This window comes from Aedes albopictus, chromosome 1 (genome assembly GCF_035046485.1).
Source record: "Aedes albopictus strain Foshan chromosome 1, AalbF5, whole genome shotgun sequence".
NCBI classification, from domain to species: Eukaryota; Metazoa; Arthropoda; class Insecta; order Diptera; family Culicidae; genus Aedes; species Aedes albopictus.
Genome location: NC_085136.1, coordinates 224,841,821 through 224,913,909, shown reverse-complemented (window position 1 = coordinate 224,913,909; position 72,089 = coordinate 224,841,821). Strand labels below are relative to the sequence as shown.

The following is a 72,089-nucleotide window of genomic DNA, read 5'->3' as shown; positions in this document are numbered from 1 at the left end:
ATGCATGCGACACGTCAAATAGCGGCTTTTTCGATAACAAGTTGAATGGTAAGCAGGAAAATAGTTTCAGACCATGTTTGAACCGGTAGTGTTCCGGAACCGGTTCCGGATGTCCTGTCGGAAGTGGCCAATTAAAAAAAAATCCAAACCCAGGCATGCGATACATCAAAGAGCGGCTTTTTCGATAACCAGATGAACGGTAAGCAGGAAAATAGTTTCAGACCATGTTTGATCCGGTTGTGTTCCGGAACCGGTTCCGGATGTCCTGCCGGAAGTGGCCAATTAAAAAAGTATACCAAACCCAGGCATGCGACACATCAAAGAGTGGCTTTTTCGATAACCAGATGAACGGTAAGCAGGAAAATAGTTTCAAACCGGTTGTGTTCCGGAACCGGTTGCAAATGTCCTGCCGGAATTGGCCAGTTAAAAAAGTGTTCCAAACCCAGGTATGCGACACATCAAAGAGCGGCTTTTCCAATAACCAGATAACGGTAAGCAAGAAAACAGTTTCAGACCATATCTGAACTAATTGTATTCTGGAACCGTTTCCGGATGTCCTGCCGGAAGTGGCCAATTAAAAAGGTGGACCAAACTCAGGCATGTGACACATCAAAGAGCGGCTTTTTCGATAACCAGATGAACGGTAAGCAGGAAAATAGTTTCATACCGTATTTAAACCGGTTGTGTTCCGGGACCGGTTCCAGGTGTCCCGTCGTCACTGACCAATTAGAAAACTAAACCAAACCCATACATGTGAAACATCAAATCATCAAAAATGTTCGTTAACCAGATAAACGAGCAGAAGAAAATAGTCTCTGACCACACTTAAGATTACCGGCAGTGTTGCAGAATCAGGATTGGATCCATTGCTGAAATTACGCAGGTGAACAATATCGATGCAAGCGATTAATATGTGTATAAGAACAAAATCTTGATAAAAATTTAAGCGATCTTGTCAAATTACATCATATTAGATTCCTGAGGCGTCATTATGCAGTAGGATGGCTCAACGTTGTATGGAAAAAATTAAATTTTATAGCACCAATCCCCTTTTGCGTCTAAAATAACTGCGAACAATTTTGATGTAACTGGTTGAGCCCTCGCACTCTGTAACACGGTTGAAATTTGAATGGGCTTTAATAGGGAAAATTTCGCTTGCTTGCACTTTTTTTGTCAAATTTTACATGAACCTTATAACTAATGATAATAAAATATAGGCCAAATGATAATAAAATATAGGCCAATTTGCTGTGAATATCATGTAACCAGATTTTAGTGCAAACTCTTACAAGACACTTCTCTGAAGACATCAAACCTCTAGGATGGATATCCAGAGCACTAGAGGTTTTGTCTGCCCAAAACAACGTTCTGCCCCAGTGTGTGTGGCAAGCATGCGGTCACGCGTTGTGCGAAAACGCGGGCACATGAACAAAACGTGTTCCGCCGTTTCCTCTAAATCAGCACAAAGAGGACATTCGAGAGAAAGCGCATGACCGTGTAGTAATGCAACTTTACTCTTTGGAGTGCCAAACAACAATAATGTTTATTCTCATCATCAGGCCTGTCAATCTCAGGCACAGCCTACTCTAACTTCAATTAGTACACTGTACTACATCTCTCCTTTTTTCCAATATTTAAGCGAATATTTAACTGTTGGAAATTCTTAAAATCTACTCTTAGTGACTTGAGTTTTCTTCTTCTTTGAATATAAAATATAAACTTTGAATGGTCTGATGTTTACATCTTCAATGGAAATTGTTTGATCCAATTGGCCATCCATGAGTAGTGTAATCCAGCATTCCGTCCTCGAGTAACGTCATCCAATATTCTCCAATAGTCTCCATGTTTATCTATATATGTTTGGAAATATATTTCAAATTATTATAATCAAATATAGAGCTATTTATTTATACTTAGATATTTGTAATAGTGTCTCTCTTCCTTTTCGCGAAAGATTTTTTTTTTTACCTTAATTCATTGAATGAAGTCCGTTATTTGACAAATGTATTTTTTTTTTATTGGCTGCTGCGATCAAAAGTTGTAAGGGTGGTTGTTGTACCTAAATTGGATTTGTATAAATGTTAAGTATTTGAAAATGTATTAACTCTTCCATTTCCTTTCACCATTAAACCAAATTGAATTCAAGTTGCCTTTATCTCGTAGTAGACTGGATTGCCAAATGGACTAGGACGAATCCTCTACACTTGGCTTTTTTTCTATGCCGACTGCAGAAACATTATATTTCCTTTTGCGTATCCCTTTACCATAGATGGACTGAAGTTCTACTTCCTACATCTCATGGTAGACTGGACTGCCAAATGGACTGAGATTGATCTCCTACATCTGGTCTTTTGTTGTGCAGACTGAAACATTTAGTTTCCTTTGCTTATCCCTTTACCATAGATGGACTGAATTCAATTTCCTGCATCTCATGGTAGACTGGATATGAGCCAAATGGACTGAGATTATTCTTCTACATTTGGTCTTGAATATTTATCTCCAAATAGGCTGGAATAGTATTCCCATATTTGGATACAGAAACGGACTAGAACTTTCGTAAGGTTTCCTACGTTTCTTCCAAGAAATTAGACTGAAGCTTCATAAACTTCCTTTAATTTCTTCATGTAGACTGGAATTTTTCAATATACTGCACGCTTATCATGAATGGAGCAGAATTTATAACCCCCTTCATTCAATGTTTACATCCAATCAGGTTCGGATGACAAATTTATCCACCATATACAAGCATGACATCTCTTGAAACTCCAATCGTTAACTAGAATGTATATTCCAGTATCTTAACAAACTTTACCGCCATTCAAGGCTTCTTCTGCGTGACAAATCATTTTTCATCAAAATAATTAACATTGTAGAATATTTAAAAACATACATTTTTACAGTAACACTAAAGGCTTGTAAAATGCCTAAATTTGTTATTTTAATGAATCAAGAATCGATATGAATTCGGCTTATACTTTTTTTTCTTGATGTTGAATTAAAATGAATAGAAAGCAAGTGGCCTGTGTTTTGTTACCCTTTCCTTTCCATGGTAGCACTGGCAAACGTCCGAACTGCGACGAATAGTAGCGGAATGAGTCGATCTCATACTTAACAAAATTTCTTCAAATACGAGTTTTAAATGACCTTTTATAACAAGTTGCATTATGGTAACCACGGTGGTAACATTATGTTTTTTTTTTAATCAATACATAATTCACAAAAAAATGTTCCGGTTTATTTGTCAAAACTTTTTTTTTCATGTATTTTTCTAGAATCACGGTTTAATTATTTGAAATAAACATCAAATTGGTTGTAAAAATTAAGGTTTAAACCCAAAGCGACCGACAACCGTATGTTCTCCGCAACATTTTAAAATCAAATGTCAGATGTAAGATTGACATCAATGTTTTTGAGTTGCAGAGCAAATAAATACACAATAAATTTCGAATGTGTAAATATGCGTTTACATCACTGGTGATATGAAGTACCGATCAGATATCGATGCAAATAGTATATTGTTAACATTTTTGTTATGTACAATAGGCTTTGCTTTTTATTCGTTATGATATCATTTAAACATTTAGTTATACAACGCGAGAGAATCACTATATATTCGATCAAATTCATATTAACGTTTGATAATTTGGAAATAATTTACCACATTTATATTCCGACAAAAACTAGAGCTGTTAAAAAAATGAAGTTATTAAAAAATGCAAAGTAGAAATGGACCAACCATACATGTTATTCGCATCTGGTCTCTTGACTTTTATTTCAATGCGGACTAGAATTCGGCATTCTCTTCGCTTGTGTACCAGATGTACGGACTGGAATTCTTGGTTCCCTTCGTTATTCTGGGTTTTATTTGCGGACTGGAATTCTACATTCCCTTCGCCTGAGTACCAGGTATACGGACTAGAATTTTCCATTCCCTTCGTTATCCTGGGTTTCAACTGCGGACTGGAATTCTACATTCCCTACGCAAGAATACCAGGTGTACGGGCTGGAATTTTTGGCTCCCTTCGTTATCCTGGTTTTTTGGTTTGCGGACTGGAAATCAACTTTCCCTGCGCTCTTCAGGTGCACGGACTAGAATCAGCTTCTGCCCGCCTTCCTGGATGTAACGACAATGTACTCGTTTGAACATTTTCAGTGTTGAATAATCAGTTGTACATTTTGACGTAGGACTACGTCTCTGTTTTCTATACCCGGTGTCATTTCAAAATTTATGAACCCAAGAGCGTTACGTTTGAGTGAAAGATTTTAAACGCTCACTGTATCTTTGCCACTGAACGAAATGATAAACAAATCCCGTTATCCGAGAGATGAAACTCCCGCGTTCAATTTGTAATATTCGGTGAACCTAAAAATCATTGATAAATAGTTGAAAAGTTGTTTTAAAGTCAGACATTGAAATCGCTGAAATCTATAAATATGGGTAGCGGACAAATTTTCTCGTTCAGTCTACCAACGCTCTCTGATTGGTGCACATCGTGCGGTGGAGCTACGACGCAGGAAGGAATGCGATCATGCGAGAGCCGATTGTCAGTTCCATTTCGACCACCGTCGAGGAGAGAGCAGTTCGCAGTTCGTTGATTTCGTTGGAACAACCAACAAAGGTAAATGTCACCTCCAGCTGAGCAGCGACACATCAACCCAGCGACGACGCTCGACTATCGATAGCACCAGGAATCGCATCCAGGGCAACAAGCGGCGGGCCAGTTTTCGACGGCATCCAGCATTCAGCGCGGAGAATACCGTGCGTGGCATGGTGAATTCATTTCATTTCCTTCCTAAAATCGTCCATTATTCAAACGGTTCTTTTCAGGACCATCGAAAATGATTCCTAGAGAGTTAATTAGATAAATTTCCTCCAGTGAAAGTGAAAGCAAATAGTGATAAATTGAATGCTTGGTGGTTGTTCAGCTACGGTGAAGCCGGTCATAAATCTCAGCTACGGCAGCAAGCGGCGGGCCTATTCGCGACGGCGTCTAGCATTCAGCGCAGATAAATCCCACAAGCATTGCGTGGCGGAGTGAAATAATGCAAATTATTTGCCCATCATACGTCCCGGTCCTTTTCAGGATTTTCGAAACTATTTCCATAAGAGTTATGATTCGGATAATTTTCCTCCATCGATCGAGAAAAGTGTGGTGCAACCAAAAAGTGAAAGATTGAATGCTTCATGGCTCAGCAACAGTTACGAAGCCGGTCACTAATGATTCCACCTGGAATTTAGCAACGCATTTTCCTATTAAGACCATTTTGAGTGAAACATTGTTTAATTCTAACATTTTTCGAATTAATATTTCGGTAACTTTATCCGTTCAAAGAAAATTTACTCATTTCTGGGTTGATTAATCGTTTGGTGCGTCTGAGTGCGTGCAGGCGGGGCATGCAAACGAAATAAACTGGAGAGCCAGCCAAATGGGAGGAGCTTCATCTGCTAATCTAGGGGTATAAAAGCTTTGCCCTCTGTTTTCTTTCGTCAGTTTCGTTGGATCAATCAAGGAGGATGGAGGTGGATGTCACTTCCACAGCTGGCAGCTGCACATCAACTGCGTCAAATCTCGGCTGTTAGTACCAGGAATCTCATCCACTGAGCACAGCAGCAAGCGGCAGACTAGTTTTCGGAGGCACCTAGCATTGAGCGCGAAGAAAACCAACACGCATTGCGTGGCATGGTGAATTCATCAAAGTTGTCCATTATTCCAACGGTCCTTTTCAGGACCACAGAAAGTCTTTCCAAAAGAGTTAAGAATAATTATACCTCCATCGATCGAGAACAGTGTTGTAACCGAAAAGTGGAAGACAGCTCCGTTTGTCAGCAAGAGTGAAATCGACTACTAATTTTATCCACGGCAGTAAGCAGCAGGTCAGTTTTCGGTGGCCCAGCATTAAGCGCGGAGAAAACCAACACGCATTGCTTGGCATGGTGAATTCATAACCAAACGATCCTTATCAGGACCACCGAAAATGATAACTCATGAGCGGATAATTTTCATCAATCGATCGAGAAACCAAATAGTAAAGATGTAGTGGAACCAAATAGTACAGATTGAATACTCGTGCCTAAGCAACAGTGAAGCCGGTTACTAAATCTTATCCACGGTAGCAAGCGATGGGGCAATTTTCGACGGTATCCAGCATTCAGAGCGGAGAAATCCAACACACATTGCGTGAAATGGTGAATTAATGTAGTTTTCTTTGTTAAATCGTCCAGATTCCTTAAACAGGTTTCATTCCATCGGTCAGGAAAACCGTGATGCAACCAAAAAGTGAAAGAATGAATGCTTGGTGCTCTTTTCGATGAAAATTTACTCGTTTCTGGGTTGATTAATCGTTTGAAGCGTCTGGGTGCATGTAGGCGGGGCATGCAAACGGAATAAACTGCAAAGCCAGCCAAATGGGAGGAGCTTCATCTGCTAATCTAGGGGTATAAAAGCAGTGTTCTCTGTTTTCTTTCGTCATTTTCGTTGGATCAGTCAAGGAGGTTGGAGGTGGATGTCACCTCCAGCAAGGCAGCAGCACAACAATCCAGCGACTACTCTCGGCTATCGTGCTGATGAAGGCGCCTGGAATCGCATCCGTGGCAGTGGAGCAGTGGGCAAATTTTCGACGGCGTCCAGCATTCTCCGCACGCCGCAGAGAAAACACGCATTGCATGGCATGGTGAATGCATCAAAATCGTCCATTATTCAAACCGGTCCTTTTCAGGACCATCGAAAATGATTCCTCAAGAGTTAATTGGATAATTTCCTACATCGATCGAGATGTAGTACAACCAAAAAGCAAAAGACAGAGCATCGTTGCCAGCAATAGTGAAACTGGTCATTATTCTAATCCACGGCAGCAAGCGGCGGTCCAGTTTTCGGTGGCGTTTATCATTCAGCACGGAGAAAACCAACACGCATTGCGTGACATGGTGAATTCATGCCATTTCGTTTCTAAAATCGTCAATTAATCAAACGGGCTTGTTCAGGACCACTGTAATTTATTTCTTAAGAGTTTGTGAATCAGCTAATTTAATTCCATTGAACGAGAAAAGTGTGGTGCAACTAAAAAGTGAAAGATTGAATACTTGGTGGCCCAGCAATAATGATGTAGCCGGTCACTAATGGCCTAATGGTTCCACCCAGAATTTAACAACGCATTATTCTATCCGGACTAAAATTAGGTTTAAACATTTTTGGAATTAAACTGATCGAAATTATCCAATATTTTGGTTACTCTATCCGTTCAATGGCCATTTTATCATTTCTCGGTTGATTAGTTGATGGATGCATCTGGAGCATTCGGGGAGGGTCATGCAAATGAAATAACCTGGAAAGCCAGCCAAATGGGAGGAGCCTAATCTGCTAATCTTGGGGAATAAAAGCAGTGACCACTGTTTTCTTCCGTCATTTTCATTGGTTCAGTCAAACAAATGGAGTGGATGTCACCTCCACAGCTGCGCACCTATCCTGCGACGACTCTACGCTATTTAGCTGATAGAACCAGGAATCTCATTCACGGCAGTAAGCGGTGACCGTTTTCAATGGCTTCCAGCATTCAGTGTGGATAATTTTCAATTATCTTGCCGAAATCTTCTGTTATTTAAAAGTTTCTTTCAGGATCAGTGAAAATTATTCAAATTATTGCCAAATCTAGAATATTTCACGAAATTCCAATCAAAATTATCTAAAATTTCGTTAACAGCAATTGAGTTGTGTCAAATAGACATGGCTACGGTGGCGCTATCTGTTCATTTCATAGCGGCAATTTTAGTTATTTTAATGATTGTTGCGATCGCAATATGATGTTTGGGAAGCTATGGCTTAACGCCTTTCTATATTATAATCATTTTATCCTTTCGACGAAAATTCTTTCAAACAACGGTTGAACATTTATCTTCAAAATGAAATAATGCTCAACCCTCAAGTGATGGCCGCGCGAGTCACGGAAGGTTAAACTAATTAACATCTTATGAATGCGTTCAGTGAAATGGATCACATAACAACTTTAATCAACACATCACTCCGCCAATTTGAATTTTGCCAGCATACATTGTATAGGCCTTTTATGTGATAGGTCCGTTATGCATTTATTTACGAAGGTCGGACAACAATGAACCGAAAAAATCAGCTGATTTAAGACTTCAAATCGTCCCCTTAATGCTAGAACTAGGTAACTGGTTTTGCGAAATCGCAAGAAATTTGTTTATATCTGAACGTATACCACAATAAACACAAGTTTGTCAATTGAAAATCCGAAAACACATATTAATTCAACATTTTAGACCAATAAAGAGTTTGTTTTATACCAGGATGAGTTTTACCAGCCATTTTTATCCGCACTTTCCAAAACGAGTTACCTAGCTCTAGCATTAAGGGCGCGAAATGAAAGGGCACATTTAAATATATAAAAGTCGGAGCCTCATTCCCGCCTTTGTCCTACGTCAACATTGCGGTTATGTCTCAGACATTACCCACCCCTAGTTTTTAAAAACACCCGATAATAGTTAACCATTTTTTTTAAATAGTCATGATAATTTAGTTTCATTACGATTGTTTCAGATCAATCATATACTTTAAAGTAAATTTGCAATTTTTCACCTGTTTTCAACACCGCTTACCTTGTGCGGATCGAATCAACCTTTTTTTTTTTTGAATGGGTTGTTTAATAGTTGCATGTTATTAGGTAACTTTCCCTTCATATTGTTATAATGAAAATCACTGAATACAGCCTTATATTGCTGAAATGCATTGTGAGCAATATCGGGTTCCGCCTTTTCTATGTTCTGTAGGCTACTTAATTTTTAGTAAATATTAAAATACCGTAGTTTTAAGTACACTGTCACATTTAATCCTCTGGTAGTCTTTCAAAATCAGTTTTATCGAAACTAAGGGAAATCCTATTTATACCCTATGTTTTCATGTATTTGTCCACATTTTTAAACAGTATTTAAGATTATGAAACAAACAAAGAACGAGACTCAAATTATAGTCCAATTTATCGCAAATCTACAATATCATCAACATGGAAAATCACAAAGACTTTAACCTTCCGTAACTCGCACGGTTGGCCATCACCGCCAACACCACGCTAGTTCTGAGTACAAAGAGCGAGATTTTTCCGACGTGTTGTACAAAATACAACAGCGCGATTACTCGAATGTTAATATGCACTGATACATTAATTCCATCTTACCTGGAAACAGCGAAGTTGTGCATCATACCTCTTAATATCCAATCCAATTAAAACCTCCGAAAACGGTCGATTTATCCACGCCACCTTAATATCTGCTCTCCTCAACTTCACAATGACTACTCTCTTGTCGATGATTCAACGACCTTTCCTCGTCTGGGTTTCTGGGAGTGGTGTCCGGTTAACGGTGCTCGTTCATTACTAACCAATTTCTTCTTCTCCTATGCCCGCGATCCAGATAATCCTCGTCGCCAATGTAGTAATGCAACTTTACTCTTTGGAGTGCCAAACAACAATAATGTTTATTCTCATCATCAGGCCTGTCAATCTCAGGCACAGCCTACTCTAACTTCAATTAGTACACTATACTACAGACCGAAAGGGTGCAGATACTGTCGGAAGCAACCATGGCCTGAAAGGACCTACACGCAGAAAAAATAATTGTAAACACAATTAAATTCTAGTTCAAATCAACCGATTTTTCAGTTTGCTATAGCGACAAACTAATTTCTAGTTTAAACTGAACTTTATCCATTGTTTGATAATACAAATATTTTCATTTGACGAAATTTTTGACAGTTTGTTAGAACAAACTGAGATTTGGTAGTTTCAACATAAAATGACAGATTGTTTTAAACGACTGCACTTTTTCTACTAACAAAACCGGAATGTTATTGTGTTGGTGATGGCTGCTCCTGCGGCAGCTCGGAAATCTATTTTTAGACACTCGGCAAGCGGATGGAAGCGAGAACGAATAAAAATGACAAAAAAGCGAAACCGACCAACTTTTTGAGGATGCTGTCTTGAGTACCTGCGCGTTATCCATCACGGCCAAAACTGCACTTGGAAGTTGGAATGATGGATTTGCAACACTTTCTTCGTTGTGGCGATGTTGCGGTAAGAATTTTAAAGATGTGTGAGTGCATCCGGGCCATGTTTATGGTCCCCATTTTGTTGAAACAAATGAAGTTTTCATCGTTATATGAAATGATGGGAATTGATTGTTTTGATCGATAAACTCTAAGCAAGGACGAAGAAATATAACTTTGGAATAAGCAATTGCTCAGTTTGAAAATCAACCATGCATTTTATTGTTATAAACAAGCCTCTTTTTTCTGCGTGTACAGGTTGTCAGGTGTCAGGTGTTAGGTGGAATGTTACTTCCTATGGCGCCTATTAATCAACTGGCTACTCACACCATACTTTAGTATGGAGTTTGGACGTAGCGACACTGGCAAGAAGCTTGCGCTTACTGGCATACACCGCAAAGCAATTGGATAACATCCGGGACTATCCGAGACAGTGCCACTATAGCAGATCGTAAGCAACGTGGCTCCCGAAGGTAAGCTTATCGTCGATCATCACGCACAAGTTTTAAACGGAGCGCTTCGACGTGATAGTGCAATCGCCTACACTGATCACCGCTTGCTGCTCCGACTTCCGGTTGTTCACAACCATCACCTCAGTTTTGTGATGAGCCAGCTCCAGTTGCCCGGACGTCATCCACGCCTCCACAACTTTGATCGAGTGGGTAGTAATCAACTCCACTTTTCCGATCGACTCACTGTAGACTTCGAGCGTAATGTCGTCAGTAAAGCTGACGATCTCCACCCCCACCGGGAACTTCAACCTCCACACCTCGTCCTACATGACATTCCATAAAACCGGTCCCAGGATGGATCCTTGCGGGACTCCTGAGGTTATATGAAAGCACTTCCGACCAACCTCTGTGTAGTAAACTAGTACACAGGGGATTTTTCGGCTTTCAGTCTGTTAAGCGATTGAAACGAAAATATCTTTCTTACGCCCGACGTTTCAATGGGCTATGCCATCTTTTTCAAGGGTTCTGTAAAGGTCAATTGGCTTAGTTACATGAAGATACAAGAACATACAAAAAACTACAGTCTTACAAGAATATTTTTCGTTTTTCGTCTGGAGGTTCAATCTTTGCGTGAAAACTTGTGAACATAATCTGGTTCATCAATTTCCTAAAATATCACAATCAAAATCATGATTTAACAATTTGAACTACATAAAACAGACAAAAACAGTTACTAACTATTGGATTTACTACACGAAACAGGAAGAAAACTGGACACTGGACTACACTATCTTTCTTCGTCGTAAAACTATGTACATTTAAACGGTCATTTTGTAGTCATTCTATGAAAGTTATGGAGGACATTAATTGTTGTATGCAAGTTATGTCAAATAAGCTATTGTGTGTCATTGTCATTCAGGTTTGTCTGGTTATCTATTGTCTGTGTATCTGTGCGGTTTGTTTTGGTTTTGAGTGTGTGTAAAATTCCTGCATAAATATTACTAAGACCGTCGCAATCGCTTCGTTTGTTTACCGTCTCGTCCGTGTTTACGATGTGGCAAACCTCCAAGATAGGGAGAGCAGAGTACCGTCGGTGACTGTCGAGTATCTCTGTTCTATCTAGGGCAAAGCGATGGTTGTTGTCGGCCGAATGCAGCAAGAGAGCCGTTCTCTCTTTTAGGCGGACGAGTTCATAGCTGTTGTAATTCTCGTTGTCGTTGTTGTTGTTTTCGTCAATTTCATTCACTAGCTTGTCCAGTTTGTTGATGTCGCTCTTGTGGTGGGCTACTCTCTTCTTCAGGCTGGTTGTGGTGAGGCCGACGTAGCTGGCAGCGCAGTTTCCACAGGGAATTTTGTAGATAACGTTGCTGCGCTGCTCTGCTGGGATGCGATCCTTCGTTTGTGTGAACAAACCCTTGATCGTATATCCCTCTAATACCCAATCCCGCCTTTAGACGGGGTATAGTTTTAGCATTTTTGTAATTTTTGTTTCGTGGAAAATCAAATATATTATATTTTTGGCTGATATTTAGGATTGTTCTGTATATCTCAAAATGTTTTTTGGTATATTTTAAAGCGTATTTACATTTTTTAAAAATCATTGAAAAATTGATGTTTTAGTCACCTTTTAGAAGTCATTGTTTATTTTGTATTGAATCGCTACAATTAACTTATTTAAAAATTTTCCCAAATCATTCTCTCCTTGTTTAATAGTTTAAGGGAATCGAATACTCTCTAAAATTATTTTCCTTAAAATTACACGGAAAATAAAATTTTCTGTGAAAAAAATTTAAAATAATAATATTTCAACAATAATCATAAAGTCTCAAAATGTTTTCATCTCAAAAAATCCGTTCCCCAAATTGGCTTCCAGGAAAAATATAAAAGTGTAGGGATGTTCAAAAATAAAAATTAGAAAAATCAAAAACTGAAATTCACGAAATCGAGAATTAAAAAGAATCATCTTCCAAAACATGTTTAAATTGATTTTAGATGACGAAAAATGATATTTAGATCAAAATCAAAAATTTGGGTATTAGAGGGATATTCATTCCTCGTTGCTAATACGCACAGTGTACAAATTTGAGGGAAAAAACGGACGCAATTCAGTTCCAGTCACTAAGCAATCGACAGATACCCATTCTTAAGCAAAAAACTCCGGGGAATCGAATGGTGCCAACCCCTTTCCTGAAAAACGTCGCCAAGTGTCTCATTTTGACCATTTTCCCCTAAATTTGTCAAAAATACTTGAACATATCAAACTTAAATCCAAAAAAAGGTGGGCGAAAACCTTCTTATTTCAGAAAAACTTCATATTGTCTATCATAACTTGGTTTAGCAAATGTTTTTCAATTTTGATCACAATAAGTGTCTCATTTTGTCCAATAACCCCTATAAAATGAGAATATTTGAGAAGTTCGGATGATTCTGAACAAAAAACCATGCAAAATCGTTCAAAAGTCAGGCTGCTGCATGGAGGAACGCCAAACGGGTCGTGTCTCGACAATCACATTCAGAGATGGTGTTCCATTTTGTCCAATATCCCCTATGAAGAAAGAATATTTGAGAATTTCGGATGAATTTCAATAAAAACCATGCAAAATCGGTCAAAAGTCATGCTACTTAATGGTAAAACCCCAAACGAATCGTGTCTTGTCAACCACATTCAGAGATGATACCCCATTTTGTCCAATATCCCCTATAAATAAAGAATATTCGAGAATTTCAGATAAATTACAATAAAAAATACCATGCAAAGTCGTTCAAAAGTCGTGGTACTGAATGGAGAAACCCCAAACAGATCGTCTCTTGTCCATCACATTCAATGATGTTGTCTCATTTTATCTAATATCCCCTATAAATTAAGAATATTTGAGAATTTCAGATGAATTTCATAAAAAAAAGTGCAAAGTCGTTCAAAAGTCGTGCTACTTAATGGTAAAACCCCAAACAGATCATCTCTTGTTTATTATATTCAGAAACGATGTCTCATTCTGTCATTTTTCCCCTACAATTTAAAAATACATAAAAATAATCAAAGACAAAATATGGTTTTTTATTAACATTCATCTGAAATTATTAAATATTCTTATTTCATAGGGGATTTTGGACAAAATGAGACAACATCATTGAATGCGATAGACAAGAGATGATTTGTTTAGGGTTTCTCCATTCAGTATCACGACTTTTGAATGGCTTTGCATGGGTTTTTGTTGAAATTTATTCGAAATTCTCAAATATTCCTTATTTATAGGGGATATTGGACAAAATGGGATATCATCTCTGAATGTGATGGACAAGACACAACCCGTTTGACGTTTCTCCATGCAGTAGCATGATTTTTAACGACTTTGGATGGTTTTATGTTCAAATTCATCCGCACTTCTCAAATATTCTCATTTTATAGGGGATATTGGACAAAATGGGACACTTATTGTGATCAAAATTGAAAAACATTTGCTAAACCAAGTTGTCTGCCATTGGTACATGAAGTTTTTTGAAATATGAAGGTTTTCGCCCACCTTTTTTAGGATTTAAGTTTGATATGTTCAAGTATTTTTGACAAATTTAGGGGAAAATGGCCAAAATGAGACACTTGGCGACGTTTCTCAGAAAAGGGGTTGGCATCATTCGATTCCCCGAAGTTTTTTGCTTAGGAATGGGTATCTGTCGATTGCTTAGCGACTGGAACTGAATTGCATCCGTTTTTTCGCTCGAATTTGTACACTGTGCGATGTCTGGGAAGTCTGTTTTGAGGAGTTTCACCAGTCGAGGTGTGAGGTTGTTTACGTACACCATCGGCTTGTAGGTGACATCAACGTTGTTCCTTCTCTTCTGTCTACATTGATCGCTTGATTGATGAGACTGTTCCGGAGTGATTTCGGATAGTGGTTTGTTTTAAGGTGCTGATCAATTATGCTGTTGATTCTTGATGGAGGAAGATTGGAGCTCAGTCTCCGAACACGATTCATGAAATTGAACACCATATTCATTTTCATGTGTAACGGGTGACTCGAGAAAAAGTCCAAGAAACGGCCGGAGGCCATGGGCTTACAGTACCACTCCGTCTTAATAGATTGATCCGGAAGTCGAACCATCACCATGTCTAAATATGGAAGTATGTTGTTGTGTTCTGTTTCATGTGTGAATTGTATGCTAGGATTGTAGCTATTGAATATGTTCAGAACTTCCAAAACTTTTTCTAATGGCAAGGCCATCACCAGATCATCATCATACTTTTTTATGACTGGTACCGGAAAATCAATTTTGGCCATGACATTATCCATTAGTGCTTCCATGACCAAGTCAGCGACTGTGGGAGACAAAGGGTTGCCCATTGCTGTGCCTGATATTTTCTTGTAGTATTTTCCTCGATACGAAAAGTAGCTACAATCAACACAGAACATAACAATCTCTAGAAATAGATCGAGATTTATGTCTGTGTGTTGTTTGATTTCTCCCCAACATTGTATTATTGTATGGGAGACTAGTTCTCTCGGAATACAAGTAAACAGAGAGACAACGTCAAACGAAACAAGCACGTATCCCTCTGGTAGGCAAACGGAGTTTGCCAGTGTCCAGTTTTCTTCCTGTTTCGTGTAGTAAATCCAATAGTTAGTAACTGTTTTTGTCTGTTTTATGTAGTTCAAATTGTTAAATCGTGATTTTGATTGTGATATTTTAGGAAATTGATGAACCAGATTATGTTGACAAGTTTTCACGCAAAGATTGAACCTCCAGACGAAAAACGAAAAATATTCTTGTAAGACTGTAGTTTTTTTTATGTTCTTGTATCTTCATGTAACTAAGCCAATTGACCTTTACAGAACCCTTGAAAAAGAGGGCATAGCCTATTGAAACGTCGGGCGTAAGAAAGATATTTTCGTTTCAATCGCTTAACAGACTGAAAGCCGAAAAAATCCCCTGTGAATTCGAAGCAGTCGATAGCATCTACGTAAACTAGTACTCGATTCTGGAAGTAACTTCCGAGAATCTTGTACAGGTACCCGGGTATCCCCAGACGCAGGAGCACACCGGCAATAGCTGGCCAATTGGCGCTATTAAACGAGTTCCCAATATCCACAGTTACTACTGCACAGTAGCGAATCCCCTTTCTCTTACGCTGGAGTGCTTTCTCGCTGGTTTTTGTATCCGACAGGTCTACACACAAAAACCACTCAGCACCAAAATGTGTAAGACCTACTCATAAATGCATAATTTCCATATCACTGATAAAATGTGTAACAGTTACACATTCACAAAATCTTCGCCTGTGTCCACTAAATCGTAGAACTTACAATTATTTTTGTATGGCAATATAACTAGGTTTATTAGTGACCTTGGCGAACCAAAAAATATAAGCATTTCGTATCTAGAACAGTGTACGAGCAGATTTTGTGAATGTGTAACTGTTACACATTTTATGAGTGGTATGGAAATTATGATTTATGCGTAGGTCTTACACACTTTATTGCTGAGCGGTTTTAGCGTGTACGGTCGACCTCCCCTTCCGGAAGCCATACTGGCTACTCGAGAGACCATTTACACCCTCGGTGTGCTTCAACATTCTATTGAGGATGATCTTTTTGAGCACCTTCCCCGCCGTGTCAAAGCATATTGGCCTATATGGCGACGGGTCTCCGGGTGGTTTTCCCGTCTTTAGCAATTGAACCAGGCTCTGCCTCTTCTATACTTCTGGAAAAAGTCCCTTGTTCAGGCATTTCTGCACAGTAGACCCGAATATCTCGGGAGCCTCTGGAATAGCTACTTTCAAGACCAAGTTCAGAACTCTGTCCGGACCTGGGGCCTTACCTACGATATGGGACTTTGCTATCCCCCCTTGTTCCACATCGGTGACCCTCTCCTCATCGTCAGCCCCAGTCTCCGGCTGTCTTACGAAAGGAGGCCAAGGACTAGTATCATGATGCGGAAAAAGCTCCTCGATGATCCCCCCCAACATATGTGGAGGTTGCTCTGTAGGAATCGTTACATCTCTCGTCTTGGCCGCGATTCGCATTGGCAATCTGACAGAGACTCTCAAAGCAGGTTCTTTAGCTTACCCTTATCTCGGTCTTCAGTGCGGCTTTTGCAGCGGCGAACACCACCCACCATTCGTTTCGCACTTCCTGAGATCGGGCACGCTGAATCCGCCGCCTAGTCCGTCGGCTGACGCACGCTATGTCCAAAGGGAAGTATTATGAAAAGTAAATGTACCTCACAAAGTTTATTCTCTAGAACCGTATTTTCGGACCTCTAGATTCAGAATATGTGCGATTTAAAATAATCCATCTTGGGTTTTTTTTTTCCATACATTTTTATATGGGATGAAATTAACCTTAAAATGACCTTTTTCGCCATTTGTATGGGAAAATAGGAAAAAAATCAAACAAATCGAAAAAAATCGAAAAATCCAAGATGAAATATTTTAAACCGCACAGATTCTAAACTAGAGGTCCAAACCTACGATCATATGAAATAACATTTGAGGTACATTCGATTTTCATAATACTTCCCTTTGGACATAGCGTGTGACGCGGGACAGGTCCGCAATCGTGTCGGTCCACCAGTAAGCCGGTGGCCTCCCATTTCTAGGGTGGACTCGCCTAGGCATGGTCGCATAGCACGCACGCGAGAGCACCGTTACCAGCTCGTCACCGTCTAAACCAAGTTGATTTCACTCACGGCGGAGCGCCTCCCTAAATACCCCTTCGTTGAAGTATGTTATCTTCCACCTGCGAGGGCTTGGTCTTGGCCTAGCCGCCTCTTTTGTTCTGTGTGTAAAAATAAATATATACATTGTTCTTCCTCTACCCGCTGCCTGCTGTTGTTGTAGTCGATACTGTAGCGAACCGCTAGGTGATCGCTGTGAGTGTAACTATCGTCTACTCTCCCGTTTGAAATACTTGTTAGACCAGTACTACAAAAAGGTCACGTCAATTATCAACGCCACGCCGTTCCGACTAAAGGTACAATTGGTACCGACATTAGCCAGGTCGACATCTAGTATGGCCTGTGTCTCTAGCAGGATCCAACTCCACTGGTTCGTGAAATGACTTCGACATGACACAGCCTAGGTATTAAAGTCGCTCTGTTAGCTACTTACTTACTTACTTTCAGTCCTGGGCACCCACGGTGTTGCAGAGGGCCGAATTGAAAGATTTCCATCCTGGGCGATTGCCAGCCATCGCCTTGACCTGTGGCCAGGTCAAATTTCTGTCGACTTGCTTGATTTCGTTATTGAGGCTGCGCCGCCATGAGCCTCTGGGTCTGCCTCTGCTGCGATGTCCTGCTGGGTTCAAGTCTAACGCTTGTTTGCAGATTTCGTTTCCGCCCCTGCGTCGAGTGTGGCCGACCCACCTCCACTTTCGCTCCCGAATTTCTGTCGGTATCGGCTTTTGATGACATCGACGATGGAGCTCCACGTAAGCTTGTTGTTTTTTCCGTACATTTCTTACACTCGCAAAAGCAGCCCTCGCCTTCTTGATCCGTGCACCTATGTCGATTTTGGTGTCGCCATCGGCCGCCATTTGGCTACCAAGATATTGGACGCTTTCAACATTCTCCACTGATTGCCCAGCTACCGTAAAGCTGGAAGGGTTGACCGTGTGACTCTGTTAGCACGGTCGTCTTACTACTCAGCATCTGCGTGAACTACTCGATCAGTCACCGCAGAGGGGCATAACAGCTACAGAAGAAGCTCTCATTTACTTTGGCGACCAAGAAGCCCTCATAGGTAGTAGACATCAACTCCTGGGCGGGGAATTTACCCGTCGTCCATATCGCCGCCATTTATATGGACCCATCCGTGACCCAATTGCCGTCGCCGGCGAGGATGGGTCCGCTATGATGGAGATATCCGTTCTCCACTCAGAAAACGCCTGACAAAGCAGTTGCTGAGCTGCGTCACAGTGGTTAGGGTTCAGCTGCGTTACCTGCACTGTGTTTTGTTCGCTTCGGCTTTCTTGAAGGCCAGGCACCTTGGACCACCCATTGAATGCCTGTTGTTCACGGATTTCCCGGTACAGATTAGACAAATGGGTGGACTCGTGTAGCCTTGTGCCTTATGGCCTTCGGCGCCGCATCTCTTATACAGTTTGCTCCTGTCAGGGCCTTTGCAGTCCCATGACTTGTGTCCTGGTTCCAGACACCTGAAACAATCCTCCGGTGGCTCGTAAAACATCAAATGACATACGCACCAGCCCATCTTCCACTTCTGATACTGCGCACGTCGGCTCTCAGATCCACGAGCTTGGCTTCGCATTGCCTTCAAGACGTCCGAGTTCTTCGACTGTTCAGTCTTGATGACGAGCATCTCGCCTTTCTCGCGCTTGGAACCTACTCTTTTACGCCTTCTCGGTTTGGCGCCCCTAGCTACCTCGACCTGCGGCTTCGTCTTCTTCATCTTCCGCTCGACCTTCGTCCAAGGGGGTCATCCCCTTGGTTCACCCTACTCTGTGATTACTGAGGGCCTAACAACCGTCGCAACACCTTGTTCCCATCCTCCCAGGACGGACCAACCTTTCCAGGCCCACCCTCCCAAGCTTTACGAGACACCTGGCTGGGTTCCGTCTTGCCGGCATTACTGCTGACCTTTGGGTTTATTATCCTCGTAGTCTTGCGGGCACCGCCAGACAGCACCTTACCTGACGGCTGCCTCACCCGCTTCTGCGAGTGCTTATCACGAACAGTCGCATCCACCACACCTTTCGACCTACCTGCAAAAATGAAGGACTCCGTCTGGATAGACTTCGTAACCTTCACTTTCACCGGTCCCGTCGCTGCTGCAGTCTTCACGAGAATCACTTGATCCTGCTTGGCATCGTCCATCGACTTAGGGGTTGTTCATAAACCACGTAGACCAAAATTTGGCTATCTCAGACCCCCTCCCTCCTCGTAGACTTTTGTTCACACGAAAATATCGAAATTTGTTTGGAGCGTAGACTTTGGTAAAACCCCTCCCTCCCCCCAAAAAGTCTACGTGGTTTATGAACGGCCCCTTATCAAGTCGCAACAGGACTGTTTTCAGATCCTTATTAATGCAAGACTTCGTGGACGCAAAGTCGATGATCTTGCCAAACTGCTGCTCAGCTGCTGGCTTGCCGGGTGTGGATCGGAGCTCTTCTACTTCTCGCTTCTCCTTAACGAAGACCTCGCTAACCCACTTCTTCATCTACTTCCTACTTGACTTTGATTTTTATTAGAGTTCTTCTTATTAAATCCCACGAGTAGCACGGGAAAAGAGGTGCACCACGCTAGAGCCCTGCATTAACGCGGTAAGCAAAGCAAAGCAAAGATAACCGTACACATCGAAGTTGCTACTCCGTGATTGACCAGAACAATCGAAGTTGCACAGAGATCCAATGAATGGTGCTTGGGACTAGCTAAACAATCTCAATGTGCACAATTCAAGAGTTCTATATTTTAAAGTCAATAACAGCGCCGGCCACGTCCTTACGGTCATCTGGAAAGGGAAAGGAATGTTAGTGCGACAACCGTTGTTACTAGAGACCGTGGAATCCACAGTATCCCCACAGTTGTCTCGGGAAGGAGTATTTGTTAGTAGGGCAGGGTAAGGTGTGGATCTTGAAGCCACCTTTGGTAGGTAATATGATCCACTTGTTATATGTAAAAACAAGCCGCGGATTCATTCCGATTATGATTTATTTGGTCGCGATAGTAAGGGTAATGCACATACGTCAACGATCGTTCTACATTAAACGCGTCACCGCATTGGTCGTTTACACAACCACGAAAACCGACTTTCCCACGAAAGTTATCGCGCGCTTCTGATTTCGCATTTAATATTTGCATCCCCATCTCCCTACCAAGAAAACCGACCGACTAACGGAAATAGTCGAGCGTTTCCCATAGTATTGGACTTAGAGTATACGGAGAATAAACTTTTATGCTTAGATAGCTATTTTCAAATCATGTATTTTACTAAGAGGCGTCCCATGTGTTACCTGTGATCGACAGCCGTTGAGGTAATTAAGCCAATTATTTTAAATTGGCTCAATCATAGTTGTGAACTGCAAACTTTCTGTAAACTTTCTTCTAATATTTTATCGCTTCAATATTAGGCCTGCGCCAGTGCTACAAGATTAATTTGCAGAAATTACTCCCTCAAGGAATCCTCAAGAAAACGCATTGGCGAAATTACCCCAACTTCTTCTAGTATGCAAAGAAAAAAAAAACTCGAAATGAACTCACCCAGTCCATATCGTCGGATGACTGCAACCACTCCTTAACTCCTTCAGTTTTCTGCAATACTGTTTGCTACCAAGTGTGCATCCATTTTTATCACTTCACGAGAAAGGACAATGTGTTGTGTACCTGCCCCAAACACGTGTTAATTTTCACTTTTTCCTTCGAACAAAGCAACGCGACCGAGATTTTCATCGCAACAGCCACTAACACGCGCCACTTTTCGTTTTTTCCGCCGAACAATGCAACCCGATCGAGATCCTTATCGCAACTGCCCCAAACACGGATCATTTTTCACCTTTTCCTTTGAACAATGCCACCCGATTGCGATCCCCATCGTAACTGCCCCAAACACGTGCCATTTTTTACTTTTTTCTTCGAACAATCAGCCATGCATTAACGCGGTGAGGGACGAAATAATGTGGGGGTGCTCAAGTGCCTCACAGGCTCCGTTCATGTTCGTGCATCTTTTCACCCCCTCGATCACTCATTCCTCGGCACGAGTCGCTTGATACCTTGAATTGGGGTTAGTAGTCCTATTCTTAACTGGCGACTACGCCGCTGACTCGCAAGTGGAGGGGCTCGTCAGGCCCCGGGTTCTATAATTCCTGGATACTGTAATGCGACGAGTTGTTTTCAACAGCCGGAGCACGAATTTAAAAAAAATCCGGCCAATTTGGGTGCTTTGCGGACATTATCTCCAGAACATTTGGAACGATGGCAGAGCTGTACACCAGCCTGAAACGCGAAGCAGTTAAAGTCGGACTGATGGTGAACGCGTCTAAAACAACGTATATGCTTGTAGGTGTAACCGAACACGAACGGATCGGTATAGGTAGTAATGTTACGATAGAGGTTGTGGATGAATTTGTCTATCTCGACGTCTGACAACAGTGTCAGTCGCAAATTTTGAAGGCGCATCATCAGTGGAAGTCGGACCCACTACGGGCTCCAGAAGAAGCTGTGGTCTGCAAATGCACCATCTACAAAACGCTGATAAGACCGGTGGTCCTTTATGCACACGAGACATGCTCAAGCACTCGGAGATTCCTAGCGGGTGTTCTTTGACGGTGAGCAGTAAAACGGTGTATGACAGAGAAGAATGAACCACGAACTCTTTGCACTCTACGGCCAAAACAGGAAGGATGCGGTGGGCATGTGGCAAGAATGCATGACAACCACCCTGCAAAGTTGGTGTTAGTAGGTACAGTGTCGGACAAAACAATAAGACCACCGCACCGGTCCTATTTAATACAAAATGGCCAATATGGTATGTACTCGGTTTCTAGTAAACCGATTTGGCTAAAATTTTGACAGCCAACATGGAATTACGAGATCTTTGATTTGTATTAAATTGATTGAATTATGTGCTCTACTTGCATATATACGGTGCGGTTAAACTCTAGCACCAGATTTTTATGATGGCTATTTATGGTCAATTCAATTAAAATGCTCCAAAGTTTAATTGGCATCCTTAATATTAGTACTTGTTTATCAATCATCAAGTATAAGATGCTCTCATATATCCTTTGGTAATGGCAATCTGAAAGTGGTCTTATTATTTTGTCGTTTCGTATATCCCTAACTTTTGATGTAGTGAACAGAACTCAATCAATTAAATACAAATTTAAATTCAAGTAACTCCATGGCTACTGCCCAAATTTTAGCCAGAGAGCAGCCAGAGTCAGCAGTAAATTGAAATGAGCGAGATGATACGTAAATACTGTTCAGTTTCGATTCCCGCCGGGTAGTCCAAGACCCTCTTGGACTGAAATAGGAAATTTTGTCAAACTATTGGATACGGATTTGCTTCTAATGGAAGCAGCTCATAAGACCGCACATGATCGTTCGCTCTTCATTAAGTTTGTTTCCCCGGACGAAATGAAGCAATCGTTGGAAAAAAATACGGAGCCACGAGCATTCGTGTATACTAGTGGCAAGTCGGTTGAAGATCGGATGCTACCCGCGGGTGTCGATATGCGGTACGTCCGCGTATTTGACCTGCCGCCAGAAATAACCCATGATAGTTTAGCCACGGTAGGTACTACAAGAATTCGGCAACGTGAACGTGTGGTCAGAGAAAAGTTTCCTGCGGAATTAGGTCTTAGCCATCTTTCCACTGGTGTGTGAGGTATCCACATGGATATTAAGAAGAACATCCCGCCGTCAAATGATGTTCTCGGTTGGAAAGGAAACGTGTTCTACGATGGCCTTAGAGACACTTGTTTCTTATGCCACGCACTAGGACATCGGAAAGATTCGTGTCCCCAGAAGAAATCGCGGAATGCAGAGGACAAGAAAAAAAGAAACACACCTTCGTATGCTGGAATTGTGGCTGGTATCGAGATAGAACCGGTGGTGCAACAGGAATCGGTAGAAAGTTCTGGAGACGAAATCATAGAAGTTCTGGAGGAAAGTTTCGACCTAAAAGCGTGCCGACACTGGAAGATGTTGGTCAAGCGATTCTGGAAGCTTTAGGAGGACCCCAGGCAAAGCAGCGACGAGCTCAATATGCGGCTTTAGGATCGGGCTCAAGCTCCGGCTCCGGCTCCGGCTTTGGTAGGGCCCCGAGGAAAAAATGTGCACAACAAATGTTTTATTAAAAATTTGTATTATTTTTTCCTAAACATATTTTGTCCAGACCCTCGGCTCTGTAGAGTTTTTTAATAAACAGTTGAGCCAAATAAATGAACAAAAGAGAAAAAAATTCAGCCAAATAGGTTCATTAGACACCGAGCATCACATCGTCAAACTTGGCAATTTTGTATGAAAAATGGCTGGTGGTCTTATTGTTTTGTCCGACACTGTACATGTACTCGCTTTGATATATTGTAACGTTTTGCGTTTTTTAGTTAAAATCGAAAAGAAAAATAAATAAATAGACTAAAAGTTATTTAAATTTTTGTTTTGTATTTACGTTAACGATAAAGAAATATTTTATTTGTTCGTAAAATTGGTCCATGCCTGTTACTTATGCTCATGTATGTCGAAGCGTTTGTAAAAGCTTACGTGATTTGAACTTTTATAGCATAATGCTAATGGCGCGTATCTACTTTCTGGCGAATTACAGTCATACTGCATTTTTGTCGCCATGCATGAAAATCGCCATGCCGAAATAGTTGGCGCGATTTGGAATAATAGTTAGCGATTTCAATAGTGGGACTTTTGAAAAGCGGCACAGTTTCGAGGCGCAAACGACATTCTCACTCGGTCATTTCGCTACGAGTACGGCTGGCAAGCAGAAGTGCGCGAGTTAAGTCTAAATCGTTCTAAAGTTTCTTGAGTTGAGTTGATTTCAAGTTTGAGTTCAAGCTAATTGAGTTAATTACGTTGTGAATTAATTTCGAATTGTCGAATAGGTAAAAGTAGTGAGTGAGTTTCTAGATTTTAAAGTGATGTTAAACGTGTTTGTGATTTCTTTCCCTTTAGTGGACCGAGGTCCGATACATCGCGATTTCTGCTGATTTTTATTGTATTACGGAACTAACTACGAAAAAAGGTAATTAAATCTAATTAAATTGAAAGTGCTTAAATCTAATAGTAGTTCCTGTTGGACGTGTAGCGCCCAGCGCTTTTTTCGTACGGCTGGTTTTTGTGAGTTTCATTCGGCAATCGTCATCGCCGAATCGGGGAACTTCTGGTGGAGTGTACCGCCATTTCCGTTCGGATCAACGCGACCCGTGTGCCCAGCGAAGGCCCGCCTCCAGTAGGCAGTTAAACGGAGGCGTGAGTGAAGTCGCTCGTCCATTATCGTAGCGAGGTTCTCCCGTCGGTCGCCAAAAGCCGAAGGTAAGGTCCCGTCCGTCAATCCCCGTGGACCGGAGTACGAGAGGCGATTCGCTGAAGCGTGTCGTCAATAGCACGCCACGAATCCGATCCAATTCCGGAAAGTAGGAAACGTACTATTCCCCGCTCGGTCATAGCTGGAATCTAAGTACGCGAAGCCGGGTCGCTGGGCTCTTTAGTGCCTTCCTATTGACCGGAGGAGGATCCTCCCGGGTACAAGCGGCTTCCGCCGTGTCCCTCTCGAGTAGACAATCGGAAGCTTCCAACCAGCCGCCACTCCCTCCGCACCGGTAATTCGGCCATACCGCACACGGGTCCTTCGTCGTCGCTGCGCGCCAAATCGCAGCACGGTCACGCCGGCAAACACTATTATTGACCGCCATCACCGAACGTCGAAGTCGTCGCCATCTTCGAGCTACGTCCCCCGTCACCGAACATCGGATCACCGAAAAACCTGCGCAGGTACGTGAGAGCTTTTGTACATGGCCATGTTTTGCTCTTTCCATTCCGTATGAAAACCTTCCGTCCAACACGAATGAATTCCTAGAATAAATAGTAGAAAGTTTGAAATTTCGTTTAGTTCCGTTACGTTTCACATCGCTTAATTGAATAAACATACTCACTACTTTCCGTTACGTTTTAGTTCCGTTACTTTGCTCGGATGAGTAAGAATTCCTTCTAGTTTTCCCTAAGTATCTTTTAGCCTGTGAAAGAGTTGGATTTAAATTTGCGTTCGAAGGAATTCTGCCGTTTACCAAGAACCGTTCAAAACCGTCCCTGAGTGAAATAGTCTCTTGCAAAGTCGGGCAAATTTCAACACGACCGGTGGTCTCTCTTTGAGAGTGGCGCTTAAGCCACCGTGCTTTAACCAATTCCTCGTGAACAGTTTACGAACGGTTACATTGGCGCCCAACTGAAAAAGAATTTAAACGTTGCGTTCTTTCAAAATCAATTTTAATTTAAAAGTAAGTTTTAATTTCATTTTACGTGAATTTTTATTTAGAATACTTTGAATTTGAATTTCTTTACATTCCATTTTTTCTTGAATTTCTAGCTTTAAGTTTGAATTGAATTTTTGATTTTAGTTTGTAAGCTCCTGAATTGAATTTTTCATATGATTTTGAACTGAATTTGAATATATTTTTTACTTGTCTCTTTAATTTGAATTTTTTGATTTAGTTTTAAGAATTTACATTATTTCCTAGTTTTTTCAATTGAATTCGAGCCTAGTTTTTAGTTTGATTTGAATTCCTATACCTTTCTGAACTGAACTGAACCTTTGTAGTTTATAAGTGCCTTTTTTTTTGTTTTTCTAGTGGATTTTCTCATAAAATTTATTGATTTTCCTTGAATTTACTTTGAACTGAACTGAATTTATTGATTTTCCTGGTTTTTTTGTATTTGATTTGTATTTCCTACTGAATAAAGCATTCGTTCATCGGTATCTGAGTTCTTCCATCGTATTAGAGCAAAAATCGAATCAGTCTAGTTGTTTTTTTTTTTCTCTAAAGTTTTGGTTTTTCTGGCGAGTTTTCGCAGTTTGAGAATGGCTGGACCGTATATTCGACCAACGGTCGATCATTTGTTAGAGGAGGAGGTAGAATTTGAGCTTCGTCTACGAAAACAGACAGTGGATAGAAGGGAAAATTTGGAAGACAAGAAAAGGTTGTTGAGAAGGCTGTTTTTAGAAGATAGGAAGTACAAGATTAATTACAGGAGTGAAACAAAGTACTCCGATGAAATAAAGGTAATTACTAGAGTTGTAGAGCAGTTAGTCGAGAATTTACATAAAAAGTTTGATAGAGCCTTAGTCTCTAGATTGAGGCACTATCTTATTCGGGTATCTATTGCAACAGTTGAGAATGAAGAGGAGGCAAATGCTCGGAAGGAAGCTTGCGAGCAAATTGAGAGAGTTTTGATAGAGTTAGGACAGCATGTTCGAGAAGAGTTGAATGAGAGAGATGAGTCAGGATCAGGCAAGAAAGATCCTAGCACCGATTCTTGGAGAAATCCAGATCCAAATTCAGCAGTTAAGGCTAAAAAAGGAGAAGAGGAGTTGAGGAGTAAAGAGCTAACAGAGGAAGGACGAGATATCAACACAAAATATCGTTTGATTGATCCTGGGGCGCTTTTAAAAACGCCAAGGAAGTCGATTCGAAGCTCTTTCGAGTCACTTAATTTTGATAAATTAGAATTGAAATGTTTAGGAGACGATTGTCAATGCGGTGAGTGTGAAGGGAAGGGTGCTAGGAAGAAAGATTATTTGGATATGGAAGAGGTGAAGGGTCAAAGAAATGAAGTAGAAGATGATGTTGGTAGAAATGAGAATAGGTTCAAATTAGAAAGACCATTTGGGGAAAAAATTTCTATGAAAAGGAGTACGAACAGAGATGATGAGAGAGTAGGGAAGTATGAAGAAAGAAGTTGCGGTGAAAATGAGGTTGAAAAGGACAATTTTAGAAGCCAGAAAATTGAGAGATATCGAAGCGAGAGGTTTGACAGACAGCGCGACAGAACGCTTAGTCCAATTCATAGAAATAGGAATGAGGATTTTAGATGTTCTAGGAATATGAGATCTAGAAGACCTGAATTTGAAGATATTAGGCGCGATAGAGGAATAGATAGGTCTTCTAGACACAGACGGGATTACAGCGATTCGGAAAGTGACTCTGAGTTAGATCATAGGGGAAGAGATAGACAGCGAGAGAGAAACTGTGTCCGGAGACACAGACGGTATTCTTCGGAGTCGAGTTGTTCGTCAGTAGGACGTACCAATCGCTACAGGAAATCTAGAGTAGAAAACTGGAACATTACTTTTTCAGGAGATAGTAGATCGATTCAAGTTGAAGATTTCTTATATAAAATCAAGAAACTTGCTCATCATGAGGGAGTTTCTGAGAAAGAGCTTTTGCGAAACGTTCATCACCGTTTGAAGGGAGAGGCTTATGATTGGTGGTTTACTCGTGAAGAGAAACTCACAAAGTGGAGTAAATTTGAGGATGAGATCCGTTTTAGATACGGAAATCCCAATAGAGATAGGGGAATTAAAGCCCAGATTCGCGAACTAAAGCAACGGAAAGGAGAAACATTCATTGCTTACGTCACAGAGGTAGAAAAACTTAACCAGTGTTTACAACGTCCGTTTTCGTCAAGTACGTTATTTGAATTAGTTTGGGAGAATATGAGACCTCATTACCGATCTAAATTATCAGTAATGGAGATCGATAGTTTGGAGCATTTGATCAGAATGAATCATAAGATCGATGCTAATGACCCCAATTTTTATAAATGCCCTAATAGCGTTCGAAACGAGATTCATCACATAGGCGCCGAGATTACAGATAGCGATTTCTCAGAAGATGAAGATATTCCCGTACAGACTATACAGAAAACTAAACAAAATTTGAGGAAATCAATTTCTACCCGCACCGAACAACAAAATTCTTCCTCGGTCCAAGCGGAAGAACCACGTAGGACAAATGTGTCTTTCGTATGTTGGAATTGCCAGAAATCTGGACATACTTGGAGGGAATGTAAGGAGAGAAGAGTACTATTTTGTTATGCTTGTGGTAAATTAGGTAGAACTACCAGAAATTGTGAGAACAATCATCCAGTTTTGAGATTTTCCAACGAGAATTCTAGGTCAACAAACTAGAAGCGAGATGTTTGCTCGGGAATCCGAACATTTCGCAAGTAGATTTGATTCCCAACCAACCAAATTTGACCAAGTCAGATCAATTTTCTCTGTTAGAGATTCGTGTGGACCCTAGCTCGTGTCCGCATGTAAAAGTTAATATTTTAGGAACTGAAATGATCGCTTTACTTGATTCAGGTGCAGCGATGAGTGTAATGAGTTCTCTAAATCTTTTAGAAGCTCATGGTCTGACGATACTCAAATCAAACATTAAAATTTGTACTGCGGACGATACTAAACATTCCTGTTTGGGATACGTGAATGTGCCGTATACCCTAGGTAATGACACAAAAGTAATTCCGACGTTAATTGTCCCAGAAATTCGGAAGCCGTTAATTTTAGGCATGGATTTCTGGCGTGCCTTCAAAATTCGTCCTATGATAACGACAGAAAATAAAATTCAGGATTTAGAGCTCACATGGACTGCAAACTCATTGGAAAATGAGATAAATTATTTGAGTATTGAGCCAGGAACTTGTGTTGGTGAAGAAAACCCCATAGAATTCTCTGTTCGTTTAGTAAAACCATTAGAACCAGAGGAAGTTTTCACTGCAAAACCTGAAGGGGACGAATCTCTTGACGTGCCAACCTTGGATCTACCTGAAGATCCACTGAAAACCATTGAAACTGTAGAGACAGAACATGATTTGTCTACAGAAGAACGGAAAAAACTTCTAGAAGTTTTAAAACATTTCCCTCTGACAAGTTCTGGAAATTTGGGTAAAACCACTCTTCTAGAACACGAAATAGAGTTAGTTTCGAACGGAAAGATGCGTGATCTTCCGATGTATCGGTATTCTCCAAAAATATGGGAGAAGATCGAAGAGGAATTGGAGAGGTGGAAGAGTTTAAACGTCATTGAGGAATGTTCCTCAGAATTTGCAAGTCCACTCGTCCCTGTTAAGAAAGCTAACGGGAAAATTCGAGTTTGTCTAGACTCAAGACGAATCAATTCAGTCACGAGGAAGGATGCCTACCCCATGAGAAACATGGCAGAAATTTTCCACCGACTGCAGAAGGCAAAATACTTTAGTATTGTGGACCTAAAAGATGCCTACTTCCAAATTCCATTGAAGGAATCGTCTCGGAATTTTACGGCCTTCAGGACCCCAAAAGGACTCTTTCGTTTCAAGGTGGTTCCTTTTGGACTTAAAAACGCACCATTCACAATGAACCGCTTGATGAACCTTGCAATAGGTTTCGATTTAGAGCCTTTTGTTTTCGTTTATTTAGACGATATTATTATCGCCACAGAGTCTTTAGAAGACCATTTTCGTTTGCTAAAGGAAGTAGCACTAAGATTGAAAAGTGCAGGATTGACAATTTCTGTGGAAAAAAGTCGATTCTGCCGCAAACAAGTCAAATATTTAGGATATTTACTAACAGAAAACGGTTTATCTATTGATAGTGCGAAATTGGAGCCAATTTTAAATTATCCGAGACCCAAAACCATTCGAGAAATCAGGAGATTAATGGGTCTCATGGGTTTCTATCAAAAATTCATACCCAGATATAGTCATTTGACAGCTCCAATCACGGATTTACTTAAGAAATCCAAGAAATTTAAATGGACTGACGAAGCTGAATTGGCATTAGAAGAACTTAAGTCCGTTTTGACGTCTGCTCCTGTGTTAGCCAACCCAGACTATACAAAACCGTTTATTATTGAGACAGACGCATCGCAATTAGCAGTAGGAGCAGCTTTGCTGCAACAATTTGACGATGGCAAGCGTATAATCGGATATTTCAGTAAAAAACTATCTAGCACTCAAAGAAAGTATGCTGCCACAGAAAAAGAGTGCTTAGCAGTACTTCTGGCAATTGAGAATTTCCGCCACTATATTGAAGGGACAACTTTCACAGTTGTCACCGATTGCAAAAGTATTACGTGGCTATTTTCCATAACTGCTGCCAATGCCAACTCCAGACTTCTTCGGTGGGCACTTAAATTACAGTCCTATGATTTTACCTTACAATATCGTAAGGGGAAAGACAATGTGCTTGCCGATTGTCTTTCGCGTATTGACTCTATCCAAGTTACAGACGATGACTACACTTCGTTGCTTGAAAATATTAAGAAAAATTCTCATAAATACAAGAATTTTAAGGTAACGGGTGAGAGAATCTTTAAACTTGACGACGATTGTTCCAAGTTTCAAGATAGGCGATTCCAGTGGAAATATTATCCACCAGAATCAGAAAGATTGCCATTAATTGAATCCACCCACAATACTGCCCACTTGGGTTACGAAAAAACCCTAAATGCACTCAGAGAGAAGCATTTCTGGCCCAAAATGGCTTCTGATGTCAAAAAGTTTTGTAAGGAATGTTTGGCTTGTAAAACTTCAAAAGGGATTAATATAAATCCAACCCCTCAAATGGGCTCGCAGAAGAAATATTGCGACTATCCTTGGCAATTTTTAACGCTCGATTATGTAGGCCCATTTCCTCCTTCGGGAAAGGGAAGAAATACATGTCTGTTGGTAGTCACAGATGTGTTTACCAAATTTGTAATGGTACAGCCTTTTAGGCAAGCCACTGCCGCATCACTTGTACAATTCCTCGAGCAAGCCATATTTTTACTTTTCGGAGTTCCAGAAATGGTATTGACCGATAATGGGTCACAATTTACCTCAAAAGAGTTTGCTGCACTTTTGAAGCGTTACGGGGTAAAACACTGGCTAACACCTTCTTACCATCCTCAGGTAAATAATACTGAGCGTGTTAATAAAGTTGTAACCACGGCAATAAGGGCTACGTTGAAGGGAAACCATAAGCAATGGACCGAAAACCTCCAAGAAATCGCCTGTGCGATAAGGAATTCGGTACACGATACAACCAAATACTCTCCTTACTTCCTAACTTTTGGTCGTTCCATGATTTCTAACGGTTCAGAATACGAAAGAATTAGAAAAGGAAGCGGAACATCTAATACACTCCTAAACGAAGAAGAACGAGAAGAACTTTATAAGCAAGTTAGGAGAAACTTAGCAGAAGCCTATTTAAAACAGTCCAAATATTACAATTTGCGTTCTAATGCAAAAGCCCCTTCATATGAAGTAGGAGAACGAGTTTTAAAGAAAAATACGACCCTATCGGACAAATCGAAGGACTATTGTGCGAAGTTAGCACCCAAATATACGGAAGCCTATGTAAAAAGAGCCTTAGGAGATAGTTACGAACTGGTAGATAAAGATAGTAACAATTTAGGAATATTTCACGCGAATTTTTTGAAGAAATTTTAAGGAAAAGAAGTTTAAGCTATGACATGAGACTATAGAGATCGAAATGTACAAGAAAAACAGAAAACACATCAGGAAAATCCACCAGTAATGATGGTAAACACGGTATAATGCGCTAGTGTTAGTAAATATAAACAAAAATCGCGACCTCGACCTAGCCTTATGAAAGTGACTTAAATTTACGTTAGTAGCTTAGATTCACTGATTTACACTATCCTCACCATTAAATCCAACTGTGAAAGTCCTCTTTGACTGCTTTTTGAAAGCTCACTAACGTTTATAGCATCCTTCAATTAAAGCTGTTCATGATGAGCTTCGCTGTATTTTCCTACGGTAGATAAATAGGTCTTAGTTTGGTAGATTATTATTTGAACACTTTACTTACATTGACGTTGTTGTTTTTGTCCTTTCAGTCGCACAGTGCAAGCATAAGTAACCGCGTATTTGTTTTTAAGTTTTAGTATCCGTCCTTAGCCGTCGTTCCATCCATAAATTGTCATCCATTTTGTTCTCCGTTTTAGTGTCCTAAGCTCCAAATTGTTAGCAATTGTCTAGTCCGATATCGTCCATGTTGTTGCCGTGACTCACGTTGAATTACCTGGGAAGGGAAAAAGGGAACACAAAGCAATGAGTCCTTAATTTTACTCACCAAATTTGAACTCTAAAACATTAATACTCCCCCCGTTTTCGATTGCCCGGTAAATACACTTCTAATTTTCGTCCGTTTTTTAATTTTATTCATCGCGACTAGACAATTACACTTTCACGTTTGTTTTGTCCACTCCAACTGACGTTTTGACGTTCGACGGGGTGGCATAGTATTTTTCATCACCAGATCAACCGCGAGTGACAGTGACAGTTCGCTAAGCTGTCAGAGTAGTTCGTGCGATGTTATAGGTCTGTTCGATATTCCCGTTACGGTTTGGTTAGAATTTGGTTCGAATTCTATGTTTTTGGTCAAATTCAAATTTGATGGGTAGAATTCGTATTGTGGTCCCGTTAGAAGTTCGTTTAGGCAATTTTAAATGCACAGTGGGTCGAAATGGTTTTCGATGTGGCATTTAATTTGCAGTTCGTTGAGTGATCAAGTGAATGACGGAAAAAAATCCGTTGTTTGATCATGGTTTTCGTTACGTTTAGTTTAGTTTGGAGGTAAGGGATTATTGAATAGAATATTTGACGTCGATGAACGAATGACCTTAGTTTTCTGTTATTGTTTGTTAAGTTCAGTTCAGTTTTTTAAGTTTTTTTTAGATGCAACGTTTGAGTTTTTTTTTTTGTTTTTTGTAAGTTATGAAAATTTGATCAAATTCTTGATCAAATTTTCATAAAAATGGTTGGGGTGATGTAACGTTTTGCGTTTTTTAGTTAAAATCGAAAAGAAAAATAAATAAATAGACTAAAAGTTATTTAAATTTTTGTTTTGTATTTACGTTAACGATAAAGAAATATTTTATTTGTTCGTAAAATTGGTCCATGCCTGTTACTTATGCTCATGTATGTCGAAGCGTTTGTAAAAGCTTACGTGATTTGAACTTTTATAGCATAATGCTAATGGCGCGTATCTACTTTCTGGCGAATTACAGTCATACTGCATTTTTGTCGCCATGCATGAAAATCGCCATGCCGAAATAGTTGGCGCGATTTGGAATAATAGTTAGCGATTTCAATAGTGGGACTTTTGAAAAGCGGCACAGTTTCGAGGCGCAAACGACATTCTCACTCGGTCATTTCGCTACGAGTACGGCTGGCAAGCAGAAGTGCGCGAGTTAAGTCTAAATCGTTCTAAAGTTTCTTGAGTTGAGTTGATTTCAAGTTTGAGTTCAAGCTAATTGAGTTAATTACGTTGTGAATTAATTTCGAATTGTCGAATAGGTAAAAGTAGTGAGTGAGTTTCTAGATTTTAAAGTGATGTTAAACGTGTTTGTGATTTCTTTCCCTTTAGTGGACCGAGGTCCGATACATCGCGATTTCTGCTGATTTTTATTGTATTACGGAACTAACTACGAAAAAAGGTAATTAAATCTAATTAAATTGAAAGTGCTTAAATCTAATAGTAGTTCCTGTTGGACGTGTAGCGCCCAGCGCTTTTTTCGTACGGCTGGTTTTTGTGAGTTTCATTCGGCAATCGTCATCGCCGAATCGGGGAACTTCTGGTGGAGTGTACCGCCATTTCCGTTCGGATCAACGCGACCCGTGTGCCCAGCGAAGGCCCGCCTCCAGTAGGCAGTTAAACGGAGGCGTGAGTGAAGTCGCTCGTCCATTATCGTAGCGAGGTTCTCCCGTCGGTCGCCAAAAGCCGAAGGTAAGGTCCCGTCCGTCAATCCCCGTGGACCGGAGTACGAGAGGCGATTCGCTGAAGCGTGTCGTCAATAGCACGCCACGAATCCGATCCAATTCCGGAAAGTAGGAAACGTACTATTCCCCGCTCGGTCATAGCTGGAATCTAAGTACGCGAAGCCGGGTCGCTGGGCTCTTTAGTGCCTTCCTATTGACCGGAGGAGGATCCTCCCGGGTACAAGCGGCTTCCGCCGTGTCCCTCTCGAGTAGACAATCGGAAGCTTCCAACCAGCCGCCACTCCCTCCGCACCGGTAATTCGGCCATACCGCACACGGGTCCTTCGTCGTCGCTGCGCGCCAAATCGCAGCACGGTCACGCCGGCAAACACTATTATTGACCGCCATCACCGAACGTCGAAGTCGTCGCCATCTTCGAGCTACGTCCCCCGTCACCGAACATCGGATCACCGAAAAACCTGCGCAGGTACGTGAGAGCTTTTGTACATGGCCATGTTTTGCTCTTTCCATTCCGTATGAAAACCTTCCGTCCAACACGAATGAATTCCTAGAATAAATAGTAGAAAGTTTGAAATTTCGTTTAGTTCCGTTACGTTTCACATCGCTTAATTGAATAAACATACTCACTACTTTCCGTTACGTTTTAGTTCCGTTACTTTGCTCGGATGAGTAAGAATTCCTTCTAGTTTTCCCTAAGTATCTTTTAGCCTGTGAAAGAGTTGGATTTAAATTTGCGTTCGAAGGAATTCTGCCGTTTACCAAGAACCGTTCAAAACCGTCCCTGAGTGAAATAGTCTCTTGCAAAGTCGGGCAAATTTCAACACGACCGGTGGTCTCTCTTTGAGAGTGGCGCTTAAGCCACCGTGCTTTAACCAATTCCTCGTGAACAGTTTACGAACGGTTACAATATTCTCCCCTGCTTTCAATTAAACATAGTTTACTGTTCATCTAATCTCTACTTCAATGTTTGGTAACCCTAGCCCCAGTGTGGGAGGATCGTCACTAGGCAAATCGCGCAATGTATGATGTAGTCGAATCGGTGCGGGTGGCAGCATTTGGTGACGCAAACGGGCGGCGTTGGACGAGGCGAGGAGGGTCGTACCGTGAATCAGTTTGCTTTTTCTTTCAATTATTTTTTCATTTGTTGACTCAGTTACACAAAAAGATAAAGAGAAAAAATGTCCCCGGGGTTGAGTTGCCCAGTTGGTTCGCATAAGTGGACGTCGTCTCGGCAGCCGCAGTGAGTGCGAGGAAGCCAACACGAGGAAGTCGACCGAGGCGCGTTGTCCCCGGAGGTGGTTTTCCGAGATTTTTTCGAACCCAAAAGTGCATCAAGCGTTGTGCAGTTGACGAACGCGCGCGCGGTAGTGGAATCGGGTCCTCGTTGCTCGTGGTGATCGCGTCTGGATCGAACAGTGTCGAGCTACTATCGACGGCGATCTTGGTGTGGGACCTAGAATGAGGATATTCGTCATTGTCGTGTGTGGACTGGTAACCGTTCTGAAGTGCTGCGGATCAACGACAGTGAACAGTGAAAGTGATTCGTCATTGGGACGAGAAGTGCCGAATAGATGGGATAGCTTGAACCGTCTGCTCAGTCCGAAGCGGAACGATGGCGAAGAAGAACGAAACAAGGTCAACTATGACGTTTACGTAACACCGGTGATGTCCCGGCGTGTGGAGTTGCGCGCCAAAAACCCGTTGCTCTCGTGGCTGGCGAATGTGTTGAACTTCGGTGGAGGCCAGTCGGAAGGAGATCCAACTATCGAACCCAAACCAGGAGATTGTCCAAAGTGCAGTAAATATGATGCCTACCGTAGTTTGAATCAGATATGAAAAACAAAATAGAGGGATTCGTTACAGTGAGATTTGTTTGGATAATACGTGAGATAAGAACTCAGGGAGGAGCATCGCTCTCTCAGTTGAATTGTTTGCATGATATTCTTGTTATCAAGTCAGTGCTGTTTCATTTCTCTTATTTGTAAATGCAATATAGCACGGAAAAGCAATGAACAAACGTGTAGTATATGAGTCATTGGGATATGTATCCTATTTTGCGTTCTTTAGTTACAGTGTATCAAATAATTGTCCGTAATGCGATTTCTTCGTCAAAATAATGTTTAACTGAAATGGTTATAACTTTTTATATACCAAATTTTGATCAATCACGAACTGTACATTAAAGCTCCATTGTTAAAATTTTGAGCAATATTAAATAAGTTTCTTGTAAGTTATAGAACTTTTAGTAAAACTTGACTACAGTCAGGTTTTTTTTACGCGGTTTTCATTTACGAGGTTTTTTTTACGCGGATTTTTGAATTAACGCGGTTTATTTTTACGCGGTTTTTTGAATTAACGCGGTGGATTTTTAATTTTAAGCCGGAATTTTTCCTAGAATTACACTCATTGCACAATTATGGGTCACACACAATTATTAGTCACTTTCCACTTTAATAGATAAATACTAATTAATCACAAGCTTTTGTTAGCCATTATCATTTTTCGTTGATGAGTTGATTTGTTTTGTGTCACTATACGTATCGCACACGGGCTTATACGTCGAAACATGCATATTTTCAGTAATTTTTTGTTCGGCATAAAACCATCTGTCAAAGTAGCGCTTCGATTGTGAACATCAGAAAGTTTGTGCGCTGATTTCGTAAGCTCTGTAAAGGCGAGCTTTAATGATTTTCAAGTGCGAAATGGTATCGTCACCAGAACAAAAGTATAATTTATGTTCTAAATGTAAAAAATCATGTGACTGCAGCTAATTAAAGCTTATTTCAGGCAAAATTTAAATGACTCATTATTGTGACAAGGAACACCGAAAATCACACAATTATGGGTCACTTTTTGTGCAGCATAATATTGACAGTTCAGCGTACATGGGTATTGCATACTTTTAGGCGTTTATCAGTGGTTGTGTTGGAGATTTTGTCCCAATTTTGAAAAATTGATTCCAAATCGTGAAAACACGCTTCGTTAAGAGGTTTGAGACCAGTTTTAGATTCTACTATAATTGATCTATCTAGAATAAGGGACCATTCATTGAAAAAATAGACAAAACATTATTGTTCAGCCGATTCTTCTTGAGTGACCCATAATAGGCAACAAATTGACCCATAATTGTTACACAGCCAATTTTGACCCATAATTGTGGTTTCCATTATTCACCAACATTTCAGTAATTTTCACCGCCTAAAATGAATTTTACAAGCAGATTTTTATATAAAACAATAAGAAGGAATTTCAATGAAGAGAATATAAAATAAAAATAATGAAAGTGTTATTTTTGTATGAAAAACGATTCATATTATGAAATGATTGTTCCTTGAGTGACCCACAATTGTGCAATGAGTGTATTATAGAGTTTTTTCTACATATTTCTGTAGTTTTGCTGCTTAACAGCATTAAAAAGGTAGAATATGATGCAGAGTAATTTTCTGGATATCCAAGGACATCCAAACTGTTCTGAGTTTAGATCCTAAAGTCTACGTCTGTAACGGTAACTTCTTGCATTATACAAAGCAACGATTTGTAATCTATTATGCCCAGTAAGTATTTTAAAAGTTCAATAGACAGTTTTAGATCAGTTGGGATATCCTAGGTCATCCAAACTGTTCTGGAGTTTAGATCCCATATTCTACGGGTGCAGCGGTAACTTCTTGCATTATACAAAGCAACGATTTGTAATCTATTAAGCTTAGTAAGTCTTTTGAAAGTTCAATAGAAAGTTTTAGATCAGTTGGGATATCCTAGGTCATCCAAAATATTCTGGAGTTTAGATCCTAAAGTCTACGGGTGCAGCGGTAGCTTTTTGCATCATAAAAATCAACGATTTATAATCTATTATGCCCAGTAAGTCTTTTAAAAGTTCAATAGACAGTTTCAGATCAGTCGGGATATCCTAGGTCATCCAAACTTTTCTGGAGCTTAGATCCCATATTCTACGGGTGCAGCGGTAACTTCTAGCATTATACAAAGCAACGATTTGTAATCTATTATGCTCAGTAAGTCTTTTGAAAGTTCTATAGACAGTTTCAAATCAGTCGGGATATCCTAGGTCATCCAAAATATTCTGGAGTTTAGATCCTAAAGTCTACGGTTGTACCGGTTACTTCATTCGTAAAACAAAGCTACGACTTGTAATCTTTCATGACCTACTGAACATCTCAAAGTTTAATAGACAGCATCAGATCTGTTGAGATGTCTAAGGACATCCAAACCGTTCTTAAGATTACATGAACTTTTTTCATTGTACAAATCTACGATTTGTAATCTATTATGTCCAAAGATTATTATTATATCTATTATTGTATCTATCTATCAGATAATTTTGTCTATTATGTCCATTTCTGGCTGTTCAATTGGCTGATTTGGAACATTTTAAAACTATTTTGGAATAATTATTGATTTAAACCCTGTCTAATTATGTATAGTTACTATTTTTAGCTTAAGAAACTACTGTCATAGCCATAGACTTTAAAAACTGAGTTCCAGAACACTTAGGATTACCTGGAATATCACAAATTTTTCTAAGAATGCTTTGTGACCTTTAACTATCAACTCTCGAGCAATCACGCTGTTGTATTTTGTACAACACGTTGAAATAATCTCGCTTTTCGTGTTCAGCATTAGCGTGGTGCTGACGGTGGTGGGCAACCGCGCGAGTTACGGAAGGTTAAGTGAACATGATTTACTGCCTGCACTTCGACACTTATGCGACAACTGTGAGATGGAGTCTTAAATCAGTGTTGCAAAACTTCATCTCATTCATTTGAACATTAACCAACAAATCTTTTCAAACATTTTTCCTTCTATTCATGTTCAAAACGATTTCATTCAATCAGGACACCATCAAATGAGAAGCGAATCCTTGTCAATTGAATACATTTGTCACTCGAATGAGTAACTGGGCACGAAACAGAAAACCTTGCAAAATTCCGCCAGACTGAAAAAACATCGAATGTCGGGTCAAAGTTGGGTCAATTTTTATCGAATGTTGAGCCACTGTTGGACCAACATCGACCAAGTATTGGGTCCATGTTGGGTTTGGTGGTCAAAAAATTATAGGTGAATGATAGGTTCATGTCGGGTTTGACGTCATCAATGATGGTAAAAGCTTTAAACCTTTAAACAATAGCTTGACAGTTTGTGTAACTTGTAGAAATTTTGAGTGACAGGCAAAAATCTTAAAATGTTGTCTTAAAATAATTCGTCGAGTTCATTTTTTGATAAAAAATCAAGAAGGAAATTATTGAGTTAAAGTTATAAAACATGGTTTTTCATTTACGCGGATTTTTGAATTAACGCGGTTTTTTTACGCGGATTTTTGAATTAACGCGGTTTTTTTTACGCGGTATGTATCCCCCGCGTAAAAAAAACCTGACTGTATTCAATGAACAAAATTTCAATACTCCATAGCTCAAAGATTTAATACGCACTCATGTTAGGGTTAATTTGTTCTCTGAAAAAAATAAGACAAATCTGCTTATGTAGTTGACGATAGTAATAAATTTACCATATTTTGCACATGTAATGCGCCAAAGGTTTCCCACTACTAAACATATTACAACAGGAGAGTATTAAAAAGTTGAAAATACAGGTATTCTTCGATATAACGTACCCTCGATATAGCATACCCTCGATATAGCGAATTCGATATAACGTACATTTTGCTTCGATATAGGGGAAATTACCTATTCTCGGCCGATTTGTTCTCTTCGTCTTTGGGGGTTTTTTGAAACCTATTGAACTCAGAGTTGGTGTCAAATCCTTCCCAACTAAGCTGAATCATATGGCCAAGTTTCAGGCAATTTGGCTGACAAAAACCCCTCATGACGAAGAGAACAAACCTGCCGATAATACCCATTGTCACCCTATTCTCCATTTTTAATTTTTTATTTTTCCCAGTAATAACCCTCAGATAAACTACAAAATCACTCAAATCAATGCTGTGTTGCATCATTAGCCTTGTTACCAGGAATGCCATATGTATATACATATACAGATTTATCTGTTTTATACAGATTTTGGAGCACCCATACAGATTTCGTTTTATATGAAATACAGATTTCTGAGCTAGAGGAGCCATTTTATTTTTGTATGGGCTACAGATTTTTCTCCCAAAATTTGTATGGGATACAGATTTAAAAAAAATCATCTGGCATCCCTGCTTGTAACCCAAAATTAGCGCAATTTGGGGGAAAAAAATGTGTACGTTATATCGAATCACAAAAAACGAAATAAGTTTTTCGTGAAAACTTGTGTTTTTCATTATTCGTTTTGTGAATTTCACCGAAATCATTAATTGCGATTAATTTAACGTCAAATACATCAATAGGTACTAGCGGACGCCGCACTTCTCAACAAAAAAAAAGGAATGGTTGACTCACCGATCTGTTGTGCTTACGAACCTTCGCAGTCGATGACCTGCAGGCCGGGTCGTTGACTCACCGGCGGCTTGACTGATTGATGGCGGCGTTCGTTGATCGGTTCGTCAGCTCGATGACCGCAATGGCGGTTGCCGATTCGCAGTGGCGCTTTTTCGGCTGTTGACAGCGCCCTACTGGTCAATTGACGTACCAGCTCGTGGACTTCGTCCACCTGAAGGTCCCCGGGTCTTCTCGGACCGATGTGGTTACGGATCTGTCCACTTCCCGCTCTCTGGCGGTTGCAGGGTTTCTCCGTCCGTTGGGGAAGGAAGCTATTGCGCTTGGGTGCGCAGATCTGTGGGATTGAGATTGGAGCCAAACTGGCGGGACAAAAAGCATAAGCACTGGTACAAAGAGCACATTAAGAGCACAATTCTCACCTTGATCTTGAGATCTCTACCACCTCACAATCGTACACAGTTCTTTACGCACACTTTTTGCCTACTATGGAACGAAGCCCCAAATTAAACTATTTATCTATACCTAACATCACTTAAAACACCTACTTTAGGCACACGAAGAACTAACAAGCAAACGCGGACACTTCCAACTCTTTGAGCTATCACGGACGAAATGATAGAGTCTTTGTAGCCTCAGATAAGGGAACGTGAATAATCTCGGACGGACCCGGAACTACGTCATTTCCCGAAACCCTTCGTGTTCAATCGTTACTACACCGGAAGTACCTGACGAAAAATTGCCGGGACTGGGATCGACCCCATGAAATTTCGTCCTCATTAATTCATGGGTTCTACTTCTTAAAACTTTCGATACGATTCAGTACGATCATTGTCTTGCTGCCTGCTACGCATATAGATTACAAAATTAGACGATTTTTTGGAGAAATTGAAGATATTCAACAAAATGTGCGAATCTTTAGAAAATATGAAAATGGGGTGTTAAGGAATTTACGGCGATGAATGTAAAAGCTCTTATATTCGAAAGAAAGATAAAAATTGATTAATTGTAAATAGTGACTGTAATCTGTTTCGAAGAATACGCCGTAAATCATAACAAACACCTTAAGAACACAAACTTCTGTAAAGAGGGTACTACTGCGGCATTGTGTATACACATTTGACCAATTTTCTAATTATATATATATCAATCTAACACTTGTTTCTAAAGATCTATATTGTATTAGTTGAATTTATCATCCAAAGCAACCGTTGGGATGCTTATGACCCAAAATGAAATCCGTAATACATTATTCAGATCAATTACTGTTATACAATGAATCAATCGCCTCAAAACTTCATGATACAAATAAAAAAGTTATTGCGGATTTTGCCACACGCGGAAAATTTTGTCCCACCAAAATATTCTCCCACTGCTTTTCCCATAGATTGGGTTTTGTCACTGCTAACGAAAACAACATTGAACGCACGCTCTCGGGTGGTGTAATTAATACATGGTTCGTTCAGCTGCTAACTGCCATGCAAACTGACGTGTGAGTAATTATTTTTTCTCTTCTTAGATTTGCTCGAAAGTCTACCAACGAAAAAAGAATGCAAGTATTCATGCTAGGATTCCTACCGGGGTTCCTCCAAACATTCTTCCCGGTTTTTTGACATTCCTCCCGGGATTTCTTCAATTATTCTTTCAAGGAGTTTTGCCGAGCTTCCAACCGGGATTCCTTCCGTGACATCTTTAAGGATTCTAGCAGGGATTCTGTACGGGATTTATTTTGTGACTTTCAGGAATTCATTCCAAGCGTTAATTACATTTTATGAGATTGGGGTAGTAAGAGAAAAATAAGGAAACAGGGAGAAATAGGCTGTTTGATACTCTTAGATATCTTTAATAAACTATCATGTCATCTGACAGAAATTTTCTTATTTTTCCTCAGTAGTTCATTTCATTTATTTAGTTCACATAAAATTCATGATAATACTGAATCAACAATTTGCCGCCATAATACTCGATTTGCAGCTGCAGCTCTCCATCCTCGGTCACGCCCAACACTCGCCAGATCACGCTCCACCTGGTCCGCCCATCGTGCTCTCTGCGCTCCACGCCTTCTTGTACCAACCGGATGGTTAGCAAACACCAACTTTGCAGGGTTGTTGTCCGGCATTCTTGCAACATGCCCTGCCCACCGTATCCTTCCAGCTTTGGCCACTTTCTGGATACTGTGTTCGCCGTAAAGTGCAGCGAGCTCGTGGTTCATCCTTCTCCGCCACACACCGTTCTCCTGCACACCGCCGAAGATCGTCCTTAGTACCCGTCGCTCGAAAACTCCGAGTGCTTGCAGGTCTTCCTCGAGCATCGTCCATGTCTCGTGTCCGTAGAGAACCACAGGTCTTATTAACGTCTTGTACATGGTACATTTGGTGCGGGGGTGAATCTTTTTTGACCGCAGTTTCTTCTGGAGCCCATAGTAGGCACGACTTCCACTGATGATGCGCCTTCGTATTTCACGGCTCACGTTATTGTCAGCCGTTAACAAGGAACCGAGGTAGACGAATTCTTCTACCACCTCGAAAGTATCCCCGTCTATCGTAACATTGCTGCCAAGGCTTGTCCTGTCTCGCTCAGTCCCACCTACCAGCATGTACTTTGTCTTAGCCGCATTCACCACCAGTCCGACCTTTGCTGCTTCACGTTTCAGGCAGGTGTACTGTTCTGCCACCGTTCCAAATGTTCTGGCAATAATATCCATGTCATCCGCAAAACAGACAAATTGGCTGGATTTCGTGAAGATCGTACCCCGGCTGTTGAGCCCGGCTCATCGCATAACACCTTCCAGGGCGATGTTGAATAGTAGGCAGGAAAGTCCATCACCTTGTCGTAGTCCCCGTCGAGATTCAAATGAACCGGATAGCTCACCCGAAATCCTTACGCTGTAAGATCTGGTCCGTTGTCGACCGGCCGTCGATGAAATCGGCTTGGTAACTTCCCACGAACTAATTTTTTTCAGGTGAAAGACGACGGAAGATGATCTGGGATAGCACTTTGTAGGCGGCATTCAAAACGGTGATCGCTCGAAAGTTCTCACACATTAACTTGTCGCCTTTCTTGTGGATGGGACAGATTATCCCTTCCTTCCACTCCTCCGGTAGCTGTTCGGTTTCCCACGTTTGTCCGTCAGGAGGCTCCCTTCCTTATCCCTGCATATTTCGGCTTGCGGCACGTAGCCTTTGCGGGATGCGTTGAGCTTCTGGTAGAACTTGCGTGTTTCCTGTGAACGGCACAGCAGTTCCATTTCCTCGCACTCCGCTTCTTCCAGGCGGCGCTTTTTCTCCCGGAAGAGACGGGTCTGCTGCTTCCGCTTCTGTCTGTATCGCTCCACATTCTGTCGGGTTCCATGCTGCAGCATTACCGCCCGCGCTGCATCCTTCTCCTACAGAACCGCTCTGCACTCCTCGTCGAACCAATCGTTTCATCGACTCCGTTCTACGTACCCGATAGTGCTCTCGGCTGCGTTGTTGATGGCTGCTTTCACTGTACTCCAGCAGTCCTCTAGAGGGGCCACATCGAGCACACACTCGTCCGGCAACGCTGCCTCGAGATTCTGCGCGTATGCGGTGGCGACATCCGGTTGCTTCAGTCGCTCTAGATCGTACCGGGGCGGCCGCTGGTAATGTACATTGTTAATAACGGAGAGTTTTGGGCGCAGTTTAACCATCACCAGGTAGTGATCGGAGTCGATATTAGCGCCACGATAGGTCCTGACGTCGATAATGTCGGAGAAGTGCCGTCCATCAATCAGAACGTGGTCGATTTGCGATTCCGTTTGTTGTGGTGATCTCCAGGTGTAACGATACGGGAGGCTGTGCTGGAAGAAGGTGCTACGAATGGCCATGTTCTTGGAGGCGGCGAAATCGATGAGGCGTAGGCCATTTTCGTTCGTCAGCTGGTGGGCGCTGAACTTTCCAATCGTCGGTCTGAATTCCTCCTCCTGGCCTACCTGAGCGTTTAGATCCCCTATGATGATCTTGACGTCGTGGTTTGGGCAGCGGTCGTACTCGCGTTCGAGCTGCGCGTAAAATGTGTCTTTGTCATCATCAGTGCTTCCGGAGTGAGGGCTGTGCACGTTTATTATGCTAATGTTGAAGAATCGGCCCTTGATCCTCAACCTGCACATTCTTTCGTCGATCGGCCACCAGCCGATCACGCGCCTCTGCATGTCGCCCATCACTATAAAAGCTGTTCCCAGCTCACGTGTGTTGCCGCAACTCTGGTAGATGGCATGATTACCTCTAAACGTTCGCACCATAGATCCTGTCCAACACACCTCCTGCAGCGCTACGATTCCGAACCCGCGGTCCTTCAGTATATCGGCGAGTATGCGGGTGCTCCCGATGAAGTTGAGAGATCTGCAGTTCCACGTACCGAGCTTCCAATCGCAAGTCCCTTTTCGTCGCTGTGGTCGTCGCCATTGGTATCGGTTCGCATTCTTCTCTTGTTGATTTTCCGGTGCTAGTCTTTTTTTACGGCTGGCTCGCAGGGCCTGACACCAACCCACTAACCCAGGGAGCTGGGCTTACCTTCCCGGAAGCTACGGGTTCTGCATTGGCATTTCCTCCAACTACAGTGCTAAATAGCTAGGCTCGAGCGCCAGTCTTCGCCGGGGGTGGTGTTTTTAATGGGCGCCCAGGAGATAATATTTTACCTGAGCTTCCACCCCCTCAGTAGTTATGCTCTCTTTCACTAATTATAGATGCATTGTATCTATATGGATCAGAACACAACTATAGTATAAAATTTGTGCTAAAAGAGCGCTTGAAAAAAAAAAAATTATCAGATGTTGAGAAGCCACATTGAAAGTATTTTTTGGAGCCACACCATTTTTTTTCCTCTCTTGTTGGGGAAATTAAGCTAGTGCGCCCGTCCAATAATGAACTTTTGTGGCATGACACCATATACCATAGACTTCCATGTTATTTTTTTTTTGTGAAATCGTGTTTATTTATTGGAACTTGACTGTTAAATATATTTTTTATGAAAATTACAATTGTAAGACACCTTAGGCGTTTTTTTTTATTCCTAATCGCTTAACCTAATTTTACGCTCTTTTCTCCACTAGGGCACTACGTGAGCGAATCCAATTGGACGCTGCACTTACGCTTTGTACAGCGCCTAAATGTATTCTATTCTAATTCTGCTACATGTATCGAACTGGTGTCTTTTGTGCTGCTTCCACTTTTCTACCCTGTCCACGGTAGAATGATGAGCACGATGATGATGCTGTGGGCTGCTGTTTCTTTTCCAGTCCAATTGAGGGTCGTCCATTATGAGTTGCGGTTCGCCGATATCCAAATTCCGGGTCCGTTAGAGCTATATGCTCCGAAGAGGGTCAGGTGTTAGCTGCTCTCGGGGGGAAGAGCAACTGACGAAAAATTGCAAGTGCCGGGGCTGGGATCGAACCCATGGCCATCCGCTTATGAAGCGAACGTGTAGACCACTGCTCCACGGGCCCCGACACCTTAGGCGTTAACGGGTTAAATATAGGTTTCTATTTTGAGATACATTGTCATTATTATGTGTTTTATGTTTGGGTTGATCTTGAGAACCCACATATTGGTCACGAACAAAAATCATGGAGCAGTACAACCATAACTGGAGAAGCCGTGTAGAGTATGTCAGGTTGAAAGTTTATATCAAAACATGGAATGATGATGAAACTGGGCGTGTTAGTGGAATACCTGTAAGTACGAGACACTAAAGACCTTACAGTTGACGTCGAAATACGAATCTGCCAAAGGAAGCAAGTTCTTAAAAGGAACAATGCTTAACAATGGAATTAAAAGGAACAATGCTTAAGGTGAAACATCAAGAAATCCCATTGCAATTTTGCATACAAACTTTAGAGGCACAAATCTGACGAACGAAGCATCGAATCATGCCGCACTTGATTATCCTGGCTTTGCTCACTTGTAAAAGGAGGCAGCTTTTTCAAAGCGAGCGCATTTGTTTACGAATTTTCAAGATTTGTGCTCTTGAAAACGTGAGTAGGGGTCCAAGTCGGCCATTGTGGCAGCCATATTGGTATTCTTTGAAGTTTCTCCTTAACCCGATTTGCTTTTTAAAACATGATTATTTTTTTTCTTAAAATTTTACGTATGGTGAGTACGTAAAGAGACTTTGTGGTGTACTGAATGAAAAATTCAGTTACTTTTTCAGAAATCATTATCTGTGTAAAATCTAATTTATTTGTTTGGTTATGCTACGCATAGTAAGCACTCTTTATTAGATTTGTATTTGTAATTTAAATTTGAGAAATGTTGAACACTGCTCAAAGGCCATGCATATTAGGCCTCTCCACCTTTTCAAAAATGTTCTCTGATTCTCAAGTCCACCCCCATATTTTGATTGGCATCCTAAAAGAAATAACTTGTCAAAAATTCAGCCAAATCCATTGAAATTAAGAGGTGCATCAAATCAATTTTGTGTTTTTCGACTATTTTTGAACTTCAAAATATCATAACTTCACTAAAACTTGTCAAAGCTTAATTCTTTCGGTAGAAATTGAAAGCTATACTTGTTTGCTACAACTTCTCCGAACAACGTGTGCCAGTAAAATTGTAAACATGTGTAATTATCATATTTGTAATCACAAAAACCTTAAAAGTTGATTTTTTGATAAATTTCGTTTTGGAACACCCTAATATACGTACGTCTTTCTTTTTCTATTCTTTTTGAGTGATTATCATCACTCTCACTTGCTTAGAGCTGTATTGTGTTTATACGGATCACAATGTAACGATAGTATAGAAGTTGTGCTGAAATAGAACTTGAGAAAATTATCAGATATTGAGGACCTGCAATGAAGATTTTTTTAACTACACCATTTTAACGACACCATTCTTTTCGTCAAATCATGCTTATTTTATTGGTATTTCATCTTTGATAACAAATTAAAAAAAACTGTAAGACACCTTGATGTTAATGGGTTAACACTGAGGTGGACAAGGGCCTGCAATGTTTTCCGGTAAATCGTATGTGATGATTTTTTGGAGCGTATTATTGATAGTTATTAGGCGCAACTTTGATTGTATCACTATGCAGAAGTTGGAGAAACAGAGAATTATTTTTGTTTTGCTCTGTGAATATTATCCTAGCATCCCTAACATCAGTCAAAACCATACAATTTATTTTCCTTATTGGTCTTTTTCAGCATGTGGTGTCTCATTGGTAACATCCCGCATAGTTGGTGGAGTCATAGCTGACATAAACGAGTTTCCTTGGATGGCGATGCTGCACTATCGGGGGACGTTCTACTGCGGCGGAACCTTAATTAGCGACCGCTACGTGCTGACGGCGGCGCACTGCGTCCTCAACTTTAAACCCAGCCAAATCACAGTTAAATTGTACGACACACGAGAGGCTCGAATGGTCACGAAGTCGGTCGAGAAGCTACACGGGAACGAACGGTTTAGCTTGGACACCTTCAACAACGATATTGCTTTGGTAAAGCTACAAAAGGTGCTGAATGTAAAGGATCACTTTGTGACGCTGTGTTTACCGAGCCCGGGAAAAACCTTTTCCGGATTGGATGGGACCGTTTCCGGGTGGGGAAAACTGTCCAATGGAAGTCTGTCGCACACGTTGCAGCAGGTTAAAGTGCCCATTATGACCAATCAGCAGTGCAAGAAGAGTGCATACCGGGCGTCGCGGATCACCGATAACATGATGTGCGCGGGCTTTCCGGAGGGCGGTCACGATGCTTGCCAGGTAAGGTGTTAGATATTGTGCAAAGAAGCTTTTTCAGCCCAAAACATGAACAAGTTTCCCATTTTTGACTCTATATTTTTCAATTCGAGTAAGATTTATTTCATGCGTTGGATTTCATGAATCAATTACAAAACACTATTGTGTCCCCTAATTTTTGGAAAGGCCGTATGTTGGACGATATTTGAAGGAGTTTTAGAAGAAAAAAAAACAGTAATATTCACAGCGGATCTATGTTAGATGTAATATAATTTCAATTTTCTAAAAACTTTACCCTTCGATTCTTTTTATTATTGTTCTGTAGAAAGCTGGCTTTTAGCATCAAAGTCCGGGATGGTCAAATGTTGCTAGGCTGAGTGTACCAGTTATCGCCATAGTGGTTCCTTATTTGGCCATAGTGGTTATTTGTGATTACTCAAAATTTTGCATCATTTGAAGAGTTTCAATGACAAGATACATTTCAATTCTTGCTACTAAAACTTATATAACAGGTCAAAGCTTGACTTTCTAAATTTCCACTATGGCCAAATAGGGAACCATTATGGCGATAACTGGTTCACATACCCTCTCGATTTTTTTTTATTATTCATCGGTTTTCAGAACAAATAAAAACAAGCAATTATTGATATTTTATATCAAATATAGATTCCAGGACATCAAATATAGAAATAGGTACTGGTTCCGTTGATGAAACTATGCTTTTTTCCTATACCTAACCATTAGAGTGGTTCAACGTTGTATGGAAAAAAATAAAATTGGTCAGATTCTGGCATTTGAATTAGGGTCAAGGAGGGTTTCCAGACGGTCAAAAAAAAAAGAGGGTACCAAGGGGCTTCAGGGCATTTCAGAGGGTTTGTTTTCAAAGGATTTCAGGAGCCTGGACAGGTTTCCTTGGCGTTTCAGTGGGATTACGGGGATTTCGGGGTTGTTATAAGGACGTTCCGAGAAGTGAGAGAAGCGGCATTTCAGGGTCTCTCCAAGGGATTTTTAGGATTATTTTGGGGAATGGTTTTAGGTACATTTCGAAGGCGTTCCAAGGGATTTCAGGGGCATTTAAATGGATTACGGAGATCAATAGCTTTTTAATGCGGTTATGGAGGATTCAGGAGCGTTTCAAGGGTTTTTCTGAAAGAGTTTAAGGAGTTTAAAAGCGTGCAATGTAATTTCAAAAGAATTATGGAGATTTCGGGAGCGTGTCAATAGTATGAAGCGCCCATAGAATTCCCTGGTACCCCTTTAGACCTCCCAATCGCCCGGAGACTTTCTTGAAAAAACAGCCCAAAGACCCCCAGAAGCGCCTCTGAGACTCCCCAGAATATCCTTGTGTGCCCCTAAACTCCTCTGAGACCACATGGAACGTCCCCCAGACCTTCTGAAGCGCCACCGATTCCCCCTGGTGCCCCCTTAGATCTCTTGGTACTCCCTAAAACCTCCTATGTCCCCTGAAACCGTCTGAAGTGTCTCATAGATCCCTGATAGCTCCTGAAACCCTCTGTGATCGCCAAAAAACGGGGGTGACATAAGAGAAAATTGAAATTTGTGTCAGCCTTATTATACTTCCTTATGCAGTGCAAATGTGGCCTAAAAACTAGTTTTTTGGATGCAATCACGCTGTGGCGCGAAATTGTACTGAACGTAGTAGCTTTGCTTCCTTGTAGTTTGCCTTGGCTACCCCCTATCACGGGTGATAACAAACAAGCGTGATGACAGGTGTTGGCTATCATATCAGTGCTGACGCGATGCCACTTTTTGCGCGCCAAAGCGTGATTGCACCCGAAAAGCTAGTTTTTAGGCCACATTTGGCTTTAACGAATTTTAGTAATTTTTGCTCAACTCCTACAGCTTTGGTGTCAAGGAAGCAAATAACCACAAAACATTGGAGAATATGATGCCGTTTTGAAAAATCCAACTTATTACGTATATTAGAGTGTTCCAGAACGAAATCTATCAAAAAATCAACTTTTTAAGGTTTTTCTGATTACAAATGTGATAATTACACATGTTTCCTTCAATTTTATTGGCACACGTTGTTCGGAGTAGTTGTAGCAAACAAGTATAGCTTTCAATTTCTGTCAAAAGAATTAAGTTTTGACAAGTTTTAGTGTAGTTATGATTTTTTGAAGTTCAAAAATAGTCGAAAAACACAAAATTGATTTGATGCACCTCTTAATTTCAATGGATTTGGCTGAAATTTTGACCAGTTACTTCTTATAGGATGCCAATCAAACTATGGGGGTGGACTTGAGAATCAGAGAACATTTTTGAAAAGCTGAACAGGCCTATTATGCACAATATCGGTTCTGAATTGTTCTCCCTCTTTTCATGCATGGCATAAAAAGGTGCATAAAATAATAATTCAAATTAAACTACAAAAAGAGAGGATTCAGTGTAAAAGATAATATTTTCAAGGATTCGTACGCTAACGATGAGATGCTGATTGAGAGGTATATCTTTTACCTCTCAGCTATCCCATCAAAATGAAAGGTAGGATGAACATGCAACTGGTATTACGTATCAGGAGGAATGAATTGTTTACATCTTACGCAAGCAATAGTGTTCACTGCACCATGACGTCAGTGAATAAAATTATCTCCTGGGGGTTTGGGATGACTCCAAGGTAATTTCCCGGAGTTTCAAGCGAGTCTAAAAGCCAGATATCCTTAAGGTTTCAGGGGTCTTCAGGTGATTTCAGGGAGTTTTAGGTACGTTTCAGGGGCTTGGTTGGTAGGATGGTTACACTGTATTCCAGGGATGTTTCAAAGATACAGGTTGGTTCAAAATGTTTCAGCGGCATTCGGGATTCCACCAGCAACCATTTGGAACACCTCTGAATCTTTTAGGTCTTCCAAACGCCCCTGGAAACCTCTTGAAACCACTTGAGACCTTCTGATACACTTCTGAAATCCCATGAATCATACCTGGAATCCCTGAAAAACCCCTTAAGCGCTTCTAAAATGCCCCTGAAAGCTACATCCACTGACACACACTGACAACCCTAAGAAGGCTGTGGAACGTATCTGAAACATCTTGGAACGCCTCTGGAAATCCCCTGAATATCTTCGAGAGCTCCCGAAGAGCCCCTGAAACCCTGAACGCCCCTGCAATACTCCTGAAACATCCTGAAACTTCCTTTAACAATTCTGGAATACCCCTGAACTTCAATCTCCTGGAGAGCTCCTGAAGTAACCGTTCGTCATTTGAGATACTCCTGGAAATCCCTGAAGCTCCCTTGGACTTCTGTGAAGCCCGTAAGTTCACGTGGAATGCGCCTGAAACACATTTAAAATCTCCCAAGACCTTCTGGAAACCCCTTAAACATCTTGTGACCCCCTAAAACCCCTTAAAAGCTCTAAAAACATCGCTAGACACTCCCTAAAACTTCCTAAGACTTTTTGAAACCCCCTGACAACGCAAGGAATTCCCCTGACAATGCAAGGAAAAACTTGATGTAATAATTCTAAAACCCCTTATGGAACCCTCTGAACCCCTTAGAAAACTTCTGAAACCTCTAATAACTCTCTCTCAGTCCCGGGTTCCCGGGCATCAAAATTTATGACAATTTGGATTTCATCCCAATTTGGCGTGCAGATTCAGCATATAGAATTATCTCAACACTGCTTAAGTAGCTAATTAGTGATTTTGTAAGCTCCAAATTACCCAAGCAGCACCTGCAACATCATCTAAAATGTGGCTTTTTATGCTTTGGTCTAAATGAGTTGCACTAGAAGCACACGAAGTTTCGTGTCAGTTGAGTTGCATTTAAACCACGAAATTCGTAAAGTTGCGACTTTGTTTCATAGAAATCACAAATTACCACGTGTTTGACATCGTTTCTTGGAGGCGGAGCTTACATATTGCTCGCAAGTGATAATATAGTCAGCTTACATTAAATGTGTTATGTAACATGCATGAACCATCTTACTCTGGTTTGTTTTTTCAGATTAGGTTGCAAATGCGTTGCAGAAAACTTGAGCGTCTTTTCATTTTGACGGTTCTCTAACTTGTGGCAAAGAAGGTGCAATAAAGTAACAAGTAACTTCAGTAGCTTTTATGGTGCGTTGAGCATCGATTCTCTCACAGAGCTCTTGGTGTAGTATGTAAGGTGAGTTGAAAATACTCCTGGTGTCCATGGTTCGAGTCTGGACACAATCTTTTTTAATTTTTTAATTATTCCCGCTCGTTTATGTTGCAAAAGAATTCAGAATCTGCGCTTTTTGGGTTTCAAAGAAGAAGCAATTGCGTTCTGTCGTCCGTAATACGGACAGTGAACAAATTGCACTGAGGTTGCTGTAACTGGCACAGCAACAAGTCGTGTTGCTTGGGTACAGTGTATCAAACAATTGTCCGTACAGCAATTTTTTGGTCAAAATAATTTTTCATTCAAATGTTCATAACTATTTTATACGTCAATCAAAAACGCTGAAATTTTGACCAATCATGGATCATATATTAAAGCTCCATTGGTAAAATTTGGAGCGAGATCGAATAAGTTTTCTGAATGTTATAGAACTTTTAGAAAAACTTATAATATTTTTAAACACATTTTTAAAACATATCTCAGTATGTACTTGATAAAAAAAATTTTACAATTTTTTTGTGAAACAGCTGATACCTAACCTAAGGCTTTCATATGCAGCTACTTAAGAGGTTTCATGTTTACTACAAAACATATGAAAAATGTGCTTATGCTGTTGACGATATATAAAAATTGGCCATATTTTGCACATATAATGTGCCAAACGTTTTCCACCAATAAAAGCACATTAACTGAATGAAAAATACATAGGACCTACTATTCATATGTAGTTTAGAAGGTCCTGTATAAAAATATTACATTAAGAGAGTTTAAAAACGTTGAATACACTTGGCACTTTTATTGATCAAAATATGATTAATTTCCAAATGACACTGTGAACATACACAGATTTTTAATATTTTTTGTAGTAGGGTATGTGTTCCATCAGTAATCTCACGCTCCCATATTCATCTTATTCGAAAACAAGCGATTACGGCACCGATTGATTCCGTTATTTTTGTTTTCATGGGTGCTCACTTCTAACAAAAAATACAAAAATAAGAAACAAAACAAACAGCGCCTCAATCCTTTGTTTTTCGTAGGATGAAAATGGGAGCCACATGCTTAATAAGGGAACCAATACCCTAAATGTAAAACCCCAAACGAAGCTGCATATGAAAGCCTTGGGTAAAAGCTGTATCACAAAAAAAATGAATAAGTTTCATCTAGTACATAATGAGATATATTGTTTTTAAAATGTGTTCAAAAATCTTATAAGTTTTACTAAAAGTTCTATAACTTTCAGAAAACTTATTCGATCTCGCTCAAATTTTCACCGATGGTGCGTTGATATCATGTTCATGATTGATCAAAATTTCAGCGTATTTGAATTATGTATAAAAAAGTTATGATCATTTGAATGAAAAATTATTTTGACCAAAAAATGCTGTACGGACAATTGTTTGATACACTGTAGATCAAGATTTTGTGTACCGTAATCCGGGGTCAAATTGATCACTTTAAAACAACTTTTGCGGATAACATCAGTGTCAATTCAAATATTGCAAAAAGAATTTCTGTAAAACCAGTACCCAGTGGATCTCCATGGAACCATGTGACAGAATTTTGTTCAACAAATTTAAACTTTAAGTTAAATAACTCCAAATATCGAAAAACTGGAAATGCCCCTTTGGGGCGAAATTGATCAGTATACTATTAAGCATCGGTTGGAAAGGAAAATATCCTTCTCCGCTTAATTTTGCTCTTCTAAAACCGAATAACGCGTTTAAAATCTTACAACTAGTGAATTTAATGCTTTAAATGCAAAATTAGATGTTGAAATTTCCCCTTAAACGCCTAAAGGTAGGCAATTTCATTTGAAATAAGTGATTTCTATCACAATAATTGACTATTTCATCATGAAAAGAACTTATTTTTAACTATTTCATGTTCTCATTAGCTACAAAACTTCCCAACCAAGGCTCCACAAAAATGTTAAAACATAGAATTTACGGGAAGTCCTATTAGCAACCGATTGTTTAGTAGCAAGGATTTTAGCTAAATGAGAAATACATTGCAAATTCATAAAAAAAAATAAGGTAAAACTAACTTTTTTTCTTAAAATTAAAAGTCTACACTCATCTTTAGACATCTACGAACCAGATGACGTAAAAAAAAATTAAGATTATTACGACGCTTAAGAGTTCCTTATATGGAATTACAGTGTAGTACCCGAATGATCAATTTCACTCCGCTGATCAATTACACCCCGGTTTACGGTACCCTTCTAAATATCCCTTTCGTGACGGACCATAAAATAATGATTATCTCAAATTTTCTCTTATAAACTTAACGTCCTCTAGAATAAAACTTCCTTTTCTTCGGCTACCTTTTCCACCTAAAGTGCATAGGGGTCAAATTAGAACCAACACAATTGTGCTGGTCCGTCCTCAAGCCAGTCGATGTTCTCTAAGTAATTGCTAAAAATTGCCTACTTTTAGGCGTTTTATGGTACAGAAGATTTATTGTAATTATTAAATCACTGCAAAGTGTTAGTTTGCAGAAATTTAGACGTATAATTTTAAAACTAGGAACACGAGATCAGCTTGACAGGGTATTCAAATCATAGAAGTGAATAAGAAAAAGATAAGAACAGCAAATCCCTGTTCCAATCTAATTCCTGATTTCGATAATATGGAGTAATATTATTCACTCAAGTATTCAAAATTCTTTAAAAAAAACTCGTACAAGCTGATATCGGGTTCCTTGAGTTGAAATTATTCGTCTAAGTTTTTACAAACTATCACTTTGTAGTGATTTAATAATTAAAATCAATCTTCTATACCATAAAACGCCTAAGAATAGGCAATTTCCGTTGGAACTTAGACCGCCTTGGGGACGGAACAACACAGTGCTGGTCCCACTTTGACCACCCAGAAATCTTGTGCTTTTCAACAAAGCACCACTTTTTCTTCGCCGTTTTGCAGAACTACTCTTTTTCTATCGATTTTTATCCCTGCATACCTGGATTAAACAAATATTTATAAAAATACGACAGATCAAATTATTTCAACTTCTAGGGTGATTGTTTACTATTTGTTTAACTTATTGTGGCGTTATTTAATAACAATTCCAATCAAAGCTGAGGCTCAGAAATACAAGTTAGAGTAATACCTCGATCGTAAAAATTATTTACATCACATATTTTGAGGAAAAAACAATTGAAAAAAATGTTTAAAACCAATGCCGAAAAACAGCACGAATTGTGCTGCTTCGTCCCGAAAGGGATATAATGAAATGTATAACAGCTTCAATGGATATGTATAACTTATTTCTGATTTTCTTTCAGGGCGACAGTGGCGGACCGCTACAGGTGGGTGACGCAAACTTCCGCGAACTCGTCGGCATTGTATCGTGGGGCGAGGGATGCGCCAAACCCAACTATCCCGGAGTGTACACCCGAGTCAACCGATATCTACAGTGGATCAAGAGCAACGCAAAGGACGGCTGCCTGTGCGAGCCGCCAGAATAGTATAATTACATACCCACCTGTCTATTATAGTAACTTGCCAATGAAGCCCACACGGTGATGTATAGTTTTATTGTGTTACTGTTATTTGGTTCTATTGTTAGAACTGAGTTGTTAAACGAGTAAGCCGAGTAAATTTCCGACATGTCAATAAATTATCTTTATTGAGAACAATTCCGCCAACTACTATGTCTATAAAGGCCACATCCACATCGCGTGCAATGCAAAATTAATCCAGGAATTTCCTCGTCATTCAAGGCCGTTTAAGAGTGGAAAAACACTAGAAAGAAATTGAAAACGGATGTTTGTTTGTTTTGCTCACTCGTAGTTTCAGACACACTCCTTCGACTTAAACACTATTAAATCTAGCTGGGTAAAACCCCAAACCTGACATCACACACCAGCCCAAGCTGAAGACGACGCGACGCGACGAAGAAATGATGATTGCGACCTACATGTGACCTGTCGGATTACATTCCGCCATCATTTGCAACGGCATGGCTTGTTCAGTGGAGATCAATTTCTTCGAGCCCCTCAGGGAACCAAACAGAAGGCTCAATTAAGTCTTGGGCCTTTAGGTGTCACTTCGCGTTACCGGTCCTCAATCTGCGTACGATCGACGGCGACGGCGCGCGGCCACCAACCTGAAACTAGTTTTTATGGCTCGTTTTCATCCGGATGATGTACTTTTTCTCGCTCACTGGGTAATATCCACATGGACAATTGCTAGGGTGGCTCCTGTGAGGAATCCATTGTTTCGAGGCCAAATTGAGCACTGTGGCAGCTCGTTAGTAGTTTTTGAAGAGTAAGACGAATATAACCAACCTTTTGTTCAATTTCATGGAGGAATTCCGTCGGCGATTCTTGCAGATATTTCTAAATTAGTAGTTTAAGGTTATTCTTGCAACAAATGACCCTCCCCTAGCGGCGATGGAGTTAAATATATGTGTAATCATACAAAAAACTTGAGACGCTTATTTAGCCGGTACTGACCGGTTCCGAAGCAGGGCGTAATAGTGGTAGCCTCAACAGTCAATTTATCATTGGCACTTTCCTTTCGACAACCACGGGAATTCTGCAACAGGCCGTCCCGCTTGCTCATATGGGATGGATGTCACGACCTAACTGTGCCATCGGTTTTCTGTCACGCGATCACCTGCTAATTGCAACCGGATGATTTACGAATAACGTCTCCACTACGAGTCGCCAATCAGTGTCCGGACAGGGTGGCCAGGAATGGTTGTCTGTAATCTTTCTAGGTAAGAGGGTGGTATCATATTTCCAGGAATTCCATTTCCCGAATACTATATGCCATAATGACCCATCTACCAGAACGCCATTTCAATATCTCGACAAAGAAGGGAACGTCTCCCTTTTTCCGGGAAATGGAATTCCGCGAAAATATTTGTCGACAAATGTCGTGTATGATATGCCCCTTTTGTAGCTGAAATTTGCGCAGATCCCTGACAGTCACCCTTGGCACCCTGTGAGGATGCTGTGTATCGCAGTGCAATGTCGCGTCGCGTCGTTTATAATCCGGCTTATCTAGCATCGTTTGGGGCGCCAACACATAATCCTACCATCATACGGAAAAATCAAAGACGAAGCACGGAAAGCCCATAGTCATGTGCTGTGACTGTGCAGAGGAATTACATAGTTGGTACGAGATGAATATGTTTATGCTTCTATGGTCAATAAGAGAAATGCAGTTTGATGACAGTAAATTTCCATTCATCAGTATTGCATAATCTGCCGGTACTAGGTTAAATGGATCTCTATTTAAGCAGTTGGTGCACTGCACAACACTTTTGGAATATTCATTTTTTTAAAGGTATGGATTTGTTTCCGTGCCATGGGTGTATGAAGGCAAAAAATTGATGAAGTGGGGCTTTTCACTTACTCTGTATTATTATTAAATGCAATAAATAAAATAAACAAAATAAAGGTACACATAAATGAAAGAAATAAGGGGATATGGTATGGTTTTCGGCTGCCTAAGGTTGTCTATGGCACTTCGTTTGTTTATGGTCTGGTTGTTCAGTATGTACCTGAAATGCCACATCGTATGCATCGTATGCAGGAATACTTCAAACATTGAACTTTATCACCACAAAAATTAGACGAGATATAGCTAGTTACCACAACCGCTAATGTACCATTAACTCTCAGGCGACGGTGCTCAAAATTAGCGTTACACTAATTTTCGAAGCATCATATCTTCTTCGTTTTAAACCCAAATGTAAAAATTTTTATATTGCCGAAAACCTTGGGGCCTCAGCTTTCATAATAATTTTTCATACATAGTCGTAGCGAGGAAAAACAATAAAAAGGGGCTCTTCAAAGAGGGGCACCTCCTTAAAAACAGCGTTACACTAATTCAAATGCTTATATCTTTGCTGTTAATCCACATAATTACAATTTTCTTCTATAATTGGAAACCACCAACACTCACCTTGCTAGAAAAAATATCGAACATAGTCGTAGCAAGGATAAGGGCAAATGGGGGGTACCCCATTTATGTGTTCGCCAAACATATAAAAAAATATATCAGCCCCGTTTTGCAAGCAAATCATGATTTTCTTTCACGGTCAGAATCTTCAGGTGAGGTACTTCCAAGAAAAAATGCAAATCATGGGCGGAGCTAGGAAAAACAGTAATAAGGGGCAATTCTTTCAAAATCGTCCAAAAATTTCAAAAAATCATAACTTGACCATAAAGTAACAAATAATCAATTTTCTTGCGCCAATTAGAAGCTAAGAATCTTTCACTATCGAGAAAAATATCACACTAAGGCGTAGCCAGTGATATGGGCTCGCAAGGGGCACAGAAATTGAGTTCTCAAATCAGTACACATAATCAATATTCCATACTAATTTCTCAGTCATCAAATTTAAATTTATTCTTTCTTTTTTTACCACTGTAAGTCACCAGAACCCATCTTGAAAGGATTAGGCATAGTCGTAGTAAGGACAAAATAAAAGGGGGGGGGAAGAAGGTGACTTTAAATATTTCTCAAAAGTTGCCGCTTCGCAGGTTAATGTCTTTCTTCCACGATAAGCATCGTGAGACGATGAAGTTTATAGGGAACAACAAAAAGCAAAACATAGGCGGTGTTAGGAATAATAGTAAGAATAAATTGCTAATGAAATCCGTGGATGAAATCCCGAAGGAATAACTAAAAGAATTCTCCAAGAAATCCCTTACAAAATTCCACTAGGAATCCCTGGAGAAGTTTTGGGGACAATCTCCTTGAATTTTAGCAAATTTTCCAAAAATATATGAAGAAATGTATTTTTTTTCAATAAGAAAAAAAAACAATTTAAAAATTCTTTCTCAATGTTTATTTGATATAGCATATGTACACAAGTTACAGTAAAAAAATCAGGTCAATCGGAGCATTGACTACGGAGAATGAGACGTGTGAAGTGAGCGACTTTGCTTAAAAATAGAACAAAAATCGATTTCAAATCATCAACCTTGTATGGAAAATCGAAAAAAATTCCGCTCCACTGTAATATTTTTCCTTCGCGTTTTCGAACTCAGGGCATGATTCTACACCAAAAACGATCATCAGCTTACCGAGTTCAAAAATGCTGTAAACTAGTGTAATCTTAAAAGAATTTTCGATAATATGCCAAGAGAAATTCGGTAAGAAGGTTCTCTCAAGAACCTCTCAAACATTTTAAGATGGACTTTTTGAGAAATGTCCCATGACTTGATGGAGAGATTTCTCCAAGACTGCCTGGAAGAATTCCTCATGGTGGTATCCCCCAACGAATACTTCAAGAAATTCACTGAGGTATTTCAGAGGAAATGGCCTATGCAATTCCTACAGAAACATGCAATGAGATAAATAGATATGTAACCGATTCAATTATTAGGTGCATTTCTGAAGGAATCTCTGGAAAAAAATCCTTTGTACAGTTCCTTAGAGATTCCTTGGAGAAATTCATTGAAAAATCTCTGAAGAAATTCACGATGAAATTACTCGGGGAACTCCCGATAGAATTCATAAAAAAAAGATCCTCAAGGAATCTCTGCTGCAATTCTGCAACGAATCCGTTGAATCTCAGGGGAAATTCTCCTAAGATTCCTCAATTTCCAGGAAAGATTATCTAAAAATACTTCAACTAATCCCTGCAGAACTTCTTGTTGTAGTACTTTGAATAAAAAAACTACCGATAGAAATTCTGTAAGAATTCATACTGACACCCCTGAGAAATTCTTCTAGGATTTCCTGGAGGTAGTATTCAAAAATACCAAAATAATTTCTAGAAAATGTATTTTTTTTATTTCTTTTTGTTCGTAAATTTCAACTGAAGGAACATGCTCGGAATATGATAGAATCATTGGGTTAATTCCGTAATAAAGTATCTGGATAAGTTACCCAAAATATCCCTGTAGAGATTTCTAATTGTTTTTTAAATCAGTATACCGAAAAAATGCCTGAATATCTTTTGACGCTCGAGATGAACTAGCCTAGGGCTAAAAATCTCGTTAATACAGATACAAAAACAAAATATCTTTTGATGTATTCTCCTACGAATTGCTAAAACAACATGTAATTACTGTAAAACTTCAGCAAAGAATACTTGAACAAATCGGTGGAATACCTAGACAAGTTCACAAAAAAAAACTATTGGATGCATTTTTGAACAAATCTTAAGAAGAATTATTCTGCAAATTACTTAAGAAATTTGTCAGAGAATCTCTAAAAAATTACAATGAAATTACTTAAGAAATTCCCGAAGAAATTTCTTGTATAAATTGCTATAAGCTGAGAGTAAAGCCTGTATCCGCAATAATCGGGACACAGAAATACAGCTGTAACTCTGTAATAAATTCATTAAAACTGTTCAAATTCGGCCTAATAACATCTTAAGATGTGTTCATTTCACCAACAAAATTTCATGTGAATCGGTGCTGTACATTTTGTTGTAGCAATGAAAGAGTAGAATGTGCGCCATTCAATTTTGTACAGACCCTAGTTTTGCATGTCAGCGCTATAACTTTTGAATTTGGCAAAAGAAATGGCTGAAATTTTAAATAGAAACCTCTCAATCTATTTTTATTGCATAGGCAAAATTTCAGAAAAATCGATGCACTATAAACATTTTTATAGTCGAAATATGTATTGGGACTGAACGTGATTTTAGCCCCTCAGACAGCAAGCAGTCAGCACCCTTTATTGTTTCGATTGTACTATTGAAAGTATTATACCAATGATCATCAAATTTTGTAGGCATATTATACATATAATCAACTAACTTCTGTGAAAATTTCATGAAAATTGGCAGAGAAATTCAAAAGTTATGTATAGGCAAACATCGCACATGAAAAGCACGAAAATTTTTCACTAACACTCACCCCTATCAAAACCAGTACCTTTCAAACCAATTGATCTAAGTTGATGAAATTTTGTCAAAAAGTGCCTCTATAATTATTATAACTGCTAACGGAATTTCATATTTATTATCGCAGAGCTTAGAGCTGTAGCGTAAAAGAACCATCTATTATGCGAATGAAAATTGATCATGATTGTACAAAATGTTTAAAACCACGTCTGTTTGTTTTTCATCCACAGTTAAAAGTAATGCATTGATTTTTATGGAATTTGGCACAAATAATAAACATACACCAAAGAGTTCTCAGTCAATTATTTGGCCAATTTTACCGATTCATTACAGAGATACAGCCGTACTTCCGTGTCCCGATTATTGCGGATACAGGCTTTATTAATCGCAGAATTCCTAAAAAAATCATTCAAGGAATTTTGCAACGAATTTTCCAAAGGTAGTTTGTTAAAGAATTCCAGGTGAAATTCTCGTATTAGCACCTGCAAGAATTTGCTAATCGAATCCTCAGATAAATTTATGAAGAAATCTCTGGAAGGATTCTTAAACGATTCTTTTGAAAAGTTCTTCAAGAAATCTCTGCAGTGGTTTCGCCAAAGAATCCTTATGTTAATCCCTGATGGAGTCCCAGTTTTTTTACTTGTTCATTTATTTGGGAGGCTTGGGCGCCATACGGGCACACTGAATCAAAATTCAATCATTGGTTCGAATTATAATTACGATGGTTCAAATGAAGATTAAAATCATTGTTGACGAATAATCGAATGTACTAACTATGTTATCGAGGAGGTCATCCGAAGTGTTCAACTCCGTGGTTGCGATACGAATGTATTCAAGTCTAAGAAATCTATTGAGCCTTAATTCTAAGCTTCATAATTGGTTTCACAGAGACAAATCGAGAGAAAGAGAGAATCGGCAAATAGGAGGCGCATGGTAACATCGATATGCGTTAAAATTATATTGCAGTTGACAACCCGTCGATAAGTGAAATTCGAGAATCATCTAGCCTGGGAATATTGAGCTTGGGAAAAGAGCATCGTTGGCGGTTGCAACATGGGCTATTGCACTTGGGTGTTCTTGCCCACGTTGCAAGACCTTGACGATGGGAATTATTGTTGCTGTGCCACATCTGTTGGCGATATGCAACTCAACTAATTTATGCACTACACGAATTTTTCAATGAAATTCGGTGCAAATACAAACTTTTTACCACTTAACAGAAAGCTTATACCCGTGGCTTTCACGTACATAACATTTTCCCGTAATAAATTGGAATGTGGGAGAAAAAATCACTCAAAATTTGCGCTACTTCGGAAAGCCGCAATTTGGTTCAACTTTTGATTACCTACCTGTAGGGTCCCAGTCGGGGAGGACATCCGCAGCGGCAAAACTTACCCGAATCCCAGACCACTGACTACACGCTCCGCCTCCGGTTATCCGGTTTCCTTTTCTCTCCAAAACAAACTCTCTCCTGTCATGCACTACACGTTAATGCCTAACTACTTAATTGACACTCCTTACACACTTAACACAAACCCTACAAATAAATGCTAGTATGAACCCTACACCCCCACCCTTCTTTAATTGAACAGGTCTATTGTGACTCGTCCTCACAATAACTTTTGTCTACCCAGTTAGAATAATTTTATTTGTTTATTTGCTTCTTTTCGACTATTCTCTGTTCACAAATATGCTGAACATTCCATAATTCACAAAAACCACGATACTTGTAATAGCCAAGCACACCTAAAGCTTACCATGTGGACCCTCTCCCTCCACTTTTTTTTAGAACCGTTGTCATATATTTTGCTTCATATGCCCCAACCCAGAACCAAACCAAAGTATACCAAATAAGCTTTTCAAAGCACAACAATGCCAATTTATTTATTGTCAAGCCGCCACCAAACCGGACGTCGCACAACTGAGTCGCGACTAACTCACGACGTTTTCTGAATAATTTAGGAAGTAGTGCGCATCTACCTCCTTGTCAGCTCACTAGTCGCGAAAGTTGCGATAAGTTTGGACGAAGAAAATTACAATTTTGATTGAATGTATGTCTTGATTCCAACCAGATAGACAATATTTTTGTTTAGCCTCTGATAATTTCTTTAGATCATCTTCTAAGCTAACCTTAGATCCTCATCCTGATCCTCGCAACTCAAATCTCCAGATACATTTTCTTTCACAGCATTGCAACATTATCTCAGGGTACATTATAAAGTCGTCACATTAAGCACGCCAGCGATGCTAATTATCCGCACGACCGCACTTACCAACTTATTGGTAGAAACTCAAATAATTCATATAAATAAGTTTTGCTTGCGCGTACTCAGCCATTCCCTACTTGAACTAGTACATACAAACAGTTGGACAGAATATATGATGTCTACTTTATATTCCGAATTACTTAACCTAATTTACAGCTCTTTTGTCCACTAGGGTACTACTTGAGCGATTCCAATTGGACGCTGCACATCACTTTGTATAGCGCCGAAATGTATTCTATTCCATTCTACTTTATTTTTTTTTGTTTTTATTTATGTGTATTTTAACTTAGAGCTAATTCTACACTCTTCTACTTTATTGAACTGGCTGCCTTAGTGCCTCTTTCACTCTTCTACCCTTTCCATGGTAGAATGATGAGCACGATGATGCTGATGTGTGGTTGCTGTTTTTTTTCCAGTCCGATCGGGGGTCCATTATGAGTTGCGGTTCGCCGATATCCAAATTCCGGGTCCGTTAGAGCTATATGCTCCGAAGAGGGTCAGGTGCCAGCTGCTCTCGGGGGGAGGAGCAACTGACGAAAAATTGCAAGTGCCGGGGCTGGGTTCGAACCCATGACCATCCGCTTATGAAGCGAACGTGTGGATCACTGCGCCACGGGCCCCGACATGCTGTCTACTTTAGCATATAACTTTGTGGAAATCCCTCCAAGCACTTGCAAAACCGAATAAAAAAATCATTTCAGAAACTTCTTCCCTTTTTTCCCTTTTACCCTTTTGACTATTTCCAGTGTGAGCAGATACATAAATCATCTTTTCTAAATCACCATACATTACTATGTAAGACCACTCATAATTTACTGGAAAATTTTGAGAAAAATGAGACTTTGTACGCCACCTCTTGACAGGTATACAAAATTCCGAGGAGCCTTGTAACCGTGCGGATAGGATCCACAAGCTTCTAACCAAGCTTCTAACCGCACCATGCTATGGGGTGAGGATTCGATTCCCGCTCTGGGCGTTGAAACTTTTTTCAATAATAGTTTCTTCTCTGTATGCACTGGTGTATGCTCCGTGTGTCCATTGTCTAGTGTTTAGTTTCGTTTCAGTCTGTACAGCCCTTCGCTGAAGACCAACCATCAATCATCATATAAATCTACATTATTTACAACACAAGGAAACATCACTGGTTATACAAAATTCATTTTCATTTCTACTCCAGCAGCCAGTTTATGGTACGATGGTACTTCAAGACCCTCAACAACGCACCCTGATTGCGCTCAATGGTATCCATTCCAGGCCAAAAAGTTAACCATACCGAACTTCATCAATTCGGGCTCCTCTCATCCTTGCTTACTTCAAAATGTCCAGCATTGCTGTCATAAACTGATCCAAAGATTAAGGAGTACCGACGATAATCGTATTATTCCAAACTTCCAGTTTGGATACTCAACGATATTCACCAGCGCGTGTACCCAGAATTAATCCTTTGCATAAATCGAATTGAGCATGTTACCATAGACTAATTTCAAGACCTCGATGTACCAAAAAAAAAACCATTAAATTGTCTGTGTTCAGTCCGATACCCAATAAATATTTATTACCGTGTAAATTGCCTTTTGTGTAAATTATATTTAGCGTGTTACACCGATCCGACAACTCTGACAGTAAGGGACTAAACATAAATTTCGTAAGTGGATACTGTGGATTGTTCACAATCTGCGAACTTGACTGCGGAAAAAAATAGTGACCATGACGCCGCTGATGTTACACCAATCTGGCAGTATTTGTTGTAAAGATAAGTTCTTCTGACTCTTGCGTCAAGATCACATCTCGTCTTTTCTGATTCTACCACTTAACGGAGCTTACTGTTCATTTTATTTAACCTCAACCGCTTGTAACTGTATAATAATGTAAATAATCTTCGGTATTCTCTTGCCCTGAGATAACTCTCGAAGGCTCTACAGATAAGGAACTCTCGAAGATACTATTTTATTTCCCAGCATAGGTCTGTTTACAGATTCCTTCAAACCACGAAAAAAAATATCTTACTAACAAGCAGCCTAGTTCTAGTTCTAGTTACTACTTTCAGTACAGTGCGCTCACAGTAATGCAAACACCGACGGGAAAAAATCTACATCTTTGACGACTCCTCGCCATCGCCACAACCTGACTTGGTTAAATTTCCATCGACTTCTGAATCTAGCCCTGTTGCGATGTTCTGCTGAGTTCCATGCTAACACTTGTTTTCAGATTTCGTTTGGGCTCCTGCGAAGACCGACAAACCTCCGCTTTCTCTCCTATTTTTTTAGCTACAATGCAGGTTCGCTAATCAGGGCGCAGTCGTGATCCAACTATCAAATCCCTCGAGGAATCTCTGTTGTATTCGCATCGACGATAGAGTTCGGCGTTACAAATCCAATCATGAGTCTAACTACTCCAAAACGTGCAAAATCTAGTTGTTTCGAAACACACTACTTTATTAAAAAAATATCAAGCTTTACTGCCCTCTTTCGGGTGTTCTTGAACCATTAACTTATTAGTTAGTTTCCAAGAATCTTGCTTGCATTATATGCGAAGACAAACGAGTCATTTTCCTGGCGCCCTCAAGCCATTCAACCCATACATCACCTTTTTCCCGAAGGAAACCTACCCATGCACTGTATCTTCATCAACCGGCAACCCGCCACAGATTCAATCCTTGTTTTGACCGGCAACCCGCAACGGTCTCATCTCTTCTATGATCGGCAACCCGCCACGATCATCCTTCGACTGGCACCCGCAACGGTCTGAACTTCTCTTTTGATCGGCTCCCGCCACGATCATCCTTCGACCGACACCCGCAACGGTCACAATTCTTCTTTCGATCGGCTCCCGCCACGATCATTCTTCGACCGGCACCCGCAACGGTCTCAGCTCTTCCTGATCGGCTCCACGCCACGATCAAAATTGTCCCTAGGACCGGCAACCCGCCACGGTCACAAAACAGAACAATTTCCCCACCGGCGTCACAATTTACTGGGTCTTGAACATTCCCTCTTTCCAGCAAAACAAAACTATGAAAAATGTTGCATCCGAAAACATCAACCGACCCGTCGGAAGCATCTGCTACTCCCAAAGCAAAGTGACGTCATTATTCACTCAATCCTCCAACATGCTCTCACAATGCAAATATCACAAACTATTGCCACCTTTTCCTCTCACATCACTTGCCGAAACCATCCCTAAGAGCCAAAAACCAAAAACAAATCCACTGTAAATAAACCGACAAACCAGAGTGCACCCACCGCAAATGCGAATGTCCATCCCATCCTCGTCGCCAGATGTAGGGTCCCAGTCGGGGAGGACATCCGCAGCGGCAAAACTTACCCGAATCCCAGACCACTGACTACACGCTCCGCCTCCGGTTATCCGGTTTCCTTTTCTCTCCAAAACAAACTCTCTCCTGTCATGCACTACACGTTAATGCCTAACTACTTAATTGACACTCCTTACACACTTAACACAAACCCTACAAATAAATGCTAGTATGAACCCTACACTACCCTAGTAATAATTGATTATTCACAAGATGAAAAGTACGCAACAAATACAGCTTCCGTTTTGTCTGCAACAAAAAATAGAGATCATGTCATTATCTGTAACCATTTGGGATAAAGAGTAATCCCCACGCTTTCTTTGTTGCTTGTCTTGTGCATCTTTTGTCTAACAATTCTCTTCACTGTATGGGCACAACAGAGCCAGAATCACTATGGAATCTCACTTGCTTGAGCAACTTGTTGAGAAACTCTCAATGAAATCTCTGGAGAATTTTACTATGATTTTCTGATAGGATTTACAAAATAATGCTTGGAGGAAACTCCCGAAAGAATCCTTAGAAGAATTCCCATGAGAATATCTGGAGCTTTTTTTTTAGATTCCCTGCAAAAAATCATCAAAAATCCCTAAATAAAGTCTTTCAGTGGGTATTTTGAGAAACCAAGATGAGCTTCTGAAATAACGTCTGCAAGAATTCTATTATAAACTCCTACGGTAGGTTTCCAAGGATTCATGAAAGAATTCATCAAAGAAACTCGTGAACGAATTCGTAAAAAAAAAGTCCTGCTCAAATGGTACAAGACCCTACCTTGGGGAATTTCCGAAAGAAATTCCGTGACGAAGTCCTTAAGCAACTTCGGAAAAATAATTTTAACGAATCTCTTGAAAAATAAAATAAGGAATCCTGATAGCAATTTCCCAAAACAAAGTTGGAGAATTTCCCCAAAGAATGCCTTAAATAATCGTTCTGGAGAAAATTTCAATAATTCTGGAGGAATTCCCGGAATACTGTTTAGTATTTCAAAGGAATGCATGGAGGAAGTTCATAAGGAAACCTTGATGGAAGACCTGATTGAGTCGTTTGAGGAATTCCCACAGGATTGCTTACAATAATTTCCAACGGAATTTCTAGAGTAATTCTCGGAAAAGTCTCTGGACAAATTTCCAAAGGCGTACCTAAGGATCCCTGAAAGGATTTCTGAGGGCATCATCGATGAATTTCCATTAAACATCCCTGGAAAATTCTTATGAAATCTCTGAAATGGATTGTCAAATTTTCGTTCGACTTTAATAAAACCCCCTAAAAAGAGTTCGAAAAAACACTCTTTTCGCGATAACTTTTTGATTTTCAATATTTTTCAACCAAATTTTAACACAAGAAGTGCATATCCTTCAAATTTAGGGATTTGATAGGGATTTTTGGATTGAACACCTGGTTCCGGAGTTATTCCGGAATAAAAATGGGTCATTGGAATTGTCCATATTGGGAAAAGTGAATTTCGATATGAGAAAAGTTTAGTTTTCAGACGTAATTGAACTAGAATGATAGAAAAATATGTATGAAATTTCAACCCGGCCACTTAAGTGCCTTGGAACCAGTTTGACGGATGTTTCGAGGAACCGCTTCCGGGGTCAATTTTTGAATATAATTCAATACCTCATACGACACCTCACATTTCTTGATTTTTTATGATATACAGGGGATGGCCAAAATGTTTGGGATAGGTAACTTTTTTTCTCCCACAAAAAAATTCAACATGCTGTAACTTTTCATAGAGTGCATAAAAAAATCTCAAATTTTGACTGTTTGTCAACCTATTATATGTGCATCATTGGTACAAATTTGGGCTCGATTGATTAATTTTTCGCGAAGTTAGAACTGTTCGTGTGAAACACTATTATCTGGACAACTAATATTTGAACTGTCATATCTCGGAAACCAGTGAACCGAATTGAATGAATTTTTCAACGTTTATCAACAATATATTGATACTTTATACGACGTTATAAAATGTAACATTTTCTCACGGCGAATTAAGTTATACCGGATTGAAATTTTTACCCATATAGAGGAAAATAAGTCAAATGTACATTACCACACAAAAATTACTAAATGTGTTCTCCCTTCAATCTAAATAGGCTCTAATATATCTGATTAGAAATAACTTGAGAACAGAAGTGGAAAATCTTTGGATATCAATACTAAAATTTATTGACATTGATGTAAAAAAATTACATTTTTTCGAGAAAAATCCAAACAGTGTCAATCCATGATAACTTTTTTCAACGTTTAAAAAGTACCTATGTTTTAATAGTTTGTGAAGCATTTACATATTGTTAGTGTACGTTCAAAATTTCATTCAATTCGGTTCACTGATTTCCGAGATATGACACCTCAAAAATGAGTTGTCTGAAAAATAGTGTTTTACCCGAACGGTCCTAACTTTGCGAAATATTAATCAATCGAGCCCAAATTTGTACCAATGATGCACAAATAATAGGTTGACAAACAGTCAAAATTTGAGATTTTTTGATGCGCTCTATGAAAAGTTATAGCTTGTCGAACTTTTTTGTGAGAGCCTATCCCAAACATTTTGGCCATCCCCTGTATCATTCTGAGCTATTTTTGTGATATTCGAAATAATTTGTCCATTTTGGAATCTATATGCGGATTTCACGGAATCGGTACCGGTGGTTCCGCGGTCCATTTTTCGAAGATGAATAAACACATATCAAGCTTCATGATTTTGAAATTTGTAGCATATGAATATATTTGGGTATTTTGGAATCCGTTTACCGATTTTCCGGAATCATGTTTCCAGGACCATGTTTTGAAAATGATTCAATGCTGATGTATGGAATTCCCATCCTGACATGGAATGCTAGGATTCTTGCTGGATCATTTCGAGCAATCTTCCTGAAATTCCTCCAAAAAATTCTCCAACGATTCCTTCAGGGACTCCTCCATGGATTTCTTCAGAACACCTCTACCGATTCCTCCAGTAGAGCAAACCTCTTGGCATATATTCAAGGAACTTCTTTTAGCATTCCTCCAGCCATTTCGGATGGGATTTCAGAGACTTATTATCTCCCGAAATACTTCTTCTAGAGATTTCAGAATTCTATAATGATTGCGTTAAATCATCCCAGCAAGAGATTTTTGGGATAAATCCCAGGAGAATCCCTAGAATAATGCCGCGAGGTATTATAGTAAGAGTTTCTGGATGAGTCATCGGAAGAATTGCTGGAAGAACCACAGCAGAAATTGCTTTGAAAGGCCAAGAGGAGTTCGTGGAGGAATATCATGAGAAATTTATGGGAAAATCTTTGGATAAAATCTATTGGATAAAAAATCTGGAAGAATCACCGGAAGAATCTATGGAAAAATCACTGTAGGAAATCTTAGAAGGATTCTGGAATGTACCATTGTAGAAATTTCAACAGAAATCCTAGGGATTACTGGAGGAAACCATTCGGAAATTTCTAAAGAAATCCCATCAGGATTGTCTGGAAAATCAAAAGAAAAATTTCTTGAAGAAATACCTGCAGAAATATCTCGAGAAGTTCCTGAAAGAACTGGTAGAGGTGTTCTGAAAGAATCCACAGAGAAGTCCCAAGGCCCTGATGGAATCACAGGAGAAGTTTCTAAAAAAATCTCAGGAAGATTTCCCGGGAAAATTCCAGCAAGAATGTCAGGATAAATGCAATCACTAAAATCATTCTTAGAGGTACGGTAGTTAGAATATGAAGGAATTCTTGGATAAAATCTCTGGACGATTTTCTGGGTGAGTCCTTGAAGAAATCCATGGCAGAACAATCGAAGCAATTTTTAGAAGAATTCCAGGAAGATTGCCCGGAAGGGTCACAGCAAGAAAGCTCTAGAGGAACCCCTTGCAGAATTTCTGAAGAACCACAGTTAGAATTTCTGGAGGAGTCTAAGCAAGAATAGTTGGAAGAACCACAGGAATAGAACGTGATGAACCCATGCTGGAATTTCTGGAGGAAGGCCACGGGGAGCTCCTGGAGAAATCTCATGATAAATAACTGGAGGAATCCCTGAATAAAATCTCTGAAGGAATTTCTAGACAATTCACCGGAGGAACTTCTATAAGAATGTCCGGAATATTGCCATGCTTAATCCTAGAAAAAAAAACCTGAAGAAATCCCACGAGAAAACTGGAGGTACTACAGTAAGAATTTCTGGAGAAGTCCTAGAAGGAATTGCTGGTAGAACCACAGTTGTAATTGACGAATCACAGCTGAAATTTCTGGATAAAATCTCTGAAGATATTCCTGGAGAAATCACTGGTGGAACTTCTGGAATAATCCATGGAATATTGCATTGAATAATCCCACAAAAAGTTCTTGAAGAATTTTCTGGAGGATTTTCTAGAACTTCAGGAGATTTCATAGAAGGTGTTTTAAAGAGTTTTTTTTTTAATTTTGTGCTTTTTTTCATTCTTTATTTCTTCCGTAGGAGTAATTGATTTAAGTGGTTGCCCCTTATTACTAGTTTCTAAACTTTGTCTATTTTTTGTGTTATTTTAATGTTTTTTTTTTTACCAAAAGGCTATTTGCAGTTCAGTAGGAATATATGGGCCCATCTTTATGCATAGGAAATTCATTGCCTGTATTTTCTAAGTAATCGTTTTTCTTGCATCGCAGTACGCAGTTGTTCAGAAATGATTCAAATAATATTCTCTGTTGGTACTTTCTACCAGTATCCATCGAGAAATATCTTGAGGGATTCCTGTTGAACACGAAAACGGGCATAAGGATTTGTGAAAGAAATGAAAAGGTTTGGGGAACACCTAAAACTAGCTTCCCACCCCATTTTTAGAAGATCATTTGGTAATAGAAAAATAAACAGTGCATGTTAGTAAACTGATTTTAAAATTAAATGTTCCGTATGAGCCCTTGTTACTGGCTACGACTATGTGTGATATTTTTTTCCAACAAAGAAAGATTCATAACATTTTATTTGTGAAGGAAAATGAGAATTTTTTGAGCTATTGCTTTCTAAAATGTGTGTATACTTTTCTAGATGCTGCCCCTCATTACAATTTCCCTAGCTCCGCCTATGTATTGTTTTTTGTTGTTCCCAATAAAGTTCATCGTCTCAAGATGCTTATCGTGGAAGAAAGACATTAACCTGCGAAGCGGCAACTTTTGAGAAATATTTAAAGTCACCTTTCTCCCCCCCCCCCTTTATTATTTCCTTACTACGACTATGCCTAATCCTTTCAAGGTGGGTTCTGGTGGCTTACAGTGGTAAAAAAAGAAAGAATAAATTTAGATTTGATGACTGAGAAATTAGTATGGAATATTGATTATGTGTATTGAGAACTTGAGAACTCAATTTCTGTGCCCCTTGCGAGCCCATATCACTGGCTACGCCTTAGTGTGATATTTTTCTCGATAGTGCAAGATTCTTAGCTCCTAATTGGCGCAAGAAAATTGATTATTTGTTACTTTATGGTCAAGTTATGATTTTTTGAAATTTTTGGACGATTTTGAAAGAATTGACCCTTATTACTGTTTTTCCTAGCTCCGCCCATGATTTGCATTTTTTCTTGGAAGTACCTCACCTGAAGATTCTGACCGTGAAAGAAAATCATGATTTGCTTGCAAAACGGGGCTGATATAATTTTTTATATGTTTGGCGAACACATAAATGGGGTGCCCCCCATTTGCCCTTATCCTTGCTACGACTATGTTCGATATTTTTTCTAGCAAGGTGAGTGTTGGTGGTTTCCAATTATGGAAGAAAATTGTAATTATGTGGATTAACAGCAAAGATATAAGCATTTGAA

The 72,089-nt window shown here is 40.0% G+C and overlaps 2 protein-coding genes across 2 annotated transcripts; one reads left to right on the top strand and one right to left on the bottom strand.

Annotated features, from left to right (window-relative positions):
- The first annotated feature begins 34,754 nt into the window (after positions 1 to 34,754).
- On the top strand, positions 34,755 to 55,556 carry LOC109413276 (trypsin-1). Its single transcript, XM_019687001.3, has 3 exons — positions 34,755 to 35,528; positions 47,285 to 47,841; positions 55,203 to 55,556. Exons 1-3 carry the CDS (start codon positions 35,189 to 35,191, stop codon positions 55,383 to 55,385), a joined length of 1,080 nt encoding a protein of 359 aa, XP_019542546.1. The 5' UTR covers positions 34,755 to 35,188; the 3' UTR covers positions 55,386 to 55,556.
- On the bottom strand, positions 40,615 to 47,277 carry LOC134285498 (craniofacial development protein 2-like). Its single transcript, XM_062846334.1, has 2 exons — positions 45,593 to 47,277; positions 40,615 to 45,132 (listed from the first exon to the last, which is right to left on the bottom strand). Exon 2 carries the CDS (start codon positions 44,381 to 44,383, stop codon positions 43,547 to 43,549), a length of 837 nt encoding a protein of 278 aa, XP_062702318.1. The 5' UTR covers positions 44,384 to 45,132; positions 45,593 to 47,277; the 3' UTR covers positions 40,615 to 43,546.
- Positions 55,557 to 72,089: the final 16,533 nt, after the last annotated feature.

Excerpts from the sequence above, each read along its gene's own strand:
- LOC109413276 (XM_019687001.3), top strand. The coding sequence starts at position 35,189 with ATGAGGATATTCGTCATTGTCGTGTGTGGACTGGTAACCGTTCTGAAG. Across the intron at positions 35,529-47,284 it reads AGGAGATTGTCCAAAGTGCA|CATGTGGTGTCTCATTGGTA; the intron begins GTAAATATGATG and ends GGTCTTTTTCAG. Across the intron at positions 47,842-55,202 it reads GCGGTCACGATGCTTGCCAG|GGCGACAGTGGCGGACCGCT; the intron begins GTAAGGTGTTAG and ends ATTTTCTTTCAG.
- LOC134285498 (XM_062846334.1), bottom strand. The coding sequence starts at position 44,383 with ATGGTGCGAACGTTTAGAGGTAATCATGCCATCTACCAGAGTTGCGGC.